Here is a 70030-nt window from a genome sequence, read left to right as displayed (position 1 = left end):
ACGCATAAAAGTAATCTTTTGAAATGTGTGGTCAGCTGTTGTCCTCCTGTTTACCAAATCCACACGAATCTGGAGAGATGGGACCTCACTATTAGCAGGTAGTCCCACAGAAGTGCAGTGGGGAGCTTCACAACGGGATTACTGTTCGTGCTGGCAGCTGAACTGACCCAACTGGAATCTTTCCAGTCTGGAACGCATGCTCTTCTCTCTGTTTTGAAAATGTGTTCTGAAGTAAAAGATAGTAATTGCATCTATTAAATAACCATCTTAATTGCTAAGGTAGAGCGAGACCAACATCTTCTTGTCTCATCGCTTTTTGACTATATCATTTGTTTTTCTGGGTGCTAAAACATTAGACATTGCTCCTTTCTCTCATCTCATTCTGAAACAAAAATCCAGCCCAGTGACTGGAAGCTGCTCATTTCCAGATCCTGAAATTCTAAAAAGGAGTGACAAGGCAGAGTGACACCTACTTGTGTGACCCAGTAAGGTGTGCCTCCTTTGTGCTCTTCCTTTGCAACTCTGCCCACCAGTTAATTCCAGAAACCCACTTCATTGTGGACCCCTGATCTCTCAGTTGTCCTACTTTGCTGCGTGGCACTTTCCTACTGGAACTTTACAAAGAGAAGTGCTTTTATTCCAGAGGAAATGGATGTGGACAAGAGGCTGCTCCACTCCTTAAAGTGGATCAGAGTGTGATCTCACCTATGAGAGCGCGGCGTGCCTGTACTATTGCCTCTGCAAGAAAGTCACCTCTCTGCATGTACGAAGCAGTGTACTAGGACTTGACAGCTCTCGTGTTACCAAACGCAACAAGTGAATCAATGGTGCAACCAACAGGAATTGGTCTGCTCAAAAATGGAAAAAAAAAACCAAACCACACCTCAAAAGTACATACAGACATCAAAACAAGTATAAAATCCACACCTGGAGAGGACCTCCTGAAACATCCCCCTTAGTGCTTGACAACTGACAGTGTATCACGATTTCAAGAGACCCTTGTTTCCTTGGGCAATGGGATACTGCTACTTACTTCAGTCAGCCAACACCAGGGATGTTATTTTTATTATGCTTTGGTTATTTATGCACGCTTAAAGAGATTGCTTCCTGTGATAAAGCATGAAGAGGTGCAACATCACCGGAGACACCATTCCATTTCTTGGGCAACAGGGATTAAAAGACCAGCTTCTTTGCTGTCATGACAGTGGAAATGCATGTCAGAGATAAGAGAGTGGATTAAGGTGGTATCGTGACTGCCACAAGGCATGAGGCTCAGTTCCCTCAGACAGCTAATGAGGACCATGACCTGGAATAACGCTTCAGGCTTTTTTTTTTTTTCTCCAGCATCTATCAAGTGTTTGTATGGTGAACAAAATGCTGAAGAGGAGCTTTTAAAAAATAAGAATATCTGTTACATAGAAGAATTGAGAGAGAGTTGTTTCTTTTACCCAAGCACTATTTTTACTTTTAACACTCTTTTTATCTGTGCAGGAATGTAACGCCCCTCTCTAGTAACATCAACACTGAAATAGTACTGCCTGTCCAAAATTACAATATTTTACATCTGTTCAAGGGAGTGCCATATAACTCTGTAAAGTGATTTGTCACAATCTTGCTTTTTTTTTTCAGAAGTAAATATAAGGGAATTGCTCACATTGATCACACTGTGCAATTTAAAACAGAAAGTAAATTTAGCAAACTGAAAGGCACACAGACAAAATATTTAAGTCAATTGGAGCTGCCCGGTTATACAGAACAGGAAATATGTATTTGGTAGATCAGATCTTCTGAAATAAAACTGAGGGAGTTCTAGTTTGTTACACAGCAAATAAACACATTGTTTACTTCTGCCCTTTAGAACAATCTTGCCAGTATTTTGTAATACTGTAGGTATGTTATCTTCTGCATTAATCTCCATCTCTTCCCTTTTCAGTTAAAAGAATCCTTGTTAGCCTGAATTCTGATTAAAAAGAAAAAAAAAAGGAAAATAGTTTTAGATGATAGAAATGTCTGATACTTCATCTCATTTTTTCTAACACTTGAATGCAAGGAAATAGGAAAATTAAATAGTGGTGATTCTGCTGCCCGTGTGATGAGACATCTTTTTCAAAGGCTTGTATGTTATCTGGACAAGCTATTAAGATTTTTTAAGAGAACTTTCTGAGAAATAGAAGCCAACAATTTTTGTTAATTCAACTCTAAAAAGAATTTCCGGGGATAAAATAAAGCTGTTTCTTTAGATACAAAGCTTCCTCTGATCATGAAAGCCATCTCTTACCGATTTCAAAGTCCAGTGGGAAAAAAATAGAGGTTTTGGAGCTTCTCCAAATCAAATGCAATTATATGCAAGTATTCCTGCCTATTTATTAAAGGATTGACTTTTAGAAGTGCAGAGTCAGATGGTCAAGTAGCTGAGTAGAAAATGCTCCAAATACTCTTTAATCTTTGTTAAGATTAATCTTAATTCATCTTCTTAATATATTTACATTAGAAATGCACTTCTGAGCATCACTGAAGTTTCAAAAGGCCCTTTGTCTTTCACAAACATAATTCTCATCTCTCTGAGGCACCAGATACAGCAGCATTAAAGGGTTATTAACATGTATGTGTGTTGTATTCCCACATCTAAGCATCTTGATGAGGACAGAGCTGCACTAGGTGACTGTCGAATACAGTCCAGTAGAATTGTTGGAAAAATAATTTATTCAAGTATGTGGCAGATAGTGTAATATCTGAATGAATGAAATTCTATTTGAATCTGTTTAAATATTTACTTTAAAAGCATTTATGCAGAATTATAGATAAAGGGTAGACAATGAACAGCAAGCAGTTAACACCACACTTCAACACAGCACAGGACTGTTATACCACATAATCCCCACAATGCGTTTTGTTTGTTTGTTTGTTTGTTTTTATTAAGCAAATTTGTCTTTTAAAACACTATTTTTGCTGCTGAATCCTAATACTAGTTTTGCAGAATTTGGGATGTACGGTTTGTCTATTTAGTAAAGTTTCTATAGTTATACATACAGCAGGGATGTACTTAGTTTGGTATAAAAAATGTTTTTTTGTTACACTTGCAACTATTTTCCTATAGAGATAAGAGAAATAGAATGGTAATCTTATACAGGGTAAGAATTTCCACTCAAGATCCATGTAAATGGTTTATTTAAACATCACAGTGACCGATTAATATGTTCACGTTTACAGCTTTCCTTTGGCTTTCTTTTTGTCAGATCGAAGGTCTTCAGAGCAGTACTTAACTTGTATTAGAAATTACGTTAAAGCAGTTTTCTCTAAGAAAACTGTTTTCTGCTTAGACAGACTCTTGTGTTCAGTTTCATTAGAGGAGAATCGTCATATATATGACTTCAAACTTGCCAACAGACTAAAACCAAGGAGGGGAGGGAAGAGAGCAGAGAAGCTTGTGGACAGTCTGTTTGGCAAGTGTCAACTAAAATTATAAATGGTGTGATCTAGAAATCATGCTGCCATTATGATATTATTAGCTTTGCTGAAACTGCCTCTTGCAAGATTTCTGGTTGTAGGTTTGCTTTTAAAAATTTGCAAAAATCAAGATGGCATTACATTAAATGCTTTTAGTTGAGTGATCCCTTTCCATATAAAACACGCGGTTATGAAGTACATAATCAGCCAAACCCTAGAGCTTGAAACGCACAATCGACTAAACTTTTAATTGCTAGGACAGCCAGTGAAGCTGTTGAATTTTAAGATGACTGCACATCAAAAGAAAGTACAGCCCATATCATAGAATCATGGAATACCAGGTTGGAAGGGACCTCAAGGATCATGTGGTCCAACCTTTCTTGGCAAAAGCGCGGTCTAGCCAAGATGGCCCAGCACCCTGTCCAGCTGGATCTTAAAAGTGTCCAGTGATGGGGAATCCACCACTTCCATGGGGAGATTATTCCAATGGATAATTCTCATTGCGAAAACTTTTCCTCCTGTGTTCAATCGGAATCTCCCCAGGAGTAACTTGTACCCGTTACCCTTGGTCTTTTCCATGTGACTGTTTGTAAAAAGGGAGTCTCCATCTTCTTTGCCCAAATCTTAAGCCTTGGACAACTCTATAACCAGGTGCCAGGTACTCAGCATTATTTTGCATTTTTGAGCTGCTGTTTTAAATTTTCAGTGAACATATTACTGTTTCAACAGGTACTGCGATGGCTGCAGGAGTTTTGCTGCAAAATGATCTACCCTATTCTTCGTTGCTAGAGAGCAGTCTATATCTTGCAAATATGAGTTCAGGTAATAATTTTTCTCTGATATGCCATTCATAAAAAGTGCTTAGAGAAATTCTGAAAAAAAATATTTTCTGTAGAAAATTAAAACCCCCAGAAATATTATTCCCAATTATAAACATAAAATGTCTGTAACAAAACTGAACTGCATTACTTTATCAATCTCCACAATGTGTTAATATGTTGAGGTTTTCTCTAACTTTCGTATTGTCGGATCTCTTAATTGAAGAAACTATGTGATTTTTGTATTCAGAAACTGCCTAGCTCTCTGAAAATACAAACACACCTTCAACCAAGCTCCCCTTTTTAATAAAGTATTTAAACTTTTATAGGATGTAATTCTTTCTTACTGTTTTGGGTGCATACTTGCAAATCCTGCTAGATTCTGTAGGGAAATAATGATGTGCAGCATTTTATTTTGCTCATTTCTGGCTCCACTATCATTTGATATATACTGAAGACAAGTTTCCGGGAAGAAAAGGAGAAAAAGAATTAAATAGAAGAAAGCAATATAATTAATTAGAAAATATTTTTCATGTTTCTTGGGTACAGGTAGCACTTGAAATAACTTTTTTCATCTCCTTTCTCTTCCACCCAACCCCGAAATAAAAGCATATTTAAATATTTCCTCGCCTCTTGATGTCAGCTTTATTGTTGAATTAGGATAGTCAGAGTTTTGAGACAACAGCTCAAACATTTTCCTTTTCTCATATGACATTATTACTGATGTTTCAGGCCTGGTATCTACAGCAAACCCTACCACATCTCCGTAAGAGCTGGGGTGCAGGATTCAAAATACAGTCACTCAATTCCTGTTCAGTACCTAGAGGAAACAGTGGATTTTTGTCTGATGAATTTTTATCAGAAGAGAGCTTTCTCTTACGCAAAATCCTCTGAAGGAGTTACTGGTTTTGTAGTACAAAAAGAAACACAGACTGAAGATAGTATATATACCTCTAGGGAAATGCAATGGGATTAATTTGCTTATTGAACAAAGTTATGGTGAGTTTTATTGAGTTCCCCAGTCTTTCTCTTTAACATGCAGTCTAATGCACAGACAATGGGGTGACAGCTTTTTTTTAGCATCACTATAGTCTGTTCTCCACAGAGTTGCATGAGATTTTTGTGCTTCTGAGAGCGTTGCAATCTTTCTGGCCAGCTCATTCTCCTTCTTGGCACGCTGGAAGCAAAGTGGGAGGCAATTTGCCACCTAATATCTACCTTCAGAAGCCTAAAGTACTCAACTGATACCTCTTCTCCTCCCCATAATCTGCTTTATCTCATTCTGTAGGGCTAACAGCTTTGCTTAATAAAAAAGCTGTGCCCTGAAAAAGAAATAAGCCTTTTGTTTTGAATAACAAATTGTATTTTGTTAGAAGATGTGAATGGTCCAGACCGAACAGTCTACAATTCATCATGTACTGAACCATTTCAGTAGGAACACACTAATCCCAATCATTACAGAGCTAATGATGCATTTTGGAGCAACTAAGTGGAGGAGGAGAGGTGGTTGTGGAATGTTAAACCAAAAGGTGGGGGAGTATAATGTACTTACTTACAGATTTCTCAGGAAGCAGAGCCTCCAGCTACATTTTGATTGTTCTTTTGAATCTAGTATTTTGTATTTTAGCGAGTTCTGAATGCATGTTATTTACAACTCACTAAATACTCACATTGTTTAAGGAAAATGTTTTGGTTGTTCCCCAGTCCGTTTTTTCAAAATTATCTACTTGCAGTGCAACTATTTTCATCGAGCAGTGGTACAGTTTGTCCCAAACAGACTCAATTCCTATAGAATGGAGCGGTCCCAAGCTGGCAGCAGTGCCTTCATTGTTAGTTACTATGGAGACAGCTCAGCCCGTGCTGACGAGCTGCTGGAGCATACGGAAGGATGCACGGCTCTCTGCAACTTGAGCGCTGAGCAACTTGGATTGCCCGTCAGTGCCTCCTCAGCAGCCTTCCTAGAGGGTAGCTGGGGCAGGTCAGTCATGCAGGGTTCACCCCGAAGGCGTTCGGCAGTGAGTATTTTTAGCCACTTTTTCCAGGGTCGGAGGCATTCTTCCTCCGATCCCCTTCTTCGCATAATCCAGAGGCGCCGGAGCTCAGTTGTAGAGGTACTCTCATCGTCGACTCACCGGGTTATGGTGGCGGTATCGTCTCTGAGCCCTGAGGAGGTGGATACAACTTTTCCGGAAAAAAAAAGTAAAGTACTTTTCATAAAGACTGTTGGCAGTTCTGGGTATTTTCTTGATATTAAATTAATATACTTTTGTTCTGTTAACTATATTTCACATATATATGCATAAAATACTGGGTTTAAATTTTTTTGCCTGTATTTTATATTTTGCTCGCTGATTCTTTATTCAAGGATTAATATATGCTTTTCACTCAGTTGTAAAGAACAGATAAAATGGAAGCACACCTTCACACATACACCAAGTATATGCCTAAGTATTTTCACTTTCAGGTGGAAGAGGACCGTGACTTTTTCTGTTGCAAAGCATATCACAGACCTTTAACTTCATCAGAAAAAACAAACTTACTGTGAGAAAAAACAACTTCTGCAGTAATGCAAGCAATGTTTTCCCCTCAGAATCCTTACTTTAAGTCTGTATTGAAAAATGAGACTTAATGTGTATTCCATGTATTTATGCTGTTTGTACCTTCATCAATTTAAGGTTGAACCGATACTTTTAAGGTGGAGATGAATTTCTAAGCTTCCTTACTAAATCTGGTTTTGCCTGTGTTCTAGGAAGTTCAAGGCGACCGACAGCAAAATACACTAAAGTAGGGGAGCGCCTTCGCCATGTCATTCCTGGTCACATGCAGTGCTCGATGGCATGTGGTGGACGTGCTTGCAAGTATGAAAACCCAGCTCGATGGAGTGACCAGGAGCAAGCCATTAAAGGGCTCTACTCTTCTTGGTAATCAGCAGCATTTACTCTCACTAAATGTAACAGCATCGATTGTATTTATTAAAAGAGATAATTCAAAGGAAAATAATGAGGTTGTTTTTTTATTTTTTTAAATCAGCTACTGCTAAGTTAAGTATAAAACATAAATGATTCAGAACTACAACTTAACAGTAAACCATAATGGCCATTGTACATAGCCCAGTAAAGATGACGGAAGATTTCTATTGACTTACAATAAGTTTGGCTCAGATCCAAAAGAATAAATACCTATCTGTAATGAATTATAAAAAAACCCTATTCTGGGTTATAGATGGTTCTTGCTCAGGTTTAAAATGCAAATTAGTTAAAATGTGTTCATAATTAAAAGTAAAAATATTTACTGAAGATGAAATAATGTAAGGTATGAATGCAAAAGCATACTCATATGCAGTAATATTCACATGAAATGTATCTTTACATTCTTACTGATTTTTTTTGTAACAGCAAATGCTGTTCAAAAGCATACAAACCTTAAAGAGCCAAACAGAGATCCGAGTCCAGATTTCTATTCAAAGGAGTTTTTTAATGTATTAATTGCCTGGCATTTAAACAGTTCCAGGAATGGTCTTTTGAGATGTCGTATCTATCAGCTTTAGAAGATTTATCACTAACACTAATGACAGTAGAACTTTTTGAAAAATAATTTCTAGTTGATCAGCAAGGTCTTTGTGTCTTTCCTGAATATGACATAGTATTCTTATTTTGGTAGATTCATACCCAGGAAATTATTAATAACAACATTATCTACTTTTCTAATTTCTCAGGATAACAGATAACATACTGGCTATGGCTCGACCCTCAACAGAACTAATTGAAAAGTACAACATTATTGAACAGTTTGAAAGGTAACAAATTTAGTCATTATTTATTGTAGGTATTACCAGCGTAATTCTTGATTCATTTTCTCTTTCAACATAGATTTGGATTGTTCATAAAGATCCTTTCATTTTAACAATATACAGGTAAAGATTTATTCTCCACTAAGAATAAATGTGTGTTTCAGAAAATAAGGGATAATGAGATTTCGGCTGCATATAATACTTTGACTCATCTATTCCTTCCTTAAGATGCGGCATAAAAACCATAATTAACCTTCAGCGTCCTGGGGAGCATGCGAGCTGTGGGAATCCATTGGAACAAGAAAGCGGCTTCACCTACCTTCCTGAAGCTTTTATGGAGGCTGGAAGTAAGCACTCCTGCTGCTTTTCCTTATTAATTATTGATTTTGGCACTTAAAGATGTTTTTACTTGAATTCTTGTGTGTTAAAAGCAGCTATGTAAGAAACATTGCACAAAATGGGATGTAAACATGAAACTTGGCAAATATAATCAAGAATGAATAACACATTATTGAAGATTGTATATATGTAGAGTGAGATGGAGGTTTACATTCAGGTGTTCAGAATAAAGAAAGGACAACAGCTAGTTAAATTTTTCTTTTTCTTCTGAGTTCACAAATGTATAGAACATTAATGGTGTTGCAAATTCTGGTACAATTTGTGTTTTCTTATCTAGATTATAAAAGGTTATTTCATTTGAGGACATTTGTATTGACAGTATTTTTGCATTTTCATATTATGGTGAGCTGAGAAAAAGTGCCTTTCTGGAAGAAACAGCTTTTGACTGAAGAAGTGTTTTTATTTCTAAAAGGAAAAAATTGTCCTTTGCCTATATATAGCTCAGTAATTTTTGTATGAATCACTCAGTTTTGTTATACCTTTTACATTCTAGCTGAAGTTTAGTTTGACAAATCTTTGCTAGCTCCATGGATTTATCAAATTTCAATAGCAAGTGCACACTGAAATGGGAAAATAATCTCTTGCAAACAACATGTAGTCAGATTCTAAGATTCGTTACTCAGTTTTAGTACTACCATTTATTATTAGTCATCGCTCCTCTGCATCTAGTACTGAAAATTTCACATTTGGTATGGCAGAAGATAACTCTCTCTTTTTATTTTAGTTTATTTTTATAATTTCGGATGGAAGGATTATGGAGTGGCATCTCTCACTACTATACTTGATATGGTAAAAGTCATGGCTTTCGCCTTGCAGGAAGGGAGGGTAGCTGTTCATTGCCATGCAGGACTTGGTCGGACAGGTATGTGCTTTACTGCAAGAGCAACAGAATTGTTTTTCTAAAAATGCAAACCAGTCTCTGGTTATAAATTATTAATAATTTGTTTAGATCTTACATAATTGCAAGATTTACATCTATAAAATGGTTAAAAATGCTAAACAAATTTGTGGAAATTATCTGAATGGCTAGACGAGATCAGTTTTAGTATATTAAAACCAGAAACCTGTAAGGTTAGAAAATTTTTGAATCTGTATAATAATTCCCTGTTACATTCATATGGGACAGCTTCTTTTTGATGGGAAAAATCCACCTAGTACCCTTTCACTGTCCAGTGTTTATTACATGTTTACAAACCTGCCACTCATTGTTAGATCAGGTAGATTTGGTAGAGCAGCTAAAATGTGATTTAATTCTTTCGAGACCTTTTTGCCCGTGTTCTTCCTGTTGGAACCACCATTGCTCCTGTGTTCACAAATCATGGAACTCCTAGAGACGCTGTGGAGAGAAACTAGCTCTCACTGAAAGTGGAGTGAGAATGGGTTTACTATCTTGTGGTCCAACAGATGCAACGATACTTGGGTAACAGCATCGTGTAATAGAGGGCATAAAGCCTATATCTTTACCTATATTACTTTTTATCCTATAGTTCCACTGAGTATTTGTTTTAGTCTGATAGTTTTTCAACTAATGCTTGTCTTTATATTTTCCAGGGGTTCTAATAGCTTGCTACTTAGTTTTTGCAACAAGAATGAGTGCTGATCAAGCAATTCTTTTTGTCAGAGCAAAAAGGCCGAATTCTATTCAGACTAGAGGGCAGTTATTATGCATCAGAGAATTCACTCAGTTTTTGGTTCCTCTGAGAAATGTATTTGCATGCTGTGAACCCAAGGCACACACAGTGACGCTGTCCCAGTACCTGACCCGTCAGAGACATCTGCTCCACGGATATGAGAGTAGACATCTCAAACACGTGCCAAAACTTATTCATCTAGTTTGCAAATTGTTGCTAGACTTGGCTGAAAACAGACAAGTGATAGAGGCGGAATTGTTAGATATACCAGATCTCTCAGCTGAAATTGAAAAGACTGTTTCTCAGCTGCTGTCCACACAGCTAGATAGAGAACTCGCAAGGCAGGACAGTGATACGTCAGACTCCTCGCACACCCACTCGTCCGCTTTTGAGACCCAGGATTCTCTTTTCTCCCTGGGACATGAATGTGATCCTCTTTGGAAAAGAAGGAATGTCGAATGCCTTCAGCCTCTTACTCATCTGAAAAGGCGTCTAAGCTATAGTGACTCAGATTTAAGGAGAACAGAATTCCTTTTAGAACAAGGAGAAACCGCATGGACAGTACCAGCTCAGATATTACTGTGCAGCAAACTTAAGCAGAACAGTGGTGAGGAATGTTCTGCCACAGGCGAACAAAAGCCACAGTTGGATTTAAACAAAGAAGCATTAGTGCGTAATACATGTATGTTCTGGAGTCAAGGTAAATTTAATTTGGATGGGCGAAAAGATGAATCCTCGCTTTATCAAAGAAGGAACTCTACCAAAGAAGTACAACGCAGCAAGACCTTTTCTTCAGGTCTAGCATCTATCCACCATATCAGGGAACCTGGAACGCCAAGGCACAATTATACCAATGAGATTGGTCACAGAAAAGACCGCAAGACTAATATGTATAGCAGAAGAGTCTATGTCTCTGAGGACTCTGATTCTTCTTCTTCTTCTAAAGTGAACTTTTCCATTGGATATGAAAGCCAAGGTAGCAAAGATGTGTCAGAGGCAATTCCACACATTGTTCTGCAGTCAGAATTAAGTTTGGAAGCCCGAAGAGTTTTGGCAGGAAAAGCACTTGCAGATATAAATGAATTTCTGGGAGAGGATGAAGTGAAGCAGAAGGTAGAAATGTGGCAGGTAATTTTTAACTTGATTCAATATTACAGCCTCTGCATATTTCACCTAGGTTAATTCCTAGAATGGCAAAAATGCCACGGTGTGCTTTCAAGTGGCACGTTGGGAGTTTATACTCCCAAGTTTATATCATGGTTCATTAAATGATTGTTTGTCAGTTATGGGCCAATTCTTTCAAAAACAAGCAAAATGCACCTACAAATTTTGGTCACTAGCAGGAGATTAGAACATTGTTTCTGGTTGTGTTCATTCATTTTACTAACTAATGAAAACTGATGTAATTATCTGCAACTTGGCTGCTGGTAGCATAAAAGTACTACAGATTTTAAGGTAGAGTTGTGTTGTTTTTAATCAGTGCTTTCTCAGAACTAATCAGGGGATTCTGTGTATAAAAGTAAAAGAATTTAGTAGAAACTTCACTGCTTATACTCAAAACCAAATCCTCCTAGCAGCATTTGCTTTGAAGTTGGAATTCAAAGCTGGTTTATTCTAATAGATAATTGCGAGGTTCTGAGCTGAACTGTTTTAAAGTTTAAAACATCCTGCTGTTTTAAAGAATCACTTGTATTACTGCTGATTAATGTTGATGCTTTGGAAAAAACTAGAAATATTTTTTTGTAACTCTTAAGTCTTTTTTTGTTGGAATGTAAACAGCCAAGTACTGCTACAATCAAAGAGAATGTTGGCAAAAGTGAATTATGCATTTTCAAGTGGTTTTCTTTTGTTTTGTTTTTTTTTTCAAGAAAGAACTGAATTCTCGAGATGGAGCTTGGGATAAAATCTGTACTGAGAGAGATCCTTTTATCCTCTGTAGCTTGATGTGGTCCTGGATAGAGCAGCTGAAAGAACCTATTATATCCAAAGACGATATCGACATGCTGGCAAAAAATTGCACAGAATCACAGGATGCACTTTATTTACTTAGAAAGGTAGATATTATATATGTCAATTCATTCATTAACTGCCAAGTACGTTTTGTTAATGTGTGTTAAACTATTCATTTACGGCCTTTAGGCAAGGGAATTGCACTTTGAAAAGGCAACTTCAATCTCTAAAAATCAGAATGAGGATTATTTTGGTATTGAAGAGTACAAGTTGTAATCAATACTATGATGATGAATACTATAAGAAAAATACCAGATGCTATCTTTGAACACAATTCAGTAGAAGCTCAATTTCAGCATATTTCCCTGCAAATTCTGCAGTTTGAGATCCAGAGGCAAAGATGAGAAATTTTTTCTCTGTGAATCGATGTATGGCTTTCATTAACGTCACATCTGGCAGCTGTGCTTAATGGTTGTCATATTTGCTGTGCAAACATCTTAATCCATCAGCTTTGGAAGACTTGGGGCAAGGAATAGGAAGAATTTGGCAATTCAAGGAATTAGAAGCCATGCCAAATTCTTCTACATAATTCAGAACTGTGGCCATCTGTATTCTGAAATTCCTATGAAAAACAGGTACTTCTGCTCCAAACTGTTTAATTGCGCTTTCCCCAAAGGACTATGTGCGAGCTAAATTAAAAAAAATAAAAAACCTCTATTCTTGATCTCTTAATTACACAAATTCATTTAGTAATTCTTCAGGAATTCTTTATTTCCAAAGTATTTATGAAGAAAATAGGGCCCCTTTTAACAGCCTCCAGATATCCAAGAATACAGCTTCCAGTCAGTAGGTGGTCAGAACTTTATGTGCCATCACCATCTTTGTGACATGACATTCAGAATTCCTGAGTTCATCTAAAAATGTCATCTTTCTTCCTGAAGCATTCTTCTGTGCTGTCAGAGTTTTAACTTTCTGTTTGTATTAAATAAAAAATAACTGCTAGACACCTGTTATAAATGAATGGGAAAGGAATAATATTTTTTTTAACTTAAAATATTCATTTTACCTTGCCTTATCTTATCCTATATTATTTCAGAATCACAAAATAGTTGAATTGGCAGGGACCTCTGGATATCTTCTAGTCCAACTGCCCTGCTCAAAACAGAGTGAACTAGAGCAGGTTCTTTCCTGCTACTCTGCTCTCCAGCCAGTCAGCTCTCCTGTATGTACTAGTGCATATTTAGCTGCCCTTCCCAGAATTCCCTCAATTTTAAATTTAATTTTCACCATTAAGTGAACTGCCAGTGCGGAGATCTGTCTCCCTTGGAAAAGGTATGGGAACTAGCAGCCACAAAAGATACTGTCACTCCCTTTATGCATCCTTGCCAGCACTGCCAAAGTGTCTTTCTGCAAGCTTCCTTTAATGGTGAAGGAGATTTGGTAGGACAAGGAGAGATGCAGATCATCCCATGTTAGTTGGGGAAAGAGCCCATAACATGCATAGCGTCTTGGGCTGAAAAGATCAAATCTCGCTTTTTCTATGCCAATTCACATGAATGCTACTGTTCCTGTAGGTGACCTTGAAAAATAAGTCTCCAGATGCACACCTGACCTCCTAGAAATTTCCAGAGCAGTTTGTGGTACACTAGAAGTGAAGAGTTTCTCCCATCCTGACTGAAATAATTATGTAGAGGCTCTTTAGGCTTGTGAAAATTCCCTCCCCAACTCCTACACCTGAAAGTTTCAATACAGGAAAGCACAGTCTGATATTTAAACAGCAATTAACAAAACCTGAAAGTGAAATGTTTTTCCTGAAAATATTTCTTCTACTGAGCTGCTGTTCCTTTTACCCACCAGGAACAGTGTCAGACTATCCTTTGTATTTTACACTGTGTGGTGAACTTGCAAATGCTACCAGCTGATGTGGAGGAGGCCTTACTTGCTCGTGCTATTAAAGCTTTCACTAAGGCAAGTAACCGTTTGTCTGTGACATTGCATTTAGTTGATTTAAATCGTGAAGGGTGAATCAACAGAGCAGGCTTCTGTGAGAAAGTTACAGTAATTCCTTAGTGTACTCATGCTTATTTATTTCAGAGTTTACATTTTATAATAATCAGCCTACATAAGGGATAGGAAATATTCTCAATATAATCAAATTCTGCCTCTACAGCCTTAATATTTTGGTCTCTTTTTTTTTTTTTTTTTTATTTCCGGATCACTGCCAATTCATGGAATTCTTCAAATTAGGGAAAAGGTAAATTTTAAGTGGTGAGAATAATTAGTCTCTGGGAGAGGTTTACCAAAGGCATTGGTAGATTCTGTGCTACTTGGAGTCTTTCCAGCAGATTAAATAATTTTCTGAAATTACATTGCAATTCAGTTATGTTTCAGGCCCTTAATATAGGATGTGTATAAATAACTTCTGCTTTTGGAATCATTTAACAGTGATAGGTTAAGCTTGGTATTGCTCAGCTCAGAGCTGCTTTCTTCTCAGATTGAGCAGGTGAAATTATTTGAACGGAACGTTCAACTGCTTCCTAATCTCTAGTAAATCTACAGACACGTCACCTGTTAAAACAACCATGACATTTCTCCTTCTAATAGTTTGTCTTAATGTCTGGTCAGCATAAAACTGAAAATATTTAGCAGTAAGTACTCCATCATGACACACGTACTTTCTTTGATAAATCTTAGAACTATTTTTTATAAAAAATGTTGGTTATCTACTTTGCATTTTGCTGTATGACATCTGTTTAACAACTGAACTTAAATTTCTCCCTTTTATTAGACAAGCTTCGATTCTGAAAATGGACCATATGTTTACAATACCTTGAAAAAAGTATTTAAACAAACACTGGAAGAAAAAAGAAAAAGGCTTAAGGAAGGAACAGAGAATTCCTCTTGATTTCTGCACAGCTATGCTGAAGAATTAGATGAGCCTACCAAATTATTTTGCATTTTCCAGCTACTGTATGTTGTGCTCTCTTGCATGATGTACCTAACTTTAGGTAATAGTAGTTATTAACAAAGCATTTTATTTTTTTAGAGGGAGTTTTAGTGACAATTGCTTTATCTACACAGTTCTAATGAACAGCTCCTGTGTGACTGTACTGTAGCATTTGGTTTCAGGTATTATGCTTTTATATTGTGAACTGTTCTCTTGTTTTCAAATGTATTTATTGATTTAGAAACCTCTGTCATTGGCAAGCAACGCTATTTTGAAGTCACACAATTGCCATAAGTTCGGTGCCATGGTACACAAAGGTTTAATAGATTGAGTTCACATTTATGTATTAAGTATGTTTACATTAATATTATTTGATTTTAATTTGCAGAAAATAAATATTGACTGAACTTATTACATTCTTTTTCCTTTTAGAAATTGTAAAATGAGACTAAGAGTAATAATGAACAGTAAGACAGAACATTATTACTAAGAGTAATAATGAAAGAGTAAGAATGATCTTGAGGTCCACTATTGACAGCAGATTTTTTCTTTTAGATCTCTTAAATAATTGTCACCAACGTGTTTCTAAAAGGTGTTGCAGTAGAGAAATACATTAAGTGTATTGAGTATTAAGTTATCAAGGCTTTAATTTAGACTTCTATGGCTAAGAAAGCTTTTAAGTGTTTTTAAAAGAAAATTGATTGTGACATTTTAAGTGCTTGAATAAGAGTAAAATTTTACCTTATTAGCTAAACTTCTATAGATCTCATTTTAAGGGAGAAAACAATTATCAAGCCTTAGTAAGTTTATCATTATGTTCTTACTTATGTTCAGCAAAAATTTGCATAAATAAGTGTAATGTAATAATACTAAAAAATAATCAATGAAAATCTTATTATATTTTTATCTAGTAAGAAAGAAACAACTGGGATATCATTGTAACTGCAGTTTTTGATTACAGCCTTAGGATTCAGACTGGAATGACAGTTTGCAGAATTAAAAGTTATCCAGTTTGATATATGTAAGTAGTTAAACAAGAATCTGTCCTTTTCCAAAATATTTTTATTCAGTACCATAAATACTAATATTTAGAGCTGAAAATAGACCAGTTTAAAATACGTATCAGTTATACATGCTTCAAGTATTAGATGATTATATATCAAATTCAGATCCAAACAAGTTCTTTGGCAGAATCAGCCTAAAGTAAGCACACTTGGAAGTAAAATATTGCGCATGAATCACATACACAAAAGCAGCTTTGTAAAGAGGCAAGGCAACATAACGAGCAGTTTAACATTAGCCAGCATACCTTAGCAGTCAGACTTGGGAATACTAAGATGCATTTGCAGGTGTCTTATTAGTTTCCCAAGAAATTATTTCAGTTAGCTCCAAATAGCTAAATAGTGAGCACCATTTTCAGGTATTACACACTTGGGGTGTAGAAACCAGCTGAGTATTGCTTAAAACAGTATAATTAACAAGGACTTTCACCTATCATTAGATGCAGCTAGAATAATCTTTCTGAAGTTAATGTCAGGTGTTGGCATTTGAAAAATTACCTACAGGTAGTCCATGTAAATGGATATTGTAGAACTGGGTGCTTTTCTATTTAGTAAAATTTTTGGTTCACTGATAAATTCAGTTGCAATTATGGCCAAACTAGCCACCATGCCTGACTGAACCCATCATGGGAAAGAACAAAAATAGCCCATCTAAATGAATGCTCAAACCTACAAACTTTAGCAGCAGCCTGTTAATTAATTTGTGACCTGGGTGATATAAAGGCTTAAATAGCAAATGCTCCTTTACCTTACCACTTCCTTGTGCACTAAACCTGACTCACAGCTTTGTGTGACAGCCTTGCAGCTGTGGGGTATGTGTGGGCAGATTTCTCTTTATGCTTCTCAGGAGCGCTGCCTTGTCATGCTGACACTCCATCACCTAATCCTGCTGCAGCAAAATGGCCGTGAGCTAGTGGCAGGATGGGACAGGAGGACCCCAGCTGGCATCTACTGCCTTCTCTGTTCTTCCACGAGATTCCTCTCCCATTACAAGGTCACCTCAGTAGCAGCAGCAGCTATGAAGCCTCCCTGCAACAGCTACTGCAGTAAACCACAGAAAACGCGAAATCCCTATTGAGCCTTACCACAAAGCCATGTCAGAACTGCAGAATACACAAATCCCAACCATGCCATCCAGGAGAAACCCTTCCGCTGCTGCAGTGCTGTCCATCTCCATAACATTAAGGTTCTTCCTTGATCCTCTCTTGCCTCAAGTCCACCAGCCAGCTCACTCCTAACTTGTAGTGAGATATGGTAACTACCAAAATATCACTAGAAGAATCCTGAGTAGAAAAACATGCAAGTTATGCCCTTTGTGGCCAAATGTCTCCTTCTGCAATGCCTTCTCTCGTGCTCTGCCACCTCATGTACTGGTGCACTGGGGGAAGGCTGCTAGGCACCTATATCGTGCGTGGTATTTGACTGATGCTACAAGGGATTTGTACACTGCAGCAGCTGCCCAAAGAGCAAACTTAACATCAGTAACTTGGGTTACAAAAGCTGGATTTTGCCCCCAAACCAAGCCTAGATGAGTTCTAAGGTGGGTTTCCACATAATCCAAGGGTAAGCAGGGATGGGGGAAGGAGCTTTTTAGATCCAGTCAGTGACTATGAGACAGTCTCCTTATGTGTGGCCAAGGAAAGGCAGCTTTGTGGGGGTTCCCTGAGCCCTTTCTTCCAGCTTTCACCCCAGGGCTCTCTGAGGAAACAGGTACCTCCTCCTCCCTTCTCTGGGATTTTGGCTGTCCAAATGCCAAGAATGCCTTGTGAGGAACGGCTGAAAAGCACAGGTTCTGCGCAGATTGGAGTCTTGCAGCAGTCTGGGACTGAGGGAGGAGAGGTAAGGGATGTAGGAATTTGAAGCCTGGAAGAGGAGACTGAAAGAACCTGGAAAAGCTCCAACAGCAGCAGCCTCTCCTGGCTGTATTGTCTGTGAGTACAAACACGCTCTGCTGTCTCCACACACCCGTGGGCAAAATGAAGAGGATGGCTTTGAAAATGCTGGCTTTCTAACAAGTGGTTGCGGCCAGGTGTTAGTGGCAGATACATGGAGGCCAACTGAATTGGTGTATGGAGTTGCCAAGTGCAGGGACATGGGGAAAGGAATGTACGTAACTGGACGAGATAATGCTAAGCATTGTGATGCACAAAGGGGACTTGAATGGACCTGTTGGAGCAGGGCCAGAGGAGGCCACGAAGATGATCTGAGGGCTGGAGCACCTCTGCTGTGAGGACAGGCTGAGAGAGTTGGGGTTGTTCAGCCTGTAGAAGAGAAGGCTCTGGGGAGAGCTAATAATGATATTAGCTCATTATTCAGACATTATTGCAGCCATTACAATACTTGACGGGAGCTTGTAAGAAAGATGGGGGCAGAGCGTGTGGTACCCCTATTTCCCACTTCCCCAAGAGTCCACCCATGCTTGACCCTTCAGCGCATCTGTACCTAACTTATTACAGGGACCTTGAAGTAAGGGTGGACTGTCTATTAGCCAGAATTAATTTAGCCCTGACCAGTGATTTGCCATGACCACCTACAAGAGAAACTATTTGATTGCTAAGTGGAGGCTGTCCTTTGTTAAGTGTCCTTATCTACCATCGATATTTTGGCTCCTGTGTCAATGAGGAATGTTGTAAAGTAGCAATCACTAATAGCCACCATCAACTCAGGACTGGGAACCTGAGCACTGGGGCGCAGCGGCCTGAGGATCAAGCCCTGACTCCAGTTCCCTGCATTCTAGGTTCAGCACTGAGGGATTCAGGTGGGCCTGGGGAGATGCTGGCTCCCGTGTCATACAGTGTCACTCCATCTCCTTACACAGACCCTGGAGGACAATCATGAGGAATTCATAAGAGAAACCTGACCAATTGCAGTAAAACAGGAGTTGGCAGTCCATTTAATGAACTCAGAGAGCCCTTTGTCTAACAACATCCTCTATAACCTCTCATGCTCAGCGGCGGCCGAGGGTGTTCCGCAAATTCCCCTTTCTGCTTTGATCATTTCCACAGTACAGGCTGGATCTTTTCTCTAACATAGATTTTAGCTGAGGGTCTCCCCTGCTTTTAATGCTATGGGGGTTACAGCGCTAAATAGCATAAGAAACACATTGAAAACACGGACACTTGTACGACAGCTCTATCCCTCTTTATTTTCCGCTTGTCCCCGAAGCCGTTGTTTGGGGTTCTGTCAGCTCCCCAAACCCTACCCTGTCATGGCTGGCTCCAGTGCTCACCGGAGGCCTGGACCAGTGGGCTTGGGGAGCGGGGGGGCCCTTTCGTTTGGGGCTGAATGTGGATGGTGCTGGGCTCGTTCTGCTGCTCCTGTAGAGTGTCCAGAACGGACTGGGGTGACGTGGGGTCACACAGGAGGGCAGGAGTGCCGGTGTTTCTGGCTGGAGCATTGTCTGCTGGCATTGGTTCCAGGTGTCAGGGCTGCTGGGGCGGCTGGTCCGGCTGTCCGGGTGCAAGGGGTGGCTGCCGGTTCGCAGCTGGGCTCGAGGGACAGCGGCCAGGTCCCAACTGGGCCCTGACACTTTTTTATTTTGAGTGAAAGAGCTGATGCTGGAAGCTGTTTTGGGGGGCTCTGTCAGTTCCCCAAGCCCTACACTGTCATGGCTGCCTCCAGTCCTCGCTGGAGGCCTGGACCAGTGGGCTTGGGGAGTGGGGTGGTCAGTTTCATTTGGGGCTGAATGTGGATGGTGCTGGGCTCATTCTGCTGCTCCTGTAGAGTGTCCAGAATGGACTGGGGTGACGCGGGGTCGCACAGGAGGGCGGGAGTGCCGGTGTTTCTGGGCAGAGCATCTGATCCCCAAAGTGGTTGTTTGGGGTTCTGTCAGCGCCCCAAACCCTACCCTGTCATGGCTGCCTCCAGTGCTCACCAGGGGCCTGGACCAGTGGGCTTGGGGAGCAGGGGGGCTCTTTCGTTTGGGGCTGAATGTGGATGGTGCTGGGCTCGTTCTCCTGCTGCTGCAGGGTGGCCGCATATGGGCTGGTGGAGTCACGGGGTCCCACAGGAGGGCAGGAGTGCCGGTGTTTCTGGAGCATTGTCTGCTGGCATTGGTTCCAGGTGTCAGGGCTCCTGGGGCGGCTGGTCCGGCTGTCTGGGTGCGAGGGGTGGCTGCCGGTTCGCAGGTGGGCTCCTGATGCTGCAGCTTGGCACCTGTGTAGATAAGAGGGTGCTCAGGCCCTCAGCTGCAGATGGGACACAGGGACTCTCCTCCACAGCGTAGCCAGGCACTGGCAAGGCTCACCACCGTGAGCAGAGCTGCTGGCACAGTTTGGCCATGGTGCTTGACCAGTTGCTCCTTTGGGGGACACTGACAAAAGCTATCTGTGCAGCAGGCAGTGCCACCCCCGACTCTCCCTCCCCCTGGGCCAGCTCCCACACCCTCATGAGATGGCGTCAGGCCCTCAGGAGACCCCTGAGCCTTGCTCTGCCCTTCTGCCTTTTGTCCAGCACGGGCACCGCTTCAAGCCGCTCCAGAGTTTTGGGACGTGTCTTTCACCTAGGAGTCTCCAGTGAGACTGCTCAGTACGCGAGTCCACTCCAAAAAAGTCATATATGCTGTTGTGGTGGTCTTCTCCGGGCTTTGACAGTGGACTCACCCCTGCAACACCAGCCAGGTTCTAGTGCAGGATCCAGCTGTGGAGATACTTTGCAGCACCCTCAGTTGGTGATGGCCAATTGAACAGGGCCCATCAAGGGCCTACTCATTAGTGACGATTGTTGTTCTGCCTGCAGTACCTTTGTTTGTCAGGCTTGTGTCCCCTGCAGCAAACGTTCCCTCACCCCTTGGACCAGTCTGTGCAAAAGGCCAGCTCGCGATCACATCACTGCGTCCCGCACCGGGTGTTGCTCAGGTTGGTGTCGCTGTTGGTTGCTGGCCATAGGCTCTGCCAGCCCCTTGGGGTCCCGCTGCTGGTTGGAGGAGGCCCATGCCTGTCTCCTGCCTGTCGACACTGTGAGCAACCACGGCTGTGCCGGGCTGTGGAGCTCAGCCAGTGCTGGTGCCTGGCAGGGTTTGCTGTTGGTACCACCCGGACAATTGTGTGAGACCTCTGTCCCTTTTTTATTTGGAGCAAAATGTTCGATCCCTGAAGCGATTGTTGGTGGTACAGTCAGCACTCCAAGCCACACGCTAGGGTTGCTGCCTCCAGTCTTTGCTGGAGGACCAGGCTAGGGGGCTTGTGTGGCAGGGGGGGGACATTTTGCTTGGGATTGGGGCTGGATGGTGCTGGGCTCGTACTCCTGCCGCTGCATGGTGTCTGGGGATGTGTGGGAGGCACAGGGTCCCAGAGGAGGGCGCCCCTGCTGGTGTTTCTGGCCGGAGCAGTGGCTGCTGGTGTTGGTTCCATCTGGCAGGGCTGCTGGGATGGATGGGCCATCTGTCCGGGCACGAGGGACAGTGGCCAGGTCCCAACTGGGCTCTGACCCTTTTTTATTTTGAGTGAAAGAGCTGATGCAGGAAGCTGTTTTGGGGGGCTCTGTCAGTTCCCCAAGCCCTACACTGTCATGGCTGCCTCCAGTCCTCGCTGGAGGCCTGGACCAGTGGGCTTGGGGAGCGGGGTGGTCTGTTTCGTTTGGGGCTGAATGTGGATGGTGCTGGGCTCGTTCTGCTGCTCCTGTAGAGTGTCCAGAACGGACTGGGGTGACGCGGGGTCGCACAGGAGGGCGGGAGTGCCGGTGTTTCTGGCCAGCACGTCTGATCCCTGAAGCAGTTGCTTGTTCTGTCCCCGCCCCAAGCCCCTACCCTGTCATGGCTGCCTCCAGTGCTGGGGCATGGCAGGGTGTCTGTAGAACCACCCGGACACCCTTGTTCCAGCTATGTCCCTTCAGCTATGTCCCTTTTTTATTTTGAAAGAAACGGCTGATCCCCAAAGTGATTGTTAGGGGTACCGTCAGCGCCACAACCCCTAACCCGGCATGGCTGCCTCCACTCCTCGCTGGAGGGCCAGGGGGCTTGTCGGACGGGCAGGCTTTTTTGGTTGGGGCTGGGGCTGGAGGGTGCTGGGCTTGTTCTGCCTTTCCTGCAGAGTGGCAACACATGGGCTGGGGGGGGGGAGGCGGCGCGTTGTCTCACAGGAGAGCGGGTGAGCCGGTGTTTCTGGGCAGAGCATCTGATCCCCAAAGTGGTTGTTTGGGGTTCTGTCCAAACCCTACCCTGTCATGGCTGCCTCCAGTGCTCACCGGAGGCCTGGACCAGTGGGCTTGGGGAGCGGGGGGGCTCTTTCGTTTGGGGCTGAATGTGGATGGTGCTGGGCTCGTTCTCCTGCTGCTGCAGGGTGGCCGCATATGGGCTGGTGGAGTCACGGGGTCCCACAGGAGGGCAGGAGTGCCGGTGTTTCTGGCTGGAGCATTGTCTGCTGGCATTGGTTCCAGGTGTCAGGGCTGCTGGGGCGGCTGGTCCGGCTGTCCGGGTGCGAGGGGTGGCTGCCGGTTCGCAGGTGGGCTCTTGGTTTGCTGTCGGTACCAGCCAGACGCTTTTGTGACAGCTCTGACTGCCTGTGGCTCCTGACGCTGCCGACGGGGCCCTGTGCAGAGAGGAGCTTTCTGAGGCCCTCAGCTGCAGATGGGACACAGGGACTCTCCTCCACAGCACTGCCCAGCGCTGGCAAGGCTCGCCACCGAGGGCTGAGCTGCTGGCACAGCTTGGCCGAGGTAGACACCTGCACCTCATGGCACCACCGAGAAGGGGCATTCCTCCGGGCAGGTTCACCGGTCAGGAGCAGGTGCTATTGCACCTCTGGCTTTCTTGGGCCATCTCATATCCTGCTCGTTCTCCTGACGTTGCTTTGCCTGTGCCTGTTGCTCCTCGGGCAGCTCTTGTCCAGTCAGAGCTTACACTGGCTCCAGTCAGAGCTAATGCTGGCAAAAGCCTGTCACAGCGGGCTTCCGAGCAGAAGGCCCGACAAAAGCATCTGAGAGCAGTTTAAACACTTTCAGCTTTGGCTGGTGACGTGACGTTCAAGAGCAGGCACTGGGGGAAGCACCTGGTGACACAGAGTGATCCCGATGGGTGACACTGGCTGACCACGCACAGCAGTGACCTGGCGTGCCGCTAATCACGTGGCCCTGTGGGCCAGCAGTGGTGGGCCTGAGGTGAACGCACGCTCAGCACCCGCCAGGCCAAGTGATCTGCCTGCCGGCGCCTGCACCAGCCCCCCCTCAGCCGTAATGGTTGAACCTGGGCAGCAGCTGCCCTCGGGCCTTGGCTGGAACCGCTCGGACATTTTTGTGACACCTCTATCCCTTTTATATTTGGAGAGAAACGTTTGATCCCCAAAGCGGTTAATAGTTTTCTCAGCACCCCAAGCCCTACACTGTCATTGCTGCCTCCAGTCCTCGCTGGAGGCCTGGACCAGTGGGCTTGGGGAGCGGGGTGGTCTGTTTCGTTTTGGGCTGAATGTGGATGGTGCTGGGCTCGTTCTGCTGCTCCTGTAGAGTGTCCAGAATGGACTGGGGTGACGCGGGGTCGCACAGGAGGGCGGGAGTGCCGGTGTTTCTGGCCAGCGCGTCTGATCCCTGAAGCGGTTGCTTGTTCTTTCCCCGCCCCAAGCCCCTACCCTGTCATGGCTGCCTCCAGTGCTGGGGCATGGCAGGGTGTCTGTAGAACCACCCGGACACCCTTGTTCCAGCTATGTCCCTTCAGCTATGTCCCTTTTTTATTTTGAAAGAAACGGCTGATCCCCAAAGTGATTGTTAGGGGTACCGTCAGCGCCACAACCCCTAACCTGGCATGGCTGCCTCCAGTGCTCACCGGAGGCCTGGACCAGTGGGGTTGGGGAGCAGGGGGGCTCTTTCGTTTGGGGCTGAATGTGGATGGTGCTGGGCTCGTTCTCCTGCTGCTGCAGGGTGGCCGGATATGGGCTGGGGTCCCACAGGAGGGCGGCTGGGCCGGTGTTTCTGGGCAGAGCATTGGCTGCTGACATTGGTTCCAGGTCTCAGGGCTGCAGGGATGGCCGGTCCAGCTATATGGATGGTGCTGGGCTCGCTCTCCTGTCATGGCTGCCTCCAGTGCTGGGGCATGGCAGGGTGTCTGTAGAAACACCCGGACACCCTTGTTCCAGCTGCGTCTCTCTTTTATTTTGAAGGAAACGGCTGATCTCCAAAGTGGTTTTTTGTTCCATCAGCCCCTCAACCCCTACCCTAGCGTGACCGCCTGAAGTCCTCACCGGAGCGCCAGGCCGGGGGGGTTGTTGGACGGGGGGGCCGTTTCGGTGGGCTCTGGGGCTGCAGGGTGCTGGGCTCATAGTCCTCCCACTGCTGGGTGGCCAGATATGGGCTGGGGGGGCGTGGGGGCCCACGGGAGGGCGGTCGTGTTGGTGTTTCTGGCCGGAGTGGTGGCTGCTGGCGTTGGTTCCATTTCTCAGGGCTGCTGGGATGGCTGGTCCAGCTATCCAGGTGTGAACGACGGCCGCCAGTTCCCAGGTGGGCTCCTGATGCTGCAGCCTGGGACCTGTGTAGATAAGAAGGTGCTCAGGCCCTCAGCTGCAGATGGGACACAGGGACTCTCCTCCACAGCGTAGCCCGGCACTGGCAAGGCTCACCACCGCGGCCAGAGCTGCTGGCACGGCTTAGCCTAGGCGGACACCTGCATCTCAGGGAACCACTGAGCAGGGGGAGTCCTCCAGGCATGTTCAGCGGTAAAGAGTGGGTGCGAGTGCACGTCTCGCTATTTTGGGCCATCTCATGCACTGCTCTTTCTTCTCCTGACCTTGCTTTGCCCCTGCCTGTGGCCCTGGGGGCTGCTCTGGTCAAGCAGGTCAGTCAGAGCTAACACTGGCTCCAGTCTGAGGGGGCTCCTGAGCAGAAGGCCCAGGAGTAAACAGGCCAGTGAAAGCATCTGAAAGCTGCAGAAACCTCAGCAGAGAGTTTTGGCCAACCACTAAGTCGCTACTCCACAGCAGCCTGACTGAAAATGCTTTGTGGCTATGAGCAGCCATTGAAGGACGCAGTGCGGGGAAAAAACAAGGACTTACTGTGCTTTCTTCCTCTGCCGCTTGATCACGACACAGCAGAACACTATTGTAAGTGGCAGGGAAACGGCGCCTGCTGCTGTGCCTATCATACAGCGCCTTCGCACCTCTTGGGGACAGACAAAACCTGTGTCGCTCTGGGGATCAGCAACATTTATGGTTGGCTCGCCGACCACATCTGGAAGAGCAATTTGGTATGTTAGCCCATCGTGCGCACCCCTGGTAAGCTTGCAGCATGTTGGATATGGCCAGGAAGTTCTCTGTTTCTCCCCAGAGGTGGTGCCTGGAGGCACACTCCCACCCTTGGGGACAGGTTGTCCCACCAAACAAAACTGAGAAGGCCAGAAGGAGAGCAGTGGAGGGAGCACAGCTCCTTGACCAGTTGCTCCTTCGAGGGACATGGACAAAAGCCATCCCTTGCAGCAGGCAGTGCCACCCCCAACTCTCCCTCCCCCCGGGCCAGCTCCCACACCCCGAGGGACAGAGTCAGGCCCTCTCAGGAGACCCTTGAGCCTCGCTCCGCCCTTCTGGCTTTTCTCCAGCATGGGCACCACTTAGAGCCACTCACAGGTTTCACAAGTCTCCTACTTAGGGAGCCCAGCAAGTCTGCTCAGTACCTGAGTCCGCTCGAAAAAATTCATATATGTTCTTGTGGGTGTCTTCTCTGGACTTTGACAGCACTGCCAAAAAGCAGAGAAGACAGGTAAAGCCTCAGCACGGCTCAGGCACAGAAGATGCAGGAGGATGGGGCAGTTCCCTCTAAGCCCCTGCCCAATCTGGGAGTCAGGGCATCGCTCGGGCCCTCAGCTGACGCGAGGGATCCCGCTCTGTGCTGCTCTTGTGTCTTGGGCCTCTCGGAATTCATGGCAAGCGCTGGGAGGCAGCTACAGCGGGAGGGACATTTGTGCACGAGCCACGTTTCCCATCATCTGCTGAGCATGGTCCAGATGCCTGGAACCTAAAACGCTTCCAGCTTTGGCTGCTGACATGCTGTGCAAGAGCAGGCACTGGGGGAAGAGCCTGCTGACACACAGCGATCCTGATGGGTGACACCCACTGACCACAGGGCAGCAATTACCTGGCAATGCCTCTGTTTCTTTAGCAGAGACTGGCAGTGAGCTGCTGAGTCCTTCTGGAAAGGCCTCCTTCTGCACAGCCTCTTGGTCCGTCTCTTGAGAAAGCAAGCAGGACAGTTGGATCAGAAGGAGCTGTTCCCCATCGGGGAGATGGCATCTTCAGGAGGCAATACTTCTCAAAGACATTGATAAGGTTTAGAAAAAATGCCTGGGCTTTTGGGGCTGCGCCTAGTCGCTATTCCAAACAGCCACCACGCCTGACCTGCTGGGAGACTGGGAAATTGCACGTGATGTTTTGGTTTGGATTTTTGGTGCACTGGAAGATGATGTGAAATGCCTTCCTTCAAAGAGGACGGGAAGAGGCTGCAGCCAGGCCGGCCAGGGAAACAGCCCATCGGAGAAGGGCTCCTGCAGCAGGCCCTCCTGCCCTGCCCCGAAAGCACCAGCAACGGTCACATTTATCCCATCCCAGCTATTGCTCTGCAGACAAGAAACTGAGCACAATCCAAAACGCCTGATGAATCAGTGTCTCCACCCAACTTCCAGCACTCGGAAAGGGCAGCCAGCGTTGCCTGGGGCCTCGCTCCCGCCTGGCACTGGCCCAGTGGGCAAGCAGCGCTGCGTGTGACACGCTGAACACAAGTTCAGCACATGCCAGGCCCTCAAATCTGCCTACGGACCTCTGCACAAACAGCTCTGAGCCCCAGTGGTAAAAGTGGGGCAGCAGCTGCCCCTGGCACCGGGCTTGAGCAACAACTGGCAGCAGAAGTCCTGGACCATCTTTGTGGCTTGGCAGCACCTGCAAGGTCTGAAACCCAGCGTTGCTGCAGTGAGGCTCTGCTCCATCCCTTCCCGCTGCGCAGGCTACAGCCCGTCCAGATGTGTATCTAAAACCTCCAGTTGCAGAGCCTAACGGCTAAGGTGGAGTGAAATACACCCACCGTGTCCTCTCTCCAGTTCCTTCAGAATTTCCCTGAGGACTTCAGGTGGCTCTGGGGACTGTTTTCCTCCTCCATCTTGATACTTAGGTCTTGGAGGACCTTAAGAGAAAGTATTAATTTGAGTTTCATATAAATCAATTACAGAAAACCGGTGCACCCCTGCGACGCCAGCGGGGCTTTAGTGCAGAATCCAGCTGAAGAGCTGGGAAAGCCTTCCCTACAGGCACATCTGTAACTGAACACCCAGGAGAAGCCTCCGTCATCTATTGTCATCTACATCAGCAGAACTGAATTGCAGATGCAGAAATGGGATGATGCGAGGAGAGGGCACACCCCACCAAGCACGCTGGATTGGCAGCCGGCACCGGCTCCGAGCGGCTGGCAAAGAGTTTTGCAAGGCAAAGAGCCCGAGGGCACATCACTGAGCCCAACCCTTCCCTCCCTGCTCTTCTCTGTGTCTGTGGCCACGGAAGGAGGAACTTGTATTTCACATGGTAAAAAAAAAAAGATTAAAAGGTAAATGTTCCTTCCTCCCACTGACTGACCTGCGGGACTGCTCTCAGGCTCGAGGAGAGGAATAGGCCAGGAAGTCAGGAAGCCATCGCCCGTGAGAGGGTCTTACGGAAAATTGCACGTGAACAGGCTCTTGCCACGTGGTCAATGTTTGTTGTTTCAAAGAAAGGGGCACGGAGAACTTTCCTGCAGGATGCCCTAAGGGCTCCAAACCAACATCCAGCTGAGAAGCTGGATAACCGTTGCCAGCACCCTCGTCTAGAAGCAAGCACAGACGAGAACACTGTTTCCATCGCATGCTGGAATCCACTTCAGCCTTAGGGACCTGCAGGCACTGGAAGGGGCTCAGGGCACAACGTGGGAGCCAAACAGACGTGGACATTACCAAAGCTGCAGAGGGGCCTGGTGACCTCGTGGCTGGCTCCTTACAGCTCTCCAAATACTCTTTCCAGGCCGTGTGCAACAGCCCTCGAGGAGTGGGTGAACCAAACATACGGCCCCTCGAGCTTTTTTACCGGGAGAGCTCTCGTGCACACAGAAGAAGCCCTCGCTAAAGCACCGGAGGAAAAAAAACAATCATCCCCGCTTCTCAGGGAGAAAAGGAGAAAAGTCCACTGGCCTGTCTGTGAAAGGCTGCACTATCACTGTCCCACTTACCTGCTCCCTGTGCTTGCCATGGAGCAGCCCAGGCAGCCCTGGTTTGCAGAGCCACCAGGAGGAAAAAGACAAGGAGGATGCGGTGGGTAGAGGCCATTGCCCCCTGCGCTTGCACCACGCTGCCGCTGCTGCTGCAGTGGGGGCCGGGGGCTGAGCTGTTGGTACTTATGGCCAGCACGGAACCACAGGGCTCTGTGACCTCACAGATCCACTGTGACCTCACAGCCCTGCTGTGACCTCACGGCTGGTCCAAGGCTGCATGGGGACGGCTCTCGGTGCACTCGTGGAGAGCCGCTGGAGCATAGTCTGGGGACCTGCCCTGCTGGGGAGCAGAGCACGTCCTGTTGGGTAGCGCCGTCCAAGGGCTGGGACACAGTCCCATCCGTGGCTGAGCCCACAGCTCTGCCCTTTTTTTCTGGGCATTGTCACAGGGGCAGCGAGGAGCTCACAGGCCCCCAGAAAAAGAGGCAGCCACAGCCAAGGGACTTCTGATCTCATCAGGTGCTGTGGTCACGAGGCTGAAGAGTGAGTGATTTCAGTCTCGAGATAAGTGCAAGATCCCCTCCCGTTGGTAGCTTCCAGGCTGGAGTCCAGTTTTGCACCCGGGGGGACCCCAGGGCTAACGAGTCATGTTGTTTTACGGGAAAGATGAACCCTTCACTTTTCCATTTCTTCTTCATGTGAAATTTAAGGGAATACTTTCTGTCAGGGTCCTCAAAGAGCAAAGTCAATCAATAAAACAGAAAAACATTCTCTTAAGTTAGCTGACATGCAAAAGGAAACCTTGAGAGAGCACACGTTGGGTGTATGCTGCCTGACCTACCTAGTGGCCTTCTGTGATGGAGTGCCTACATCAATGGACAAAGGAAGAGCTACGGATGTCACCTATCTGGACTTCTCTAAGGTCTTTGACACGGTCCCCCACATCCTTCTCTCTAAATTGGAGAGATGCGGATCTGACGGAACTGTTTGGTGGATGAGGAGTTGGTTGGATGGTCGCATTCAAAGGGTAGTTAGTGGCCAACGGCTCAATGTCCACATGGAGATCAGTGACGAATAGTGCCCCTCAGGCATCCACAGCGGGACCAGTACTGTTTAATATCTTCAGCAATGACACAGACAGTGGGATGGAGTGCACCCTCAGCAAGTTTGGAGATGACACCAAGCTGAGTGCTGCAGTTGACACGCCTGGGGGATGGGATGCCATCCAGAGGGACCTGGACAAGCTCAAGAAGTGGACCTATGTGAACCTCAAGGTGTTCAACAAGGCCAAGTGCAGTGTCCTGCACCCAGGTCGGGGCAACCCCCAGTATCAATACAGGCTGGGGGACGAAGGGATTGAGAGAAGCCCTGAGGAGAAGGACTTGGGGGTACTGGTGGACGAAAAGCTGGACACGAGACAGTAATGCGCGCTCGGAGCTCAGAAAGCCAACCGCATCCTGGGCTGCGTCAGAAGAAGTGCGGTCAGCAGATCGAGGAAGGTGACTCTGCCCTTCTACTCCACTGTGATGAGACCCCATCTGGAGTACTGAGTTCAGCTTTGGGGCCCTCAGCACAGGAAAGATATGTACAATATGTACCCGTTGGAGCAAATCCAGAAGAGGGCCATGAAGATGATCAGAGGGCTGGAGCCCCTCTGCTGTGAGGACAGACTGGGAGAGTTGGGGTTGTTCAGCCTGGAGAAGAGAAGGCTCCAGGGAGACCTTATTGCAGCCTCTCAGTACTTGAAGGGGGCTTATAAGAAAGATGGGGACAGTCTTTTTAGCAGGGCCTGTTGTAATAGAACAAGGGGTAATAGCTTTAAACTAAAAGAGGGGAGATTTAGACTAGCTATAAGAAAGAAACTCTTTACTGTGAGGGTGGTGAAGCACTGGCCCAGGTTGCCCAGAGAGGTGGTAGGTGCCCCATCCCTGGAAGCATTCAAGGTCAGGTTGGAGGGGGCTCTGGGCTTGTTCCAGCTGTGTCCCTTTATTATTTTGAAAGAAACAGCTGATCCCCGAAGTGGTTGTTGGGGGTACTGTCAGCGCCACAAGCTCTACCCTGGCATGGCTGCCTCCAGTCCTCGCATGAGGGCCAGGGGGCTTGTCGGACGGGCAAGCTGTTTTGGTTGGGGCTGGGGCTGGAGGGTGCTGGGCTTGTTCTGCCTTTCCTGCAGAGTGGCCACAGATCGGCCGGGGTGGGTGGGGGTTGTCCCACAGGAGGGCGGGTGGGCCGGTGTTTCTGGGCAGAGCATCTGATCCCCCAAGATTTGGGGTTCTGTCAGGGCCCCAAATGCTACCCTCTCATGGCTGCCTCCAGTGCTCACTGGAGGCCTGGACCAGTGGGCTTGGGGAGCGGGGTGGTCTGTTTCTTTTGGGGCTGAATGTGGATGGTGCTGGGCTCGTTCTGCTGCTCCTGTAGAGTGTCCAGAACGGACTGGGGTGACGCGGGGTCGCACAGGAGGGCGGGAGTGCCGGTGTTTCTGGCCAGCACGTCTGATCCCTGAAGCGGTTGCTTGTTCTGTCACCGCCCCAAGCCCCTACCCTGTCATGGCTGCCTCCAGTGCTGGGGCATGGCAGGTTGTCTGTAGAACCACCTGGACACCCTTCTTCCAGCTATGTCCCTTCAGCTATGTCCCTTTTTTATTTTGAAAGAAACGGCTGATCCCCGAAGTGGTTGTTAGGGGTACCGTCAGCACCACAACCCCTAACCTGGCATGGCTGCCTCCAGTCCTCGTATGAGGGCCAGGGGCCTTGTCGGATGGGCAGGCTGTTTTGGTTGGGGCTGGGGCTGGAGGGTGTTCTGCCTTTCCTGCAGAGTGGCCACAGATGGGCTGGGGGCCGGGGGCGCGTTGTTTCACAGGAGGGCGGGTGAGCCGGTGTTTCTGGGCAGAGCATCTGATCCCCAAAGTGGTTGTTTGGGGTTCTGTTAGCGCCCCAAGCCCTACCCTGTTATGGCTGCCTCCAGTGCTCACCGGAGGCCTGGACCAGTGGGCTTGGGGAGCAGGGGGGCTCTTTCGTTTGGGGCTGAATGTGGACGGTGCTGGGCTCGTTCTCCTGCTGCTGCAGGGTGGCCGGATATGGGCTGGTGGTATCACGGGGACCCACAGAAGGGCGGCTGGGCCGGTGTTTCTGGCTGGAGCATTGGCTGCTGGCATTGCTTTCAGGTCTCAGGGCTGCAGGGATGGCTGGTCCAGCTATATGGATGGTGCTGGGCTCGCTCTCCTGTCATGGCTGCCTCCAGTGCTGGGGCATGGCAAGGTGTCTGTAGAAACACCCGGACACCCTTGTTCCAGCTGTGTCTCTCTTTTATTTTGAAGGAAACGGCTGATCTCCAAAGTGTTTTTTTGTTCCATCAGCCCCTCAACCCCTACCCTAGTGTTACTGCCTCAAGTCCTCACCGGAGCGCCAGGCCGGGGGGGTTGTTGGACGGGGAGGCCGTTTCGGTGGGCTCTGGGGCTGCAGGGTGCTGGGCTCATAGTCCTCCCACTGCTGGGTGGTCAGATATGGGCTGGGGGGGCGCGGGGGCCCACGGGAGGGCGGTCGTGTTGGTGTTTCTGGCCGGAGTGCTGGCTGCTGGCGTTGGTTCCATTTCTCAGGGCTGCTGGGATGGCTGGTCCAGCTATCCAGGCGTGAGCGACGGCCGCCAGTTCCCAGGTGGGCTCCTGATGCTGCAGCCTGGGACCTGTGTAGATAAGAAGGTGCCTGTGAGGCCCTCAGCTGCAGATGGGACACAGGGACTCTCCTCCACAGCGTAGCCCAGCACTGGCAAGGCTCACCACCGTGGCCAGAGCTGCTGGCACGGCTTAGCCTAGGCGGACACCTGCATCTCAGGGAACCACTGAGCAGGGGGAGTCCTCCAGGCAGGTTCAGCGGTAAAGAGTGGGTTCAAGTGCACGTCTTGCTATTTTGGGCCATCTCATGCACTGCTCTTTCTTCTCCTGACCTTGCTTTGCCCCTGCCTGTGGCCCTGGGGGCTGCTCTGGTCAAGCAGGTCAGTCAGAGCTAACACTGGCTCCAGTCTGAGGGGGCTCCTGAGCAGAAGGCCCAGGAGTAAACAGGCCAGTGAAAGCATCTGAAAGCTGCAGAAACCTCAGCAGAGAGTTTTGGCCAACCACTAAGTCGCTACTCCACAGCAGCCTGACTGAAAATGCTTTGTGGCTATGAGCAGCCATTGAAGGACGCAGTGCGGGGAAAAAACAAGGACTTACTGTGCTTTCTTCCTCTGCCGCTTGATCACGACACAGCAGAACACTATTGTAAGTGGCAGGGAAACGGCGCCTGCTGCTGTGCCTATCATACAGCGCCTTCGCACCTCTTGGGGACAGACAAAACCTGTGTCGCTCTGGGGATCAGCAACATTTATGGTTGGCTCGCCGACCACATCTGGAAGAGCAATTTGGTATGTTAGCCCATCGTGCGCACCCCTGGTAAGCTTGCAGCATGTTGGATATGGCCAGGAAGTTCTCTGTTTCTCCCCAGAGGTGGTGCCTGGAGGCACACTCCCACCCTTGGGGACAGGTTGTCCCACCAAACAAAACTGAGAAGGCCAGAAGGAGAGCAGTGGAGGGAGCACAGCTCCTTGACCAGTTGCTCCTTCGAGGGACATGGACAAAAGCCATCCCTTGCAGCAGGCAGTGCCACCCCCAACTCTCCCTCCCCCCGGGCCAGCTCCCACACCCCGAGGGACAGAGTCAGGCCCTCTCAGGAGACCCTTGAGCCTCGCTCCGCCCTTCTGGCTTTTCTCCAGCATGGGCACCACTTAGAGCCACTCACAGGTTTCACAAGTCTCCTACTTAGGGAGCCCAGCAAGTCTGCTCAGTACCTGAGTCCGCTCGAAAAAATTCATATACGTTCTTGTGGGGGTCTTCTCTGGACTTTGACAGCACTGCCAAAAAGCAGAGAAGACAGGTAAAGCCTCAGCACGGCTCAGGCACAGAAGATGCAGGAGGATGGGGCAGTTCCCTCTAAGCCCCTGCCCAATCTGGGAGTCAGGGCATCGCTCGGGCCCTCAGCTGACGCGAGGGATCCCGCTCTGTGCTGCTCTTGTGTCTTGGGCCTCTCGGAACTCATGGCAAGCGCTGGGAGGCAGCTACAGCGGGAGGGACATTTGTGCACGAGCCACGTTTCCCATCATCTGCTGAGCATGGTCCAGATGCCTGGAACCTAAAACGCTTCCAGCTTTGGCTGCTGACATGCTGTGCAAGAGCAGGCACTGGGGGAAGAGCCTGCTGACACACAGCGATCCTGATGGGTGACACCCACTGACCACAGGGCAGCAATTACCTGGCAATGCCTCTGTTTCTTTAGCAGAGACTGGCAGTGAGCCGCTGAGTCCTTCTGGAAAGGCCTCCTTCTGCACAGCCTCTTGGTCCGTCTCTTGAGAAAGCAAGCAGGACAGTTGGATCAGAAGGAGCTGTTCCCCATCGGGGAGATGGCATCTTCAGGAGGCAATACTTCTCAAAGACATTGATAAGGTTTAGAAAAAATGCCTGGGCTTTTGGGGCTGCGCCTAGTCGCTATTCCAAACAGCCACCACGCCTGACCTGCTGGGAGACTGGGAAATTGCACGCGATCTTTTGGTTTGGATTTTTGGTGCACTGGAAGATGATGTGAAATGCCTTCCTTCAAAGAGGACGGGAAGAGGCTGCAGCCAGGCCGGCCGGGGAAACAGCCCATCGGAGAAGGGCTCCTCCAGCAGGCCCTCCTGCCCTGCCCCGAAAGCACCAGCAACGGTCACATTTATCCCATCCCAGCTATTGCTCTGCAGACAAGAAACTGAGCACAATCCAAAACGCCTGATGAATCAGTGTCTCCACCCAACTTCCAGCACTCGGAAAGGGCAGCCAGCGTTGCCTGGGGCCTCGCTCCCGCCTGGCACTGGCCCAGTGGGCAAGCAGCGCTGCGTGTGACACGCTGAACACAAGTTCAGCACATGCCAGGCCCTCAAATCTGCCTACGGACCTCTGCACAAACAGCTCTGAGCCCCAGTGGTAAAAGTGGGGCAGCAACTGCCCCTGGCACCGGGCTTGAGCAACAACTGGCAGCAGAAGCCCTGGACCATCTCTGTGGCCTGGCAGCACCTGCAAGGCCTGAAACCCAGCGTTGCTGCAGTGAGGCTCTGCTCCATCCCTTCCCGCTGTGCAGGCTACAGCCTGTCCAGATGTGTATCTAAAACCTCCAGTTGCAGAGCCTACTAACAGCTAAGGCAGAGCGAAATGCACCCACCGTGTCCTCTCTCCAGTTCCTTCAGAATTTCCCCGAGGACTTCAGACGGCTCTGGGGACTTTTTTCCTCCTCCAGCTTGATACTTAGGTCTTGGAGGACCTTAAGAGAAAGTATTAATTTGAGTTTCATATAAATCAATTACAGAAAACCGGTGCACAGCTGGTGAGATCAGCAGAGACAGAGGACTCACCCCTGCGACGCCAGCGGGGCTTTAGTGCAGGATCCAGCCGAAGAGCTGGGAAAGCCTTCCCTACAGGCACATCTGTAACTGAACACCCAGGAGAAGCCTCCGTCATCTATTGTCATCTACATCGGCAGAACTGAACTGCAGGTGCAGAAATGGGATGACGCGAGGAGAGGGCGCACCCCACCCAGCCCGCTGGACTGGCAGCCGGCACCGGCTCCGAGCGGCTGGCAAAGAGTTTTGCAAGGCAAAGAGCCCGAGGGCACATCACTGAGCCCAACCCTTCCCTCCCTGCTCTTCTCTGTGTCTGTGGCCACGGAAGGAGGAACTTGTACTTCACATGGTAAAAAAAAAAGATGAAAAGGTAAATGTTCCTTCCTCCCACTGACGGACCTGTGGGACTGCTCTCAGGCTCGAGGACAGGAATAGGCCAAGAACTCAGGAAGCCATCGCCCGTGAGAGGGTCTTACGGAAAATTGCACGTGAACAGGCTCTTGCCACGTGGTCAATGTTTGTTGTTTCAAAGAAAGGGGCACGGAGAACTTTCCTGCAGGATGCCCTAAGGGCTCCAAACCAACATCCAGCTGAGAAGCTGGATAACCGTTGCCAGCACCCTCGTCTAGAAGCAAGCACAGACGAGAACACTGTTTCCATCGCATGCTGGAATCCACTTCAGCCTTAGGGACCTGCAGGCACTGGAAGGGGCTCAGGGCACAACGTGGGAGCCAAACAGACGTGGACATTACCAAAGCTGCAGAGGGGCCTGGTGACCTCGTGGCTGGCTCCTTACAGCTCTCCAAATACTCTTTCCAGGCCGTGTGCAACAGCCCTCGAGGAGTGGGTGAACCAAACATACGGCCCCTCGAGCTTTTTTACCGGGAGAGCTCTCGTGCACACAGAAGAAGCCCTCGCTAAAGCACCGGAGGAAAAAAAACAATCATCCCCGCTTCTCAGGGAGAAAAGGAGAAAAGTCCACTGGCCTGTCTGTGAAAGGCTGCACTATCACTGTCCCACTTACCTGCTCCCTGTGCTTGCCATGGAGCAGCCCAGGCAGCCCTGGTTTGCAGAGCCACCAGGAGGAAAAAGACAAGGAGGATGCGGTGGGTAGAGGCCATTGCCCCCTGCGCTTGCACCACGCTGCCGCTGCTGCTGCAGTGGGGGCCGGGGGCTGAGCTGTTGGTACTTATGGCCAGCACGGAACCACAGGGCTCTGTGACCTCACAGATCCACTGTGACCTCACAGCCCTGCTGTGACCTCACGGCTGGTCCAAGGCTGCATGGGGACGGCTCTCGGTGCACTCGTGGAGAGCCGCTGGAGCATAGTCTGGGGACCTGCCCTGCTGGGGAGCAGAGCACGTCCTGTTGGGTAGCGCCGTCCAAGGGCTGGGACACAGTCCCATCCGTGGCTGAGCCCACAGCTCTGCCCTTTTTTTCTGGGCATTGTCACAGGGGCAGCGAGGAGCTCACAGGCCCCCAGAAAAAGAGGCAGCCACAGCCAAGGGACTTCTGATCTCATCAGGTGCTGTGGTCACGAGGCTGAAGAGTGAGTGATTTCAGTCTCGAGATAAGTGCAAGATCCCCTCCCGTTGGTAGCTTCCAGGCTGGAGTCCAGTTTTGCACCCGGGGGGACCCCAGGGCTAACGAGTCATGTTGTTTTACGGGAAAGATGAACCCTTCACTTTTCCATTTCTTCTTCATGTGAAATTTAAGGGAATACTTTCTGTCAGGGTCCTCAAAGAGCAAAGTCAATCAATAAAACAGAAAAACATTCTCTTAAGTTAGCTGACATGCAAAAGGAAACCTTGAGAGAGCACACGTTGGGTGTATGCTGCCTGACCTACCTAGTGGCCTTCTGTGATGGAGTGCCTACATCAATGGACAAAGGAAGAGCTACGGATGTCACCTATCTGGACTTCTCTAAGGTCTTTGACACGGTCCCCCACATCCTTCTCTCTAAATTGGAGAGATGCGGATCTGACGGAACTGTTTGGTGGATGAGGAGTTGGTTGGATGGTCGCATTCAAAGGGTAGTTAGTGGCCAACGGCTCAATGTCCACATGGAGATCAGTGACGAATAGTGCCCCTCAGGCATCCACAGCGGGACCAGTACTGTTTAATATCTTCAGCAATGACACAGACAGTGGGATGGAGTGCACCCTCAGCAAGTTTGGAGATGACACCAAGCTGAGTGCTGCAGTTGACACGCCTGGGGGATGGGATGCCATCCAGAGGGACCTGGACAAGCTCAAGAAGTGGACCTATGTGAACCTCAAGGTGTTCAACAAGGCCAAGTGCAGTGTCCTGCACCCAGGTCGGGGCAACCCCCAGTATCAATACAGGCTGGGGGACGAAGGGATTGAGAGAAGCCCTGAGGAGAAGGACTTGGGGGTACTGGTGGACGAAAAGCTGGACACGAGACAGTAATGCGCGCTCGGAGCTCAGAAAGCCAACCGCATCCTGGGCTGCGTCAGAAGAAGTGCGGTCAGCAGATCGAGGAAGGTGACTCTGCCCTTCTACTCCACTGTGATGAGACCCCATCTGGAGTACTGAGTTCAGCTTTGGGGCCCTCAGCACAGGAAAGATATGTACAATATGTACCCGTTGGAGCAAATCCAGAAGAGGGCCATGAAGATGATCAGAGGGCTGGAGCCCCTCTGCTGTGAGGACAGACTGGGAGAGTTGGGGTTGTTCAGCCTGGAGAAGAGAAGGCTCCAGGGAGACCTTATTGCAGCCTCTCAGTACTTGAAGGGGGCTTATAAGAAAGATGGGGACAGTCTTTTTAGCAGGGCCTGTTGTAATAGAACAAGGGGTAATAGCTTTAAACTAAAAGAGGGGAGATTTAGACTAGCTATAAGAAAGAAACTCTTTACTGTGAGGGTGGTGAAGCACTGGCCCAGGTTGCCCAGAGAGGTGGTAGGTGCCCCATCCCTGGAAGCATTCAAGGTCAGGTTGGAGGGGGCTCTGGGCTTGTTCCAGCTGTGTCCCTTTATTATTTTGAAAGAAACAGCTGATCCCCGAAGTGGTTGTTGGGGGTACTGTCAGCGCCACAAGCTCTACCCTGGCATGGCTGCCTCCAGTCCTCGCATGAGGGCCAGGGGGCTTGTCGGACGGGCAAGCTGTTTTGGTTGGGGCTGGGGCTGGAGGGTGCTGGGCTTGTTCTGCCTTTCCTGCAGAGTGGCCACAGATCGGCCGGGGTGGGTGGGGGTTGTCCCACAGGAGGGCGGGTGGGCCGGTGTTTCTGGGCAGAGCATCTGATCCCCCAAGATTTGGGGTTCTGTCAGGGCCCCAAATGCTACCCTCTCATGGCTGCCTCCAGTGCTCACTGGAGGCCTGGACCAGTGGGCTTGGGGAGCAGGGGGAACTGTTTTGTTTGGGGCTGAATCTGGATGGTGCTGGGCTCGTTCTGCTGCTCCTGTAGTGTCCAGAACAGACTGGGGTGACGCGGGGTCCCACAGGAGGACAGGAGTGCCGGTGTTTCTGGCCAGCACGTCTGATCCCTGAAGCGGTTGCTTGTTCTGTCACTGCCCCAAGCCCCTACCCTGTCATGGCTGCCTCCAGTGCTGGGGCATGGCGGGGTATCTGTAGAACCACCCGGACACCCTTGGTCCAGCTGTGTCCCTTTTTTAGTTTGAAAGAAATGGCTGATCTCCAAAGTGGTTGTTGGGTCTATCATCCCCTCAAGACCTACCCTAGTGTTACTGCCTCAAGTCCTCACCGGAGTGCCAGGCCGGGGGGCTTGTCGGATAGGAGGGGGCCATTTCAGTGGGCTCTGGGCCTGGAGGCTGCTGGGCTCATACTCCTGCCACTGCTGGGTGGCCGGATATGGGCTGGGGGGGTGCGGGGGCCCACGGGAGGGCGGTCGTGTTGGTGTTTCTGGCCGGAGTGCTGGCTGCTGGTGTTGGTTCCATCTCGCAGGGCTGCTGGGATGGATGGGCCATCTGTCCGGGCACAAGGGACAGCGGCCAGGTCCCAACTGGGCTCTGACCCTTTTTTATTTTGAGTGAAAGAGCTGATCCTGGAAGCTGTTTTTGGGGGCTCTGTCAGTTCCCCAAGCCCTACCCTGTCATGGCTGCCTCCAGTCCTCGCTGGAGGCCTGGACCAGTGGGCTTGGGGAGCGGGGTGGTCTGTTTCTTTTGGGGCTGAATGTGGATGGTGCTGGGCTCGTTCTGCTGCTCCTGTAGAGTGTCCAGAACGGACTGGGGTGACGCGGGGTCGCACAGGAGGGCGGGAGTGCCGGTGTTTCTGGCCAGCACGTCTGATCCCTGAAGCGGTTGCTTGTTCTGTCACCGCCCCAAGCCCCTACCCTGTCATGGCTGCCTCCAGTGCTGGGGCATGGCAGGTTGTCTGTAGAACCACCTGGACACCCTTCTTCCAGCTATGTCCCTTCAGCTATGTCCCTTTTTTATTTTGAAAGAAACGGCTGATCCCCGAAGTGGTTGTTAGGGGTACCGTCAGCGCCACAACCCCTAACCTGGCATGGCTGCCTCCAGTCCTCGTATGAGGGCCAGGGGCCTTGTCGGATGGGCAGGCTGTTTTGGTTGGGGCTGGGGCTGGAGGGTGTTCTGCCTTTCCTGCAGAGTGGCCACAGATGGGCTGGGGGCCGGGGGCGCGTTGTTTCACAGGAGGGCGGGTGAGCCGGTGTTTCTGGGCAGAGCATCTGATCCCCAAAGTGGTTGTTTGGGGTTCTGTTAGCGCCCCAAGCCCTACCCTGTTATGGCTGCCTCCAGTGCTCACCGGAGGCCTGGACCAGTGGGCTTGGGGAGCGGGGGGGCTCTTTCGTTTGGGGCTGAATGTGGACGGTGCTGGGCTCGTTCTCCTGCTGCTGCAGGGTGGCCGGATATGGGCTGGTGGTATCACGGGGACCCACAGAAGGGCGGCTGGGCCGGTGTTTCTGGCTGGAGCATTGGCTGCTGGCATTGCTTTCAGGTCTCAGGGCTGCAGGGATGGCTGGTCCAGCTATATGGATGGTGCTGGGCTCGCTCTCCTGTCATGGCTGCCTCCAGTGCTGGGGCATGGCAAGGTGTCTGTAGAAACACCCGGACACCCTTGTTCCAGCTGTGTCTCTCTTTTATTTTGAAGGAAACGGCTGATCTCCAAAGTGTTTTTTTGTTCCATCAGCCCCTCAACCCCTACCCTAGTGTTACTGCCTCAAGTCCTCACCGGAGCGCCAGGCCGGGGGGGTTGTTGGACGGGGAGGCCGTTTCGGTGGGCTCTGGGGCTGCAGGGTGCTGGGCTCATAGTCCTCCCACTGCTGGGTGGTCAGATATGGGCTGGGGGGGCGCGGGGGCCCACGGGAGGGCGGTCGTGTTGGTGTTTCTGGCCGGAGTGCTGGCTGCTGGCGTTGGTTCCATTTCTCAGGGCTGCTGGGATGGCTGGTCCAGCTATCCAGGCGTGAGCGACGGCCGCCAGTTCCCAGGTGGGCTCCTGATGCTGCAGCCTGGGACCTGTGTAGATAAGAAGGTGCCTGTGAGGCCCTCAGCTGCAGATGGGACACAGGGACTCTCCTCCACAGCGTAGCCCAGCACTGGCAAGGCTCACCACCGTGGCCAGAGCTGCTGGCACGGCTTAGCCTAGGCGGACACCTGCATCTCAGGGAACCACTGAGCAGGGGGAGTCCTCCAGGCAGGTTCAGCGGTAAAGAGTGGGTTCAAGTGCACGTCTTGCTATTTTGGGCCATCTCATGCACTGCTCTTTCTTCTCCTGACCTTGCTTTGCCCCTGCCTGTGGCCCTGGGGGCTGCTCTGGTCAAGCAGGTCAGTCAGAGCTAACACTGGCTCCAGTCTGAGGGGGCTCCTGAGCAGAAGGCCCAGGAGTAAACAGGCCAGTGAAAGCATCTGAAAGCTGCAGAAACCTCAGCAGAGAGTTTTGGCCAACCACTAAGTCGCTACTCCACAGCAGCCTGACTGAAAATGCTTTGTGGCTATGAGCAGCCATTGAAGGACGCAGTGCGGGGAAAAAACAAGGACTTACTGTGCTTTCTTCCTCTGCCGCTTGATCACGACACAGCAGAACACTATTGTAAGTGGCAGGGAAACGGCGCCTGCTGCTGTGCCTATCATACAGCGCCTTCGCACCTCTTGGGGACAGACAAAACCTGTGTCGCTCTGGGGATCAGCAACATTTATGGTTGGCTCGCCGACCACATCTGGAAGAGCAATTTGGTATGTTAGCCCATCGTGCGCACCCCTGGTAAGCTTGCAGCATGTTGGATATGGCCAGGAAGTTCTCTGTTTCTCCCCAGAGGTGGTGCCTGGAGGCACACTCCCACCCTTGGGGACAGGTTGTCCCACCAAACAAAACTGAGAAGGCCAGAAGGAGAGCAGTGGAGGGAGCACAGCTCCTTGACCAGTTGCTCCTTCGAGGGACATGGACAAAAGCCATCCCTTGCAGCAGGCAGTGCCACCCCCAACTCTCCCTCCCCCCGGGCCAGCTCCCACACCCCGAGGGACAGAGTCAGGCCCTCTCAGGAGACCCTTGAGCCTCGCTCCGCCCTTCTGGCTTTTCTCCAGCATGGGCACCACTTAGAGCCACTCACAGGTTTCACAAGTCTCCTACTTAGGGAGCCCAGCAAGTCTGCTCAGTACCTGAGTCCGCTCGAAAAAATTCATATACGTTCTTGTGGGGGTCTTCTCTGGACTTTGACAGCACTGCCAAAAAGCAGAGAAGACAGGTAAAGCCTCAGCACGGCTCAGGCACAGAAGATGCAGGAGGATGGGGCAGTTCCCTCTAAGCCCCTGCCCAATCTGGGAGTCAGGGCATCGCTCGGGCCCTCAGCTGACGCGAGGGATCCCGCTCTGTGCTGCTCTTGTGTCTTGGGCCTCTCGGAACTCATGGCAAGCGCTGGGAGGCAGCTACAGCGGGAGGGACATTTGTGCACGAGCCACGTTTCCCATCATCTGCTGAGCATGGTCCAGATGCCTGGAACCTAAAACGCTTCCAGCTTTGGCTGCTGACATGCTGTGCAAGAGCAGGCACTGGGGGAAGAGCCTGCTGACACACAGCGATCCTGATGGGTGACACCCACTGACCACAGGGCAGCAATTACCTGGCAATGCCTCTGTTTCTTTAGCAGAGACTGGCAGTGAGCCGCTGAGTCCTTCTGGAAAGGCCTCCTTCTGCACAGCCTCTTGGTCCGTCTCTTGAGAAAGCAAGCAGGACAGTTGGATCAGAAGGAGCTGTTCCCCATCGGGGAGATGGCATCTTCAGGAGGCAATACTTCTCAAAGACATTGATAAGGTTTAGAAAAAATGCCTGGGCTTTTGGGGCTGCGCCTAGTCGCTATTCCAAACAGCCACCACGCCTGACCTGCTGGGAGACTGGGAAATTGCACGCGATCTTTTGGTTTGGATTTTTGGTGCACTGGAAGATGATGTGAAATGCCTTCCTTCAAAGAGGACGGGAAGAGGCTGCAGCCAGGCCGGCCGGGGAAACAGCCCATCGGAGAAGGGCTCCTCCAGCAGGCCCTCCTGCCCTGCCCCGAAAGCACCAGCAACGGTCACATTTATCCCATCCCAGCTATTGCTCTGCAGACAAGAAACTGAGCACAATCCAAAACGCCTGATGAATCAGTGTCTCCACCCAACTTCCAGCACTCGGAAAGGGCAGCCAGCGTTGCCTGGGGCCTCGCTCCCGCCTGGCACTGGCCCAGTGGGCAAGCAGCGCTGCGTGTGACACGCTGAACACAAGTTCAGCACATGCCAGGCCCTCAAATCTGCCTACGGACCTCTGCACAAACAGCTCTGAGCCCCAGTGGTAAAAGTGGGGCAGCAACTGCCCCTGGCACCGGGCTTGAGCAACAACTGGCAGCAGAAGCCCTGGACCATCTCTGTGGCCTGGCAGCACCTGCAAGGCCTGAAACCCAGCATTGCTGCAGTGAGGCTCTGCTCCATCCCTTCCCGCTGTGCAGGCTACAGCCTGTCCAGATGTGTATCTAAAACCTCCAGTTGCAGAGCCTACTAACAGCTAAGGCAGAGCGAAATGCACCCACCGTGTCCTCTCTCCAGTTCCTTCAGAATTTCCCCGAGGACTTCAGACGGCTCTGGGGACTTTTTTCCTCCTCCAGCTTGATACTTAGGTCTTGGAGGACCTTAAGAGAAAGTATTAATTTGAGTTTCATATAAATCAATTACAGAAAACCGGTGCACAGCCGGTGAGATCAGCAGAGACAGAGGACTCACCCCTGCGACGCCAGCGGGGCTTTAGTGCAGGATCCAGCCGAAGAGCTGGGAAAGCCTTCCCTACAGGCACATCTGTAACTGAACACCCAGGAGAAGCCTCCGTCATCTATTGTCATCTACATCGGCAGAACTGAACTGCAGGTGCAGAAATGGGATGACGCGAGGAGAGGGCGCACCCCACCCAGCCCGCTGGACTGGCAGCCGGCACCGGCTCCGAGCGGCTGGCAAAGAGTTTTGCAAGGCAAAGAGCCCGAGGGCACATCACTGAGCCCAACCCTTCCCTCCCTGCTCTTCTCTGTGTCTGTGGCCACGGAAGGAGGAACTTGTACTTCACATGGTAAAAAAAAAGATGAAAAGGTAAATGTTCCTTCCTCCCACTGACGGACCTGTGGGACTGCTCTCAGGCTCGAGGACAGGAATAGGCCAAGAACTCAGGAAGCCATCGCCCGTGAGAGGGTCTTACGGAAAATTGCACGTGAACAGGCTCTTGCCACGTGGTCAATGTTTGTTGTTTCAAAGAAAGGGGCACGGAGAACTTTCCTGCAGGATGCCCTAAGGGCTCCAAACCAACATCCAGCTGAGAAGCTGGATAACCGTTGCCAGCACCCTCGTCTAGAAGCAAGCACAGACGAGAACACTGTTTCCATCGCATGCTGGAATCCACTTCAGCCTTAGGGACCTGCAGGCACTGGAAGGGGCTCAGGGCACAACGTGGGAGCCAAACAGACGTGGACATTACCAAAGCTGCAGAGGGGCCTGGTGACCTCGTGGCTGGCTCCTTACAGCTCTCCAAATACTCTTTCCAGGCCGTGTGCAACAGCCCTCGAGGAGTGGGTGAACCAAACATACGGCCCCTCGAGCTTTTTTACCGGGAGAGCTCTCGTGCACACAGAAGAAGCCCTCGCTAAAGCACCGGAGGAAAAAAAACAATCATCCCCGCTTCTCAGGGAGAAAAGGAGAAAAGTCCACTGGCCTGTCTGTGAAAGGCTGCACTATCACTGTCCCACTTACCTGCTCCCTGTGCTTGCCATGGAGCAGCCCAGGCAGCCCTGGTTTGCAGAGCCACCAGGAGGAAAAAGACAAGGAGGATGCGGTGGGTAGAGGCCATTGCCCCCTGCGCTTGCACCACGCTGCCGCTGCTGCTGCAGTGGGGGCCGGGGGCTGAGCTGTTGGTACTTATGGCCAGCACGGAACCACAGGGCTCTGTGACCTCACAGATCCACTGTGACCTCACAGCCCTGCTGTGACCTCACGGCTGGTCCAAGGCTGCATGGGGACGGCTCTCGGTGCACTCGTGGAGAGCCGCTGGAGCATAGTCTGGGGACCTGCCCTGCTGGGGAGCAGAGCACGTCCTGTTGGGTAGCGCCGTCCAAGGGCTGGGACACAGTCCCATCCGTGGCTGAGCCCACAGCTCTGCCCTTTTTTTCTGGGCATTGTCACAGGGGCAGCGAGGAGCTCACAGGCCCCCAGAAAAAGAGGCAGCCACAGCCAAGGGACTTCTGATCTCATCAGGTGCTGTGGTCACGAGGCTGAAGAGTGAGTGATTTCAGTCTCGAGATAAGTGCAAGATCCCCTCCCGTTGGTAGCTTCCAGGCTGGAGTCCAGTTTTGCACCCGGGGGGACCCCAGGGCTAACGAGTCATGTTGTTTTACGGGAAAGATGAACCCTTCACTTTTCCATTTCTTCTTCATGTGAAATTTAAGGGAATACTTTCTGTCAGGGTCCTCAAAGAGCAAAGTCAATCAATAAAACAGAAAAACATTCTCTTAAGTTAGCTGACGTGCAAAAGGAAACCTTGAGAGAGCACACGTTGGGTGTATGCTGCCTGACCTACCTAGTGGCCTTCTGTGATGGAGTGCCTACATCAATGGACAAAGGAAGAGCTACGGATGTCACCTATCTGGACTTCTCTAAGGTCTTTGACACGGTCCCCCACATCCTTCTCTCTAAATTGGAGAGATGCGGATCTGACGGAACTGTTTGGTGGATGAGGAGTTGGTTGGATGGTCGCATTCAAAGGGTAGTTAGTGGCCAACGGCTCAATGTCCACATGGAGATCAGTGACGAATAGTGCCCCTCAGGCATCCACAGCGGGACCAGTACTGTTTAATATCTTCAGCAATGACACAGACAGTGGGATGGAGTGCACCCTCAGCAAGTTTGGAGATGACACCAAGCTGAGTGCTGCAGTTGACACGCCTGAGGGATGGGATGCCATCCAGAGGGACCTGGACAAGCTCAAGAAGTGGACCTATGTGAACCTCAAGGTGTTCAACAAGGCCAAGAGCAGTGTCCTGCACCCAGGTCGGGGCAACCCCCAGTATCAATACAGGCTGGGGGACGAAGGGATTGAGAGAAGCCCTGAGGAGAAGGACTTGGGGGTACTGGTGGACGAAAAGCTGGACACGAGACAGTAATGCGCGCTCGGAGCTCAGAAAGCCAACCGCATCCTGGGCTGCGTCAGAAGTGCGGTCAGCAGATCGAGGAAGGTGACTCTGCCCTTCTACTCCACTCTGATGAGACCCCATCTGGAGTACTGAGTTCAGCTTTGGGGCCTTCAGCACAGGAAAGATATGTACCCATTGGAGCAAATCCAGAAGAGGGCCATGAAGATGATCAGAGGGCTGGAGCCCCTCTGCTGTGAGGACAGACTGGGAGAGGTGGGGTTGTTCAGCCTGGAGAAGAGAGGGCTCCAGGGAGACCTTATTGCAGCCCCCCAGTACTTGAAGGCAGCTTATAAGAAAGATGGGGACAGACTTTTTAGCAGGGGCCGGTTGTAATGGAACAAGGGGTAATAGCTTTAAACTAAAAGAGGGGAGATTTAGACTAGCTATAAGGAAGAAATTCTTTACTGTGAGGGTGGTGAAGCACTGGCCCAGGTTGCCCAGAGAGGTGGTAGATGCCCCATCCCTGCAAACATTCAAGGTCAGGTTGGATGGGGTTCTGAGCAACCTGTTCTAGTTGAAGATGTCCCTGGTTCTTGCAGAGGCATTGTACTAGATGACCTTTAAAAGTCCCTTCCACCCCAAACTGTTCATGATTCAGGTTGCTGGGAACATTGACTGTAAAGAGAGAGTCAATCTGAACGTGAAATATGTGTTAGTATAAGTCAAATGCCTTTGGCCCCCAAAAGCATGTGACAGAGGAAGAAGCAATTGGTCTGAGTGGTTTTTGGTGGATCGGAGCAGAAGCTTCATTAACTATAGTGCCTGAGAGTACCAGGTCCCTCCGCTACCACAAATTAAATTAAAATTAAGGACTTGCCTGGTTATGCCCATCTCGTTGTGTTCTCCTGGCAGTAAGCTGACTTCTCCACAGGCTTTGGTGGAGTCCTGGCCTGCTGGGGAGTTTTTTTTTTTCCCCTCTGTTTTTCAGCGCTCCAGAAGAAGAATGGAAATAACCTGAAAAACAGCATGGCAGCTGCCAGTGAGGTCTGGAGTGTCCCTCCCCAAGTAACTAACCCCGGAAAGTCATCACGCGCTCCTGGATAGACACTGGCATCCTTTTAACTACAGATAAATGCGTTTAAATTTTTGGCGATATGAAACACACAACAAAGTTTCATTTTTACCTATGATTTTTCCATAGAGAGACAGCACTTGTTTACTTTGGATAAGATGTAAATTTCAGGAAGAATTTTGATTTATAAATATTCACACTACATCTTGGTCTAAACACTCAATAGTCTGCTCCCATGAGAAACAGAGGGACCTTTCCTTCATTTTGAATCCTGGGTGAAGAAAAAAATTTAACTAGCAGACAAATTCCTCTTGCCCCATCTTTTACTTGGCTCCACTTGTCTCTTGAGAGCAGAGCGCTGCTCTGAGGCAAGTGCTTGAATTTTCTCTCTCCAACCACACAGAATAGTGCAGGAACAAAGAGGTGAGATTTTCCTGTGCCTCTTGGATCAAAACCTATTTATTCTAGACCTGGGTCTGTCAGCACCTTACCTGTGAATAGCTGATTCTGCTAATAAAGAATTCTCTATTATTCTATATATTTTTATAAATAAATACACAAACATCTAGTTACCTTACAAAGCATTCTGAGAACAGAACATGATCTTAATTCTCTGATGGCCAATGACTTTATGGTGCAATATTTGCTTTGTTCTTGTGCTTTAAGGCTGCTGGTCAATCAGTAAAAGCCCACCTTGAACGAATAAACTAAGATTTATTGCTGTTCCAACTTCTCCTTCTCCTGTAGCGCTGCACAGAGCAGAAGGGAGCCAAATGGGCAATGAGAGACAGCATGAACACGAACATGATGCATGGTGTTGTCTCCCTAAAGAGATAAGGAGTGGAGGTTAAAATGAGGAATGCCTTTTGTGTCAGTGACATGGTGTAAGAGGTTCAGTGGCATTCCCTGCTCTACTCCACAGATGATTGTCAAGTCAATTTATTTTGGAGTTATGTCATCTGGTGGGGTAGCAGGTTACTAAAAATTTGACAGAACATGTTGTCAGACGAATAAACTAGTAAGAGGTGTTTCCCATATTTGCCAAATGAAAAGTTGCTCTGATGTCCTACAGGACCAGTCCTGAGACATTTTGGTTTCAGTCTAATGAATATTCCCTTCAAAGCAAATGCAGAATTTTAGGAAGCAAACTAAAGTCCCTGCTTCAGGCATCACACTCTTCCAGTGACTGCCTGTAAAGGGTCATTCTCTCAGCCAAAACAAGAGATATTAAACAGGAAAGTATCGCAAAAAAGAACCTACCATTTTGAGTGAGACACTTGAGACATTAGTTGGGTATTTGAAGCTGAAAGCTTAGGTTGAAGATAGGATTCAACAGTAGGGCATGGGCTGAGAGGGAATTTTGTGAAACAGGCATTTGTTTACCCATGAACAAGTAGAACAAAAATTATCTGGAGTTTTTCTTAGTCACTACATCTAACAGTGAGGAAATTCCCTTTGACAGCAGTTTTGCATCTAAGAAAGTAGACGAAATACTAAGAAAGATGCGAGGTCTTTTTCTGTGCAGCTATGACTTAGAAATGTGAGAAAGTGTATCACTACAAAGCTTCATGGCAGCTGTCCTTGCTGCCCAACAGGACAGTCTCCGCTGCAGATATCACACCACGCACACAGCAGCAAACGCTATCCTGCTCAAACCCTGCAGCGAACCAGGGACAGGCTGCCATGGCAGGTTGGAACATGCTAAACGCTGCTGAGTGTCAGCAGTTCACACTGTTGCAACACAACACGAGGGAGCTGGAAGCATCCCAGGCCTGGCTAAGTACAGCAGAAGATGACTGAGAGCGGGGAGGGGAGTCCACGCTACCCCCAGTTTGTGGGATTTCCCTGTTGGTGCCTTGGAGGAGTTTTTCCCCAACACTTCTGCATTTCCTAGAGCTTTACTACAAGAACACAGAAGATCCTCTGAACTGTCACAGGCAACACACTAGTGATGCAGGAGGGAGCGGAATAGACCAACCTTCTTCCCAGCATCTTCTGGAGGAGAGAAAACTGGGACTGACCTATTGCAAACAGTGCTAGGAACAGATTTCTTTATGGGAGGCAACAAAACAACCTGTTTGTTCCTTTTTTTCTTACCTTAAACCCACAGCTTTTATGTTGTTTCTGTCAGTTAGGGACACATGCCAGCACACTGTTAAATTACAAACACCAGTTTCCAAAGCAGCCTCTGGCTCTGGACTAACCCTTGAAAGGGTCTACACCAATATAGCTATTTCACAAGTACACTTTTAGTAATAAAGTTATTTCATGTTGAACCAAAACTGAGAAATCTAATGCCAGTATCCGACTTGCAGGGGATCTGTTCAGTTCCAGTCAGGCTCAAGAAAATGTGTGTGGACATTGTCCATTTACCCTTTAAACTGGCTCAAAATGGCACTCAATCTAAAACCAACAAGCCATCACCAACCCCCACCTGCCCCCCCCAAAAAAAAAAAAAAGAGAAAAAATATGAACATCGCTGGCGCAACCCCATCCTGTGCTTCCTGACTTGATCTACCAAACTGGGCACTAATATGGCCACATTGCTCAGCAAAATAACTGTTGGTCCATTTTCCTCCCCTGCCTCAATAAAGTCAGTACTGTCTTTTAAGACATACGAACATTTAGCAGGAGAGCAGAGATCCTGCATCTTCCTACACCCTCATATTATCTAATTGTTAATAGACCTGCAATAAAAAGCCACATCGAATGACTCCTTTGTCTGTCAGCCAGAACATGGTTTTGGACAACTTTTTTATTTGACATAGCCTACACACCACAAAACCAAATAATACACAAACTACTGCCCTGAGGTCTCAAAGCACCTTTGCTGACCTTGTCCTTGAGTTCGTGAAGAGATGCTCTGATTATGCCCACTTCAGTGGTCAGGTGGAGACAGATACTGATCTAAACAGCTGGACTTCAAAGTCTCAAAAGGAAAAATCCACCCTGATGGCAAATAAGCTGGGTTAAAAATTTCCATTGCTAAGAAGGATTTAATGTCTCAGAAATTAGTAGGTGGCAAGCTATTAAAAGTGACTGGATGTTAAAATAATACTCACATTTGACTGACATATATATTTATGCATATATACATCTTGAAAGTCGAAGTCTCAGTTCAAGTATGTCAATGAATATTTTGTCATAGCATATAAAGATTTTTTTCCAGGGTTTTATGCAATTTGCAAAAAAAAAAATAAAAATTTGCCTTTTATATATCCATTAAGGAGTATTTTACCCATGTTACTCAAAATTTCATTTTTTCATAAGAATTTATTTATATTATATGGTTCTACTGCAATATCAATGACAAGTCCAAAATTCAATTCATGTTGGCGATTCCCACTATTGCAGGCAGCATCAGCCAGCTCTTCCCCCGCCACGCTGACACTGAGTGTGTGCTGTGCAGTCACTGCTGTGTTTTGGCCCATATTTAAATAGTGAAGGACTTGATGCTGTATTTTATAAAAATAACTGAACATAGGTAATCAAGGTAGCTCCATAAATGGGAAGTACCATGGGACTGTTACCCATCCCTGCCTGCTCCATCCATGTACCATCACAAGGGCTAGCCAATGCCAGCTAAGAATTAATAAATTGCATACTGGACTTCCAAAAGAATAAAGAAAAAATGGTGGGTGTCCTTATATTACAATTTATGCTACCAGTTTCATTGATAATTGTAATAGCATTTACATGCAGGTACTAACTGGCTTCCAATGACTGAAATGGTAAAGACAATGAATGAAGCAATATGATACTTTGAAAGAGATAAATAGCTCTACTTCAGGAAAAGCAACATATTAAATACCAAGCAGTGAATACATAACTTTTTTATTTCTGAGAGCACTTTCTATTTCTATACTATCTTGCACTTAGAAACTGAACGACATCCACTATCATATCTTTTTGCTGACTTCAAATATCTTTTGATCAAAGTATTTGGATTATAACACGTATCCAAGTATCTCAAATACTACAACAACTAAAGTAGTAAGAAAACCACTTTTCGGTACATTATCACATTACTCTCAAGATGAATAAACTGAGGCCCGTTAATGTAAAATGCTTGCAAAATGACCATCACAAATTGCAACCAGTATGAGGATGGAGCTGAGGTGTTGTGTCCTCATGGCCTAAGCAGCCAGAGATCCTCCTTCAACCTTGGCTGCATTGCAGCCCCACTGAGCACCAAGAAAAGGAGAGAAAACAAACTTACTCTGTATCAAGATACTAATTTAGAATGCAGAAAATTCAAAGGGAATGTTCTACACAATAACACAAAACCCAAAAAGCATTCCGTGTTGGCAGTGACACTGGCTGACTGCAACGCGTGCTGAAAATAACACCGTACTTCCCACGCAGGGTTTCCACGCTCTCCTATTGACAATCCTATTTTTACACCTGTGCATCCCATCTCCGTTACAGAGCACTCCTCCTTCCAGCATCCTCTGCTAGTCTGCACCACGCAACACAACTCGCAGGACATAAAAGTTATGGGAAAAGGAGAACAACTAGAGAGAACAGCAATAGGCTGCTAGCGAAACAGGGACTACACATTATTTCCTAAACGTACCGGTGACTAGAAAACTCTTGCTATCCTACAGTCAGAGTCAACATTCAAGCAGACATTTTGTCTTCAGTTCCTAGCACAGTGTCCCCCATTTACTACTCCTGCTTTCTCTGGGAAAGGTCTTGAACCAGAAAGATGGGAGAAAAACAACTCTCCCTAACCACAGGCCTGAAGCATGATGGTTTTGCTCCTAATTTCTAGCTAATTGACAGAGGTTTGCTACACATAAGAAAGTTAATGTATGTCTGAGACCTGAACGCAAAATCTTCGTTCCCATGGAGTAAGAATACCCCAAGTAAGCAGAGCACAGAACTGACCAGCTCTGCCCCAACTAAAGTGGCAATCGTGTCCACAGATAGCTGTGGGTGGGCTGGAGATAACAAAAGATGGAACATAATTGCTATGAGAACGAGGTATTAACATCCCCAAAGGGCAATGTCTGATCAGTGTGTATGTGCACATGCACCCTCTTCATGATTATATTTGTCCGGTTACCTTGATTTCTTTCAGTCATTATTAACTCTAATTTCTTAGCTACTGTACAACACATGACGTATTTCACAGTCAATGAGGAATGTCTTATGTGGTTTCTATATCCCTGTCTAAAAGCAGTGAGCCAAATGCTACTGTCTTGATAAAGACGCAAGCCTTACTGACAGCAAGGGGTTATGCCTGTTGGAGACTTTCAAGATCGGACACAGAAGCCTTTAATATATTTCAGTTCCTGGCAGAAAGCAGTTACTTGACTGTTCTTCAGACAGATGCCATGTTAGCTTTCAATATTGTTGAATTATTCCATTCTCTAAAAAATGCATTTTAAAGATGTTAATGATAACAAAAGGAATATTGCTAACAAGGCATAGGTTGACTTTTTGAAGAAGCTTTCAGCACAAGCTAATTAAAATGTGAATTGAAATGAGCGAACAAAAACAAGAGATGCAATTCTAAATGAAAAATTACAGGTAATAAAATAATTCACCACCACAAGGAATATCCCTTGAGTTGAGATGCAAAACTCTTCTAATTAGAGTAACAGATGCTGGATTGTTTCAACATCTCTGAGTGTTAAATACCCAAGGGAGCACTTAAATCGAGACCGAGGTGTTCCAGCAGAAAGTAGAATGTCCTGGTGTAATACAGTGATTTCGCACATGTGCTGGGTGGGATCAGAGTTGCGGGAGATCCAATTAAACTGTCGGCATCTCAGAGAAGGGAATTGCCGTTGCCCTGGAGATGTTATGACAGAGACTGGTGCCGGTTCTAGAAGTCTGGTGCCGGTTCTAGAAGTCTGGTGCCGGTTCTAGAAGTCTGGTGCCAGCAGAGGGGCTGCTCTGGCTGGAAAAGGCTTTTCCTCCTGCGGTAAACCACCACCACCATGGAAGCTTGGAGACAGATGCTCTCATGCCCTGTGTGCCTGGAGCTGTTCATGCCCCCCCATCCTGATCCTGCCCTGCGCACACAACTTCTGTAAGCAATGCCTGGAGAAGATCATGCTGCACCAAAACTGTCACTGTGTCAATGGGTTTTTCCACTGCCCCCTGTGCAGGAAGGTAAGGAGGGGTGATCCTACGTGCTTTGTGGAAGCTGGGCAGATGCCACATCTTGGAGACAGGAGACTTCTGTTTTAGTTTGAAGTGCCAGGTATGCCCCATCTCTTCACTGGAGGACCACCATACTCTCACGGAGTAACATACCACGTCATATTTGTAATGAACAGAACAGGTTATTTGCAATCACTCCCATTTTTAAGTGTGGCATCTGCGTTTCTGGTCCCCAAACGCACTGCTGCTGCACAGAAACCTGGCCTTATAATCCTTGCACTCCTGCTGGAGGAAAAATGTGCCAGTCCTAAATGCTATCCTCTTTAAATTAGATATCTTGTAGGATTCTGACTAAACAAGATATTTGCTTACTGTTTCCCCATTCAACAGGCTGCAGGTTTACTACCAAAATGAATCAGCAGATTTTCTTGAAATTTCGAACATCCATATCCATATTTTAATATCCATATTTTACAGACATCTCTAAGTGCCGAGTCCACTGTGAAGGCTTTTCTTAGGGATAGATTCTGCCACCAAATGCTAATACATAGCATTTTAAAACCTTCTCATAGGCTTTATGGAGACAAAACCTTAATTCACTGGAAGATGAAGACATCTGTACTCCCTGTCTAGCATGCAAGTAAATTTACTGACTTTAGGGAGAAAAAAGGCTCAGGACTGGATTCTCATAATGCCTTCAGGACATGCCTCTGAATATTAAAAAAAACAAAACCAAAAACCACACACAACAAACATACTTTTTACCTGTTAACAGAAACTACAAGATCTCTGTGCTTGATTTGCTAAATTCTGTAGTTCAGACTTTAAGAATGCAATTCCCGTTGGTTTACAGTAAACTCAGAAGCAGATGATGTATTTTTTCTAAATTATACTGAATTATCAGAGAAACAAAGCATTACTGTATCACTCAAACTATTTTACTATTTTTTTCCTTTGCGGGTCATTTATTTGAGGGGGAAGAGGAATTGTCAACCTGCTACAAAATAGCCTAGTTGAAAGTATATTGGAGAAATTTAAATCTGATCTTGAAAAAATCTGTACTCAGAAGAAAAGACAGTTGTCCCAAATCTGTGAAGAACATGGAGAAAACATGAATTTGGTATGAATTTTTATCCCTTTTCATTTTAGTAATCTTCACATTTTCGATCCTGTAAGTGCTAAGTCCCTACTAAGTCTAAAATTTATTTATTGGAAATCCTAGTGGACGCTCAATACTTCATGAAGTCCTTACATATAGCAAAGTTGTTGTAATAAGAAATTATATAACATTAAGACATAGAAATATTCCAAAATTATAATAAAAATGTGATAATACTGAATATTGACATGGATTTCTTAGCCAGAATATTTTTAACCATCCCACTAATAGGGAATTTTCTGCAGCCGCTAGCAAACAGCTTCATAAACTTCAAAAGAGCTGTAACCTTTTCAAAAGTCAAGCTCAGCCTTTTAGACTGAGTAACAGCAGAACTAAAACTACTCTTATTGAACCTGACCAAGTGGTATAAGTATCTTCTTCGCCTTTTCTAAGCACTGTGCTAAAATGACACAAAAAGGACCAGAGTTTCCTTCCCATATTTATACTGAATACTCCATTTCCCAATGATCCCTTGGTGAAGTTAGCTGCAAAAGCCACAGATGCATGGCTAGGGGTAAGCACGTGAGAAATCAAACCTCTGAGAGGTCCAAGCTCTCATTCCTCATGGATTTCAATTATTCTACTGCCATTCCTATGTCAGCACCTACTAGAGAAAGCGACACCAAAAATAAGCATAAATAACTCAAAGACACAAACCTCCCTTCATTCATTCTATGGACTGAAAGACCCAGTGCCACAGATGGTGATTCTTCATCGCTTTTTAGACACACTGTGAATGCATATTGTCTGTTTATCTTTGAAAACTGCATCTCCTCTTTGAGTTCTCCCAGTGGCTCCCCATTTCACTGCACCTCACTCACACACTGAATTTTTTTTTTTTTTTTTTTTTTTAAACAAAACTACGTCTGCCTTCTGGTCTGCTCCTCAGCCTTACAATGTCATTTCAGTCTCTCCTCCTATTCCACCAGTGAAGCCATTGCTCGTTGCATCCCACAATGTGTGCCTTTATCATTTGGGCACAGAAAGCACTTCCTGAAGTAAGCCGTAAATCAATGTTCTCTCCCTCCTATAAAACATCTCAGTTTGTGTGTGTTAGTGTACATGTGTGTGACTGTATTGTCTAACATGGAAACAAAATTTACAAATATAGGAAAAAAAGTGCATTTATCCTTTCTGCAGATCTCACTTACATCCATCCTTCATAGGTTTTCCAGGTAAGACCTGTACCTTCATCTGCAGTTATGCATCGTTTTCCACTCTCCCCCATCACCAGCAGGGTATCTAGCACTACGTATCACCGAAATGCAAAATACACAATACTGTGTGTGCTGTAATGCCCAATAATATGGTTTATCACGCGTGAAACTTCTCTATATCATCTGATACCAAAATTCACATGACATACAGGAAGTGAGTACGCTATTTTTACTCAGCAACTAAAAGGCATGTGGTTTGGCAAAATTTGTGTTATGCACTGCAAATGCCAACAGAACAAACAGAGTAGCAGCAATCTTGGCTTGGAAGAAAACCACTACAGCTTCACCAGCGATATTCAGCTTTGGCACTTCTAACAGTATCTGACAACAGACAGACCAACAAGTTACTTGGGTTATTTTACTTATACGTAGATACTCACTCTCCTTGTGTGTTTTTTTTTTTTCTCTCTCAGATGTGTCTGACTGACGACAAGCCAATATGTGCCATCTGTAAACTCTTTGGAAAACACGAGGACCACAATGTTGCAAAAGTATCAGAAGCTTACAGTGCAAGGAAAAAAGCATTTATAAAAAAATCTACACTTAGTTCGTAAGAAATCTGAAGATGCTAGGAAGGTAGAAGTGACTCATTTGAGATGAGACTAACAAAATCACATGACCCCTGGATGTCCGATAAGAAGATTAGAATGCCACATTTTGACCGAGAGAAGATTAGAATGCTGCATTTTGATTCCAATACTAGGCAGCCAATTTCTAGATTTTTCAAAAGAGGGTTAGGATATACAAGATAAAATGGTGTAGCAGGAAGAGAATAAGAACATATTTGAATCCTTACTTAGATTGTGTTGTAGCCCTAGCCAAACTGGCTCGTTGATTTTTGTTCACCTAGGTATAGCATGAGTTTTGAATGCCGAAGCTTTTCCCATGTCTTCAAAATTTATTAATGTTCATTAAGTAGATGAAGAAACATACCAAGATATATAACTGGATGTGGGCTTGCAAATTTTAACTGCTGGTCTCTGCAAAGACCATGCAGTACAAGCAAGCTGCCATGCCAAATACTCGTAGTAACACATGTACAGAGCACAAATATTCCTGTAGAATACCTTGCAACCAATGTCTTTACTAGGTAAGCAGGCTTGCAAGGCGGCACGCTGCTCACCTTGGTGCCATCTCTGCAATGAAGACTTGAGCACAACACACAGTTTCCGCAGCTTCCTAAAGAAAACACATCACATTCCCAGGAAAAGACATTTTAAGAGATCCATTTTGAAAAGCAGCCTGCAGTTCAGGTCACTTGCTAACCTTGAGACAAAAATAGCAAAATGGTTTGAAATGCATTTACAATTATTTATATTTTCATTTGGCATTGAGCACTAACGGCTGCCAGAACTGCAAAGGGTACAGAGCCTATCATGTATACCTACGTATTGCCTTTTTTTTTTTTTTTTTTCCAAAGTTAAAAGTTGTCGTGGTTTAGGCCAAATCGGCTACTAGGGACCTGGGGGACCCCAGATGGGACCGACAGATGCTCCTCTCTACCCCTCTTCAAAGAGAGAGGCAGAGGAGGAAAAACAGACTTATGAGTTTAGAAGGAACTAAACTACTTTAATATTAATAATAAAATAAAAAGAAATAATGAAATATATACAAAACCGTATCAAGCTCCCAAGATGACAATCACGTCACGGGCTGGCACTGGGGCAGTCCCAGGCTGGACTCAGTGACGGACGGGAACTGGATTCCGGATCTGGATTCAGGATCAGGATCACAGGCAGACGAACAGAGTCCTCCTCAGATGTCGGCGACTGAAGGAAGAGGCGCTGACCCTTTGATCCCTCAGCTTTTATACTGAGCACGAGGCCGGTGGGATGGAATACCCTGTTGGTCAGTTTTGGGCCACCTGTCCTGTCCGCTCCTCCCTGTGGATGGGACCCCACTGCGCTTTTCCGCTTCCGACCCTCCAACGGGGCAAATAACAAAGTTGGTTGCCCTTGGGTGTTAGAGCAATGAGTCTAAGCAGGAGCCTCTCTGCATGCCATGCCTGGGCATCAGCTATAAACATAGGCCTTATCACTCTGAGAGAGTGAACACTGTCTGCACAATATGCAGTTAATTTCAGTAGTTAGAAGAGGCCCAGCTAAGAAGCGAAGTTACTGAACAAAATTGGTTCTGTTTTACCTCAAACCAGGACAAAAGTGCAGTTACCTATTCTAAACACCACTCAGAGACATGGTTACGACGCAATACATAGCTTTTCCTTAATTTATTTCACACAGGAAACTGAAAAGCTGATTAATGAGCTAAGAGCTGGTGCTACAGACACAGAGGTAATGATTGACACAGTCGGAATGGGTTTGCTGAAGGGCATACGGTACCGAATAGCTGAACTGCAATCCAAGTTACACCATGACTGCTCTACAAAACTGGAGAAACTGCGGGTAATCACAAACAAGGCCGAAGTTTCTGGACAGCTTTATCAGCAAATGGAAACCCTGCTGGAACAGCACGAAAATTCTGTACAATTTCTACAGGAGGAGACAAAATTCAAGGAAAGGGTAGAAAAAGTGCTAGAAGGAAAAGCCTCATATCAGGACCCACCAAAGCATAAAATTTCAATGCAACAGTATTTTGAAGAGCTCATCAGAGGAATGAATATCAAGGATTATCTCCCTACTGCACATGAGGAGATGTTTTCAAGTACCACTGACATACCTGAGGCACGTCAATCAGAATGTCCCGCCTTTGTTTTTTCAGATGAGAGCCCCGATCACCACTTCTGCAAAGAAGTAATGCAACAATTTGAGAAGTCAAACGACATCAAGCAAGATAACTTTGAAAGTGCAGCCCCCCTGCACTGCAGCACTAATGCGAACATGAGCATTAGTGAAAATTTAGCTTCTACAGATTTGCTGACAGGATAAATAAAAGCACTATCTCCTGACATTTAGCCTTGCTTTCCTGGCCATACGTGCTGCCTAGATATTCCATCAAACAACTGAAAATCATTTTGAAAGGTAAACAGAATAAGAGGTTTTTAGTATGTATGCTCTGGGGCGTGCTTTATTGTACCACCACAAATCAGTAACTGTTGGGAAGCGTAGCCTAGGGTGGAGTAACACAGGCTGTCTAACCAGGGTGGATTTAGAGATGTCGGGGAAAAAGGGCCTGTGTACAGCGTGTACTGTGAATCACCCTACAACCCTGACAGCTTCAAGTGCTTCAAGTTTATTTTCTATGAGAAACATAATTCATATTCTAAGCACTAAATTTGAGTCTTAAACCACGACCACATGCTGTTAATTCCATATAAACCTATGTACTAAGGTTAGGTTAATAACATAAGGGAATTACAAAATAATTCAAGTTTATTTTAAAATGATAAATGTTAGGCTACAACACTTATATTTGGTAATCTGCCTGATAATTTTTCCAGAACAGTCAACAATATAGTCATATGAGTGTACCTTTTAAATTTTTGACAGGTACAGAGTCTACCTACCACTTTTTTCCTTTTTCTCTAAATTTCTTTGCTAATTAATACAAACGCAGTTCTGCCTTTCAGGGTAATGTCTGCACATTTTAACTTTGGAGAACTTAAAAAGTTATCAGCTTGCGGATTTTTTTGGTTCTTCTGGTAGTATCAGAACTACCTTTCCAGAAATCTAACAACTACACACGTCAAAAAGTACTCCTGGTAGTATGCGAGAAGAGATCCATAGGATTCTGAGTGATGTTCCACGTATAGAAGGTTTCCTTTCAAAATACCGTATCAGATCAGGCCTGGGGGTGGTAGTGATCAAAGCCCTGATGCTGAAGGCTTATAGGACCAGCCCCACATGCCCCCACTTGGTACCAAGCCTCCTCACGCAAACACAGGCATTGCTAATGAGGGTAATGGACGAGACTGGGGCCAAAAGCTGTTATTTCCCCACAGCTCCTTGGTACCCCACGTGAAAGCAGGATGACAGACATACTGGTGGAATGTGAAAATCAATTCTAAAAAGAGCAGATATTGCATCCCCAACTTTTTTTGCACAAAACCCACCCCAAACTTGCTGTCCTAACTACTCTCAAGATGACTTTGAGAGAACATGCACCAGCAACTCTATTCTCAATCTGTCTTGTTGCACATGCTTAATGCAAGAAGTGGGAGACACAGTCCTCATACCAAATTCCACTTTTAGTCTGGGTTCCAAGGTATGCATGTGTCCATCCTTCTTCCCCTTGTTCCTTTTGAACCCACCAACCACTTTCAAGCCAATTTAACTGAAATAAGTGCAAAGAGAGTAAGTTCCCACAAGCTTCATGATGGTTTTCTATTAGCAGTCTCTGTGAAAAGAAGGTTCAAACTTTTTTTTTTGACATTACAGGGTTCACATGGGAATGGTGGAGAAATATGAATGTCCTAATTGTGAGAAAAGCTTCAGCTGTCACTTGTACATTACTAGATAACAGAAAATCCAGAAGCAAACCGAAATCTAGGTTTCACCAGTTCCAGTGCTATGTGACCACGCACTTCCATATTCACTAGGCGAAGACACTCTCTCCAGTCCCAGTGTTGCCAGGGCTTTTCACGCTTTTTTCATCTTTACTACTTTGAACATCCTAATTTTGTATAATTTATAAAGGCACGGGTAGTGACATTTTCACTGTTAACACAGAACAGAACTGGGACCGACCATGAATTTTATCATGCCTACCTCTTGTGTCTCACTTAAAGCCTGCCAAGGTGCTGCCCTAAGACGCTGTTCAGGTGCCGTTTACTTGTAATGAACGTTGTGTTCAGAAGGTAACCTGAGCTTCACATGGCTGAGGTTACAGCTGGTAATCACTTGCTGCTGCAGCCAAGCAATGCTGAGCAAGTCAAATGCTTAGAATAACCCCACTGTAATTTCTGATCTTTTACACTTGGTGCAACCGAAGCTCAAGTACAGTACAAATCTGCAGCAGCCAGTGGTAACATGCCCTCTGTTTACTGCATCTACCAGTTCAGGCTTTCTACATCACCCCTTTTTCAAAGAACTTAATTTGACAGATTTATCACAACACGTGGTTTATACATCTGAATTATTTTCTTCTGTACTGATACCAACTGCACGTGCTCACAGTGTTTGTTTTCAACATTTTCTACACTGTGATCTGCTCTTATATGAGCAAAAGGATTTAGATTCTCCAGTTCCTATCTATTCTAAAGAAACAGAGCAGTGAGCAGAACTATTTGGCACTATTTTGCAAAATCAAAGACCCTTGCTAGGATATTACATTTCAATACACATAGTTTCAATGTCCCTTGATCTGCTTTTAAAATAATTAGTGCTATTGAAAACGTCTTGCTAACCCACAACTAGGTGCATTCCAGAAAAACAGATGGGCTGGCATTCCTTATTAAAATACAAGATTTAAGTTAGGCAAAAAGTAATAAAACAGTTCATTTCCTGAAGAAAAATTTGTCACATCAACAACTGGCTGGTGCTTGATTAGACATACTGTGGAACTGTTCTCTTCCCTAAGCCAAAAACAATGTCACTTCCCAATTATGGGTAAAAATGAGCAACTGCCACCAATGAATCAGTGCGCATCTGGCAAAGCGCAGGCCCAAAAGAACACTGTCACGCAACAAGTATTTCCTGGTTTGAAATAAACGTGTCATCTATAGAATGCTTCATTTTTTAAAAATGCTTCTACATCCCTCCTCACTTATCTGATAGTTGGTATTGACTTCCTTATTACAGCACTCTGCTCCTCTGGCAAATCCAGCCCTCCCGCAATCCTCACTTCAAACAAAACAACCTGTAAATTACTACAAATGTGTACTTGACTTTACATACGCCTCCAACCTTTCTGAGTATGACTCTTGCAAAATAACATTTAGTAACTACTACTTCTAGTAAACTCTGTCTGTGTAGTAGCAAGAATCACTACAGTGTCTAAGCAATATACAGCGGTAAAATGGTATTTCACTGCTGAACGTTACTTGGACAGTCATCTTTCTGGGTATTCATGCCCCATCTTGTGACCTACAGTGGAAGTGCAGGAACTACCAAAGCTCTTCTCAGTTGTACCTGGCAGATACCTGACAAAAGTTTCTCACCTTAACACGGGCTGTAGCTTCTATGTTCATCAGAAAATGCGTCAAGTTACACCTGGAAGTAAAGATCAAAGAGTGATTTACCATCCAGCCGAATTTATTTGACAAAGCTTTACCTTCACAAGGATGAAAACTCCATTTGGGTTCACCTTTTAGCTGTTGAAGCATCACAATTTAGTTTGTTTGACATGCAAAACATCTGCCTTATCCAGACCGGTGTCGGGTCACTTTTTAATGTGCTCTCATCTCTGAAAATGAGGCTCCATGTTCCCTTCCCACGTTTGTGATAAAAATCGTTATCTGTGAAGTAAGACAGGATACCATACGCTTAAGAACTTCATCAATCAAACTCTAACTTTTTCAAAATTAAGAACTCACAAAAGTTTCATTATTTCCAAAATTTCTCAAAAGAAGAAAACAGAAAAGCTTATTTACAAAGAAAGACTGACAAGAATACTCTGTGCATTCACACATTTTTTAAAGTCTCTCTATCCCAATGATCTCATGAAAATTAAGACACGCAGAAAACACCTCTGTGTTTGAAGTTTGTTTTCAAAGGTGGCATTTCCCTCCCTGAGCTTGTACAAGCCCTGATGAGTGTGATATTGTGGACACACTGACAAGCTGAAGGACCACTTCCCCTCCTCTGAAAGGCTGATGTGCCTTGTAGCCCCTGTACATCCCCAAAACATTAAAAATAACAATCAGGAATATAACCAAGAAAGGTATTTTGATCAAGTAACACCACACTAACATAATGCTTCCAAGTCAGACTGCTTCTGAGGTAGAACAGGATAAAACCAAAATGCAGAGGCAGAGAGAAAAGTACAAACTTTGCCAAAAATACACAAGTCACAATGGAGTGTCAACAGCGAGCTCGAGGTTTATCCCACCCAACTACAAAGGACAGTAACTTGAAAACAGGAATCACTTACAAGGGTGGCGGGTATAAGAGAGACGACTCTTCTTCCCAACAAGGAACAGCGCAATCTCATTATAAACTCATTACTTCGAGAGCTTATCGGGATTGCAGGGATGGATGAAGGAAGAGAAAGTGCTTCAGTGGTTGCTAACCAATTAAGTAAGATTATCATCTATCAGAGAATGCTATCAGCAAAGCAATTAAAACTCTAGTTTCACTGCTCCTTCTACCATTTACTTACACTACAAAAATACGATGAACACAAAAGCTGTCGATGCCGAGGAGAAAAGCCACTCCTACAATGCCGAGATGGTAACAAGAGCTCTGGATAGAAACTGCATGTACATATATTGTATTTATCTGGAACTGCCTCCCCTCACCCCCTCAGGAGAGATTCCTGACGGCGCTGCAGTTGACCGCACCGGTTAACCGATTCTGGCTGCAGTTTGTGTTTGTGATTTACCTGGTGCCCTACGAGTTGGCAGCACGCAGCAGTTCGGATGGCCACTGTTTGCCATGATCTGTGCACCACCAAGGGGTCTCAAACCTCTTGGTCGATTCCCAGCCTAAGCAGCTTATCAGGGACAACATGGAAGCCGGCAGAGGGACAATGGCGATTGGCCAGAAAGGATTCAAAGCCCCTAAGTCAGATAATGGTGATAACAAGAATCAGGGCTGCTGGCTGCCCTGGAAACCCGAACCACAGCTGGCTCCAAGACTACAAACCCTCGCCCAAGTGACCGCGTGCTGGAGGACACACGCTGGCCTGGCGCTGCAAGGCCGGCCGGAACAGGCAGCCCCTTCCCACGGGGGAAGGGAGAGGCCAGGCGCAGAGCTTTGGGCAGCGGCACCACGGCGGAAGGCGCCCCTGAGGCGGGGAGCGGCGGCCCGCTCAGCCCTACCGTGTGCGAGAACGGCGCGGTGTCCACCGGGGGCGCCATTTCAGGGCTGGCCCCGAAAACGCCTGAAATAAATGGCGGAGGGGGGCGGAGACTTTCCACCCGCTATCCAATGAGAAGAGCGAGTCCCAGGCGGGGGCGGTGCCCTACGGTCCCAAGCCCAATGGATGTGAGAGGCGGAGGATGACAGACGGGTGGGCCCCCTTCGCCTGGTAGCGACAGAGGGCTGGGCTTGGAGCCCGTCAGCCAATGGGGCGGGCGGCGCGGGGCGCGTCGCGTCTTCCCGTGGTGCCGCGCGGCGAGCGGCGGCAGGAGCGGCCGCGACTCCATCCGGGTCCCGGCGCGGCTCCGGGTCACCCTGCGGCAGGTAACGGGGCGGCGGCGGGTGCGCTCCCCGCCATCGCCCGCCTGGCGGGCAGCGAGCTGGGGATAGCCCGCGGGAAACGGCTCGGCAGGGCCTGGGCGCAGGTGTCGGGGCGGGGCGGTGGGTAGGAGGGGCGGCCCCGGCCCTTTCCCCGCCGCGGGCAGGCGCGGAGACCTCGGCCCGGCCCCTGCGCCTGGCGCCGCCGCCCCGCTGGGGCGGGGGCTGTCCTTAGTGGGGGGAGAGGCCCGGACCGCGGGCGGAGGCGGTGGCCGCGGCCGCCTGCCCTGGCGAGAGGTGGGGGCGCGGCTGCCGCTATCGGGCGGGGCCTCCCTACCGCCCTGACCCCGGGGCTTTTCGTTTACTGTCGTTATTTTTCTTATTGAGGCCCTTTTTCTTATTTATATTCCTTACCCCCCCCCCTTCCTTCCTTCCCCCCCTTCTCCTCCAGACTAACTTGAAGGCCCGGAAGTGCCGCCCCCGGGCGCTCCTGAGTGGTGGGTTGGCCCCGCCGCCCGCCGGGGATAGGCCGCGGATGCCGTCAGCGCCTGGGTACGTCACTTCCGCTATCAAGTGTGGGGGAAGGGGAGACCTTGGCCTTGGGGGGAGCCCCCCCCCCCCCCCCCACTCCCCGGGGTACCCTCCGCAGCCCCGGTGCCGGGGCTGCGGAGGGTACCCCGGGGAGTGGGGGGGGGGGGAAGCCCTTCTGGTTTCATAGCGCAGTCAGAGAAAGACATTCCTCGATCAAATTATATTTTTATGACTTTATTTCTCGCAGGAGCTCAGCCCTGCTGGTCAAGGTGATGCTAATCCTCGTTTATAGATTTGCCTTTTCTGCGTTGCCTGCGCCCCTCTCTAATCGCGGTGCTTTGCGCAGGCGGTTTTCTGGCGGCAGCGCTAGCTAGGAAAAATCGCTTCCCTGAAAAACGTACACAGAAACCCTACTGAACAGTGTTTAATCATAACAATCGGGCAAATTTAATCCGTTACAGGATTTTTGAATGAAAAATGAATCCGTCCTTTCAAAAGCAATAATATTTCTTTAACTTAATTAAACAGTATTTAAGAAATAGGGCATCCGCTTCCTAATTCTTCAAGCAGGTAAGCGTCCTGGGCTTGACCAAAACAGTTACTGAGTGGTCTGGCTCCTGTTGCTAAATTTGATGTATTCTCTTCACTGTTAAATAGCCTGAATTTACACAAGGGGTTATTTACAGTGGTGGTTCAAACTTGCTGCAGTCTTTCCAGTGTAGTCAACATGTGATAATAGATTTAATATTATTTTTTTTCCTATAATAGGTAGCTAGCTTTGTGAAGAGGGATTTATTCAATAGCTGTATTGGGATATTTTCAATATAAAATTGCTGATTGTAATTTTTTTCACTGAGCTTTTCACCAAGTTGTACTCTGTATATCTTAAAGGTAACCGCAATTCATATAGGTCATGCTAGGAAGTTATTTTTGCATAAGATGACTGGAGTCTTGGCAAACGGAAACTTGCATAAAACATCAAATCACTTGTTTTGTTTTTCTATTACTAACAAGCTGTATCCTTTTTCACTTTCCTTTTCATAAATGCCTTCTGTATTTTCCTCTGTTAGTTGCAGAAAACATCAGTTCATTTGCAAAGCAGTGAAAGGCTCTCAGGACTTAAAAAGGGCAATAGATGTTTAATTATGTTGCTAATTAATAACGTAACACAGCATTCTTGAAAACGTTCTCCTGCACTAACTTCATTATTTGATGAATTGGTGTAATTACATTAACATGCAAACTTTATGCAGAAAAAGTTATCCCACTTACTAGTAGCGTGTCCCAAGAGACACAAATCTATTGAACAAATACACGTTTGTGTATTTGTAAGTATACATTCCTGTTTGAAGCAGGAGCAAATAACCAAAACGATGGTTTCCTTTGAGAACTGTGCTGAGACCTTTGTGCTGTTTGAAGCTGTAGCTAAACTGAAGTGTGCTCATGTATACATTTCTTCTGTCAGTGTACTGATACATGTGTGTTCAAAAAGGATTTGTGAAAATCTGATGACGTTTTAATGTAGTCATTTTCCTCACTACAAAGTGTTAGCTAATTTCACTGAGGTTTTTGCCAGCATTGTACAGTACTGTAACGTGTGCACCACTTTTACGCAGATAGTACAATACTAACATTGTAGGGTCAATTATGTCTACAGGAGGATGCTAGGATTTGCATTACTTTAGTTCTTTGTTCATATTAGAAATTATTATGATCGCATACTTTACTTTTCCACAGGAGATGTGCTTCATTCGGTGCATGAGTGGGCAGTAGTGACTTCTAATTTCTTTCAAGCTGTGGTTTCTGGATATTTATATTCCATCTCTAACTACCCAGCTATATGTCAAAATAAGTCAGAATCAAACACACTAATTGAAAATGTGGCAAAACAGTAATATTTCATGTTATAATTAATTAAAACCAGAACGCTTTGTGTTAAAGCAATTAAATGTAAACAGGAAATTGATTTTCTAAAAAAATCGGCATCTCCTATTGAGACACTAGATAAATACATTATTGGTGACAAGCAGTGATGTCAATCTTACACTGTTGTGTGAAAAATTGCAAGAAACACTGTAGTGGACACACATCCTGTCTAGATGCATGGACTTTGGTACTACTCGTGCTTAGAGTTTAAAGCACATCTATAAATGTGTGTAACGTTGTGCGCTGAAACTGCTTGTACTCTTTTTTTCTAAAATTTGCCAGTTCAAGCAAGGATTCTGGTGTGATTTACACTTATGCTCCTAAGTGGACTGCATGCCCAAATAAAGGTATTAAATTTTAAGGTTTTTAGGCATAAGCAGGGGACTCTTAAAAGGTGCCTGGACTTCAGCTGGCAAGTGTTATTCTGATGAAAGAATTTTTGCTTTCTTGGTCAGTGCCTGTTTTCAGTTCAGGTGGATTTGCTTGGCACAAAGTTAAAACAAAAAGCCAAAACACCCTCAAATCTGTTTAGACTTAATCTTCACACAGCTTTTTAACTTTTGTCTTTGACTTTTCTGTTATGCTTAATTTTATCTGCTGCATTTCTAAAGCTGAATTTTAACACTAGAGTAAAATAATCTTTTCAGTTAACAAGCTCTTTACAAATTCACAGTTGCCAAAGGATCTCTTCACAGAAGAGTGTACTACAGCATTATATACCTCAAGTTAATATATCTGTTTATCTCCACATTGCATATAGTAGTTGTCAGAAAAGCACAGTTTCTGTAGGAACTGTTCTTTCTACAAACTCACTTTCAGGTTTAGGTGGTTTCTTCTGTGCTGCAAAGTGGACAATATAACAGAGAACAAAGCGTTTGTCTTTTAGGATCACGCTGAGAGGAAAGGATCACACCGAGAAGAAAGGGGACTTTTATTTCTGCACATACACATTTTGTTCCTCCAGCGGAAGAATGAATAAAAATCATAACTATCATTTGAGCTAATTTTTTCTCTTCCACAGGTTGGAGAATAGCTTAAGAGTGCTTATGTTCCACTATGTGCTACTAAACAAGAACACGTAAATTGTTGAGACTTTTTTTTCTATGCAGTTTAGGATCATTTCAGAGGTTTTAAACTTACAGGTACCTCAAGAAAACCATGACAAGTATACTTCAGAGCGCTAGAGCCCATTTAGATTCTACTGCTGTCACTTCTCTGGGACGCAAATTAGGAGCGAGGCTCTAGCAAGATAAGCACTTTATTAATACAAAGGAAGGTACAATCTAAAACTGTGAATATAGAAGAGGAAAAATTTTTAATTTGCACAAAAACTTTCACGTCAGTAACTATGCAATCTTACTGAGCCTCTTTTGGAAAAAGGCGATGAGGTGTGCACGTAGCGCGTGATGACAGGCAGCGTAGGGGCAGCTGAGTGAAGTGAGGGCAAGCAAAATGAAGGGTAATTACGTTTGCGTTAATCACGCTGCTCCCTTCCCCCCCTCGAGTCCCCACTGGTCAAACAAAAAAAAAACCCTGCTGAAGTAACAAACCTGAGTTTGTAAGTCTGCACGTAGTCACTGGGGATGCTGGATGCGCAGGTACTCCAGGCGCAGCTGGAGAAGGTGGCAGGAATTAGCTCGCCGAAAGAGTCCGTGGGAATCTGGAAGCGCAGCTCCAATGCAGGGGTTGCTACTGAAATCATAGGGTAAAACTGTGAGGAATTGGTGTTAGTGCTGGTATTGTAAACCCTGGAGCTCCATCGTGTGGTGAAAGCTGGAGCCTCAGCCCTTGGCTGCGGTAGGCAGCTTCAGTGGAGTCATGGTTGGCAGTGAACGCGTTCGTCTGTGAAAGTTATACAGTTACACAATTACAGTGTCATTTGCTTCACTTTCACTGCTTTGGGGATTTTAAAATACAAACAAATTGACTGGAAAAGTACCACTTTGAACTCAGCTTTTAACAAGGAAAGCATATTAACCATGTATTTCTGAAAAGCTTCAAGTCTGCTCATAGTGTTTGTTGCTGAAAGAGAGAATGTGCAGGTAGATAGCCCTGAAACTCTTGTGCTATACTAAGGTGTGATATCATCAGCACGGTGACTTCAGTAGCAGGCATGTATGCAATAGCACATTCACTTGACGAGGAGAGCATACCGAATCAGTAGAGGCTGTGCCAGAGCATAATTTATCAAGCATGCTGTACATTGAGCTTCTCTGCTTTTGTGTCTGCCAGAAAACCTTGATGCATGATATCAGAGAAGCAGCGAGGAGACCTGTCACATCTCATTCTGCCAAAGGACATTGCAACTTAGGTGATGTCTTTTTTAAAAACCATGAGCAGTAACCCGCAAGTTGGAAAACCCCAAAACTGCAGGATTAATATAAAGCAGAACACTAATTCGCTAGACCTTGCATGAATACACAGGAAAAACAAAAAGCAAAAGGTAACCTGAACTTCCAAAAGAAGGTTTTGACTAGAATTTTAATTCTTTTAATTCTATACTCTTCTAGTATTAAACCAAATAAAAATGATACCTGAGTGATGTAATGTCAATAAAATTGCTTTTCTGCAATAGGTAAGACAGGATACCCGATGAGCCTTTCATGGAGTGTATTTGTTATGGAATGAGGTTTTTCTAATGTCCTAAGCGCACTTCATGATCTCAAGCCAGGCTGCTGTATATAACCACAGGATAACAATTGGAAATAAGTAATACTATTTTTTCAAGGATGTTTTTTTACCTTAATTAACAGCCCATCCAGACCTGTATTAGATGAGAGGCTTTTTTCAGGAAGCTGATTCTTAAGGATTGAGGAGCTGCAAGTCGTTACCAGGAAAGTCTGGTGGGGGCAGTTAAAAATGATTTAGAATTTCCGATAACAGTACTTCATTGGGAAGTCCTGCTGTCAATGGAAATAAAAATAAAAGCTGCTTGATAAGGCTTCTCAAGTTGGTTAGGTTTATAGCTAGCTTTTGTCTAAAGGGGGTGAAATGCAACGGATCCATTTCTAGGTTTATTACAATCCTTGTGTCCTTCAGCCTTAATTTTGAAAAAGGAAATTCAGAGGTGTTGTTTTACATATTTTATAGATTTTACATTTTTGACATAAGCTTTTTTTTGTGGTAACACCTATTCAGTTTTTCAAAGCGCTTAAACCATTTTCAGTACATCAGGGAATCATCAGCTTCATCTTAAAAGTTCCTTCTGAAACTAAACATCTGGGACCTCATGGAATCACCAAGTAAGAAAGCGCAGATACCAGTTGGCTCTCTGCAGCTGGACAGGCCTCAGCAGGCTGCCACTCTCATTGAGAAATGGGATCTTTACATGAATTCCGCTCGGCTGCGGAAGGTTTGGATGCAGGAACAGGGAACTGAAAGGACTGTCAGCTTCCCCTCTGAAGATCTGCTTGACAGCAGGACCTCTGCCTGAGCTCATTCAAAAGGATGCGATGTGTGCCAGTGCTTCATAATGGTTTGACTTCGTCCCAGCGCTTCTGTTCTAATTTATTTCTGGTTTAGGCATTAAGACCGACTGCCCGTTTCCATCTGTGCACACTAAAGTCTTATCTTCTGCTAGGCGTGTAAGTTAGCAAAAGCAAATAATGGGTTTTATACAAGTTACAAGTAAGATTTTAAGACGATTCACCAAAATTTATCATCAATATTTGTATAAAGCATTCTGGAGTAAAGGGTTGAGGGGGTTGGAAAGTACTTTTATTTTTTCTCTGTTCAAGGAATAACGTCATCCCTTTGTATATTAATTCATTGGATCACGCGTTGTGTTTTTTGGCAAGGACATTAACATGCATTAGGGCGCTCTTGTTCTATCAAGGCTTTGTTTGAAGGAAGAGTGGTCTGAAAACCTCAGTTTAGAATTGGGATGAAGTACTAGTAAAACATGTATTTAATGGTTTAAAAACGGCATTTCTGTAAACGCTTTCAACTATCTTCTAAATTACATTGACAAAACAAATCAGTTTCCTCTCCAGCTCTGTTCACGAGATGTCCTTGCTCAGAAGGGGATTGTAAGTCATACATCTGTCTGGCAAGTATTTCAATTTCAATATTCTAAGACTTCTTACTTCAAGATCGTGTTGAGCTGTATAAACATGGAAATTGGCTTTGCGGTTGCATCAGGAGCAGGTACAGAAATCCACTTGTTTCTGATCTGAAAACAATGTATATTTTAAGTGGCCTTTTAGTAAGGCAGCGTAACAATTAAATATCAGGGTATAGGCTGTAATCCTAATGAGTTGTTTATAATAAAAGAATCCCTGTGCATGAGACTTCATGTAATTTAAGACCAACAGAAGAAGCACAAAACATTACTTCTGACAGTGATTTTGAGCTATTAACTATTATGATAGCTGAAAAAAGTCACTACATGTAATATTAATATTTATTTCATCAGAATTATAAATATTTGGGCTGATCTATGTAAATTGGCTGCATAGCTATGGTCCTAGAGTTTATTATTGTTACATTCTAAAGAGGAAGAAATTGGGTCTGCATATGATGTTTCTGATAGACTTCTGCTTTCAGACAAGAGGTCATATCTGTGGAACACGTAGTCCTTTTCCTTTTACAGACAAGTTTAATGACTGTGACAACTACAACT

The 70030-nt window shown here is 46.7% G+C and overlaps 4 protein-coding genes and 1 long non-coding RNA gene across 5 annotated transcripts; 2 read left to right on the top strand and 3 right to left on the bottom strand.

Moving 5' to 3' along the window:
* The first annotated feature begins 4178 nt into the window (after positions 1-4178).
* PTPDC1 (protein tyrosine phosphatase domain containing 1) lies at positions 4179-15311 on the top strand. Its single transcript, XM_082487831.1, has 9 exons — positions 4179-4269; positions 7015-7186; positions 7981-8061; positions 8284-8402; positions 9179-9316; positions 10006-11213; positions 11954-12139; positions 13893-14003; positions 14824-15311. Exons 1-9 carry the CDS (start codon positions 4185-4187, stop codon positions 14938-14940), a joined length of 2217 nt encoding a protein of 738 aa, XP_082343957.1. The 5' UTR covers positions 4179-4184; the 3' UTR covers positions 14941-15311.
* Positions 15312-31369: 16058 nt separating this feature from the next.
* On the bottom strand, positions 31370-34496 carry LOC309675538 (uncharacterized protein). The gene is made up of 5 exons (XM_082487869.1): positions 34409-34496; positions 33467-33559; positions 33006-33068; positions 32392-32566; positions 31370-31865 (listed from the first exon to the last, which is right to left on the bottom strand). The coding sequence occupies exons 4-5, from the start codon at positions 32478-32480 to the stop codon at positions 31562-31564; spliced, it is 393 nt and encodes a 130-aa protein (XP_082343995.1). The 5' UTR covers positions 32481-32566; positions 33006-33068; positions 33467-33559; positions 34409-34496; the 3' UTR covers positions 31370-31561.
* Positions 34497-39540: 5044 nt separating this feature from the next.
* Positions 39541-42667, bottom strand: LOC309675388 (uncharacterized protein). The gene is made up of 5 exons (XM_082487700.1): positions 42580-42667; positions 41638-41730; positions 41177-41239; positions 40563-40737; positions 39541-40036 (listed from the first exon to the last, which is right to left on the bottom strand). The coding sequence occupies exons 4-5, from the start codon at positions 40649-40651 to the stop codon at positions 39733-39735; spliced, it is 393 nt and encodes a 130-aa protein (XP_082343826.1). The 5' UTR covers positions 40652-40737; positions 41177-41239; positions 41638-41730; positions 42580-42667; the 3' UTR covers positions 39541-39732.
* A 9509-nt stretch (positions 42668-52176) lies between these two features.
* On the top strand, positions 52177-57390 carry LOC309675610 (E3 ubiquitin-protein ligase TRIM13-like; the record flags this gene model as incomplete). Its single annotated transcript, XM_082487938.1, is given in 5 exon segments — positions 52177-52227; positions 52229-52351; positions 53409-53462; positions 55132-55264; positions 57065-57390. Coding segments are annotated over 5 exon segments (687 nt in total), but the record flags the coding sequence as incomplete, so codon positions are not given.
* Positions 57391-57393: 3 nt separating this feature from the next.
* On the bottom strand, positions 57394-60940 carry LOC309675407. The gene is made up of 3 exons (XR_014269492.1): positions 60920-60940; positions 60774-60825; positions 57394-57458 (listed from the first exon to the last, which is right to left on the bottom strand). It is a non-coding gene; the product is annotated as an uncharacterized lncRNA (long non-coding RNA).
* Positions 60941-70030: the final 9090 nt, after the last annotated feature.

Source organism: Vanellus vanellus (genome assembly GCF_965231255.1).
Source record: "Vanellus vanellus genome assembly, chromosome: 9".
Lineage (NCBI taxonomy): Eukaryota > Metazoa > Chordata > Aves > Charadriiformes > Charadriidae > Vanellus > Vanellus vanellus.
The sequence above is the reverse complement of the archived record's forward strand: the minus strand, read 5'-3'. Positions and strand labels throughout refer to the sequence as shown.

Bases quoted from the DNA above. Each gene is read 5' to 3' on its own strand.
- PTPDC1 (XM_082487831.1), top strand. From the start codon at position 4,185: ATGGCTGCAGGAGTTTTGCTGCAAAATGATCTACCCTATTCTTCGTTG. The intron at 8,403-9,178 runs GTAAGCACTCCT...TTTTTATTTTAG, and splicing joins AGCTTTTATGGAGGCTGGAA to TTTATTTTTATAATTTCGGA. The intron at 11,214-11,953 runs GTAATTTTTAAC...TTTTTTTTCAAG, and splicing joins AGAAGGTAGAAATGTGGCAG to AAAGAACTGAATTCTCGAGA.
- LOC309675538 (XM_082487869.1), bottom strand. From the start codon at position 32,480: ATGATAGGCACAGCAGCAGGCGCCGTTTCCCTGCCACTTACAATAGTG. The intron at 31,866-32,391 runs GTAAGTCCTTGT...TTATCTACACAG, and splicing joins CGGCAGAGGAAGAAAGCACA to GTCCCAGGCTGCAGCATCAG.
- LOC309675388 (XM_082487700.1), bottom strand. From the start codon at position 40,651: ATGATAGGCACAGCAGCAGGCGCCGTTTCCCTGCCACTTACAATAGTG. The intron at 40,037-40,562 runs GTAAGTCCTTGT...TTATCTACACAG, and splicing joins CGGCAGAGGAAGAAAGCACA to GTCCCAGGCTGCAGCATCAG.